Source organism: Polypterus senegalus, chromosome 6 (genome assembly GCF_016835505.1).
Source record: "Polypterus senegalus isolate Bchr_013 chromosome 6, ASM1683550v1, whole genome shotgun sequence".
Taxonomy (NCBI): Eukaryota; Metazoa; Chordata; class Cladistia; order Polypteriformes; family Polypteridae; genus Polypterus; species Polypterus senegalus.
The window spans coordinates 139,689,550-139,761,638 of record NC_053159.1 but is presented as its reverse complement, the minus strand read 5'-3'; the positions used below and the strand labels follow the sequence as shown (position 1 = coordinate 139,761,638).

Here is a 72,089-nt window from a genome sequence, read left to right as displayed (position 1 = left end):
GTGATGGAGTTGGCTTTCCTGATAAGTTTGTGTTCTTTTGTGCTCTGGTTGCTTCCCCAAGAGACTGCAGCACCACACTGGTTACTGTAGATTGACAGAACATTTCCAGCAGTTTGCTGCACACATCAAAAGACCCGAGTCTCCTTAGCAAGTACAGTCTGTCCTCTCCTCTGTGTTGTCAGGCCAGTCCAGTTTGTTATTTATGTGACCTCCCAGGTTCCTGTCCTTCCTTTTCTTTCTCCAAGTAACCAATTGCCACACAATCAGCTCTGTAATAGACGCTAAGCCATTTGTAAGCTTAGAACGCCGATTTTTCAAAGCTTTTAAGGAACATTGAAATATCTTCATAGTACATGTTTAATTATTCTATCCATCTATCCTTCCAGTGTCGCGCCAGCCCCAGCAAGAATACAGAGTGAGGCAGGAACAATACCTGAATGGGGCGCCAGCTCTTTGCTAGAGTTGACACACCGTGTCCTCACATGTTTAATCTTTAACAAAATATATTATTTAAATGATGTTAACATTTTATCTATATAATGTAATAAACATATTTTGCTGCATTTCATCTTAAAAATGATATCGTCATCATATGTAAATACGCGCTTTATAAAGTGGCTCAGGTTGTACAATATTATAACAGTATCGCAAGTTTACAGTGAGGTAATTGTACTAATAAGTACAAACAGTTCTACAAGGCGGAGTGGTGGCTCTGACGCTAGGAATCTGCACTGGTAATTGGAAGGTTGCCGGTTTGACTCCCTTAAATGCCAAAAGGGACTCTGCTCTGTTGGGCCCTTGAGCAAGGCCCATAACCTGCAATTGCTGAGCGCTATGAGAAAAGCGCTATATAAATGCAAAGAATTTATTTATTCTTTTTAAAGACAACTTGATGGACTGATTGAGTGCATTTATAGTTCTTGGGATGAAACTTTTTCTGAACCGCAAGGTCTGTACAGGAAATGCTCTGAAGCATTTGTTAAATGAGAGCAGTTCAATAGACAGTGTGCATGGCTGAGGCAGCGTGTGCTTGATGCTGTATACCAATTAATTCTCTTTCTGATCAGCTGCTGTAGAGCTGTGATTCCACACTCAGATACAGTGATATAAATACTTGATAGTAACAACGTTAAAGCCGCTATCGTATTTGGTATAGTTTGTCCATTCCGTGGACCATTATATGGACAGGTTAATTGCAATCAGATGCCTTAAACTAATAAACAATATGCAGTTAATTTCAGTGTATATGATAAAGCTGCGTCAGGGATGTGGATCTAAAAAAGAAAGGGAAACCACACTGGAACAAAAGCACTGCTTTGACGCTGGGTGCCACCAGTTTGCAAAACTGAGTGGAGAACTTGCGTACGCCAGGGTTTGAGCTAGCATGAAAACGTGTGTCGCTTTATGGCAAGTTTAGTTTTTATACATCGTGACGTGAGTGTGGAAACGGGCATATGCAACAATTTTGTGCGTATGCACCATTTATACATGAGGCCCCAGGTCACTATGGAAAAAGAAATAAACCGATGTATCAATTTTCTGGACATCTCCATTGAAAGAGGCAACAATGCCACCCTGATTACAGGTGTTTATCGCAAGAAATGTTATGCAGACAAAATATTACACTTTGCTAATAATCAACCATCAGCCCCATGGACCTCACTTCAAAGTAGAAGAACAGGCATGGCATTTTCTTTAAGTTAAAAAAAAACTTCACTTAACAACACAACTTCCTGTGGCAAAATTAATGTATGCCATGATTGTGAAAATATTACTTTGACTTGAAAAATACTATACTTATCTTTTAGCACAAACAGAATATGTGAAATCCACCCAGACAGTGATGGGGTAATGAATGAAGCACAGGTTTCATTTAACTGTGAGACAATTGCATGGATCAACGACAACAACAATATTTATTTGTATAGCACGTTTTCATACAAATGATGTAGCTGAAAGTGGTTTACAAGATGAAGTAAGAAAAAAGAAAAAATATAAAAATTAGGCAATACTAATAAACTCCAGAGTGCTGGAGAAAAAAACAAAACCTGCAGGGGTACCAAGGCCATGAGACCACCCAACCCCGTCTAGGCATTCTACCTAACATAAATGATCTCAATCAGTCCTCATGGCTTTCAGGCTTCACGTGGAAGAATTAGTCGATGATGGTCATGTGGACCTCTGGCTTTCAATCCATCAATGTAGGGACAGCACATTGCTTTGATCAGGTGATGGTGGCGCAGATCGCCAGCACAGAAAACTGGAAAGAGAACAGCAGAGAAAATAGGGGTTAGTACAGATTTGGAGCCATAAAAAAAAAGATAATTAAATGCATATATAGAATACCGGGTTTACACTAAAATGAAGCTATGAGAAAGCCATGGTAAAATAATGGGTTTTACTGAATTTCATTCCTCTTAATCATTATTATCATATTTTAAAAGACTGTCAGCGGACTGAATATTTGATTAAGACATCTTTCTTCCTTGATATCAAGGAGAAAACAGAAATCTCTCCTTGTGATGTACAGAAAATAGACAACTAATTTCAAAAGGGACTACAAGTTCCCTATAGAGCAATATGTGGCACAGTAGTGCATGAAATACAAATGTGACAATTCTTGTATATCAGTTATTTCTTGTAAATCACAGTGGTAGAGCAGGAGGAATCTGAAAGAAGAAACCTACATTTAGTAAAACCAAAGATCTCCGAGCAGACTGCTGAAATATGTAAAGACAGTCAACCTTTGTAATCTGCTCCTATGCATCTAGCGATTTTAGCATTGTCTTTAATTTATCTCTGGTAGAATAAAGCAGTCTGCTATGGACACTATAGAAATCCTTTTATATAATCACTTTGATTTATTCTTTTTCTGAAGACCTCTTATTCTAAAATAGTGTCATGGCACAACATCATTAGACACAAGATAGGAACCAACTTTGGATATAGCCCCTGACCATTGCATGACACCTTAATGAACACATGCACATTGGGCCAATGTTCAATCACCATTCTATGTAATATGTATGTCTTTGGAATAAGAGTGTAAAGCTAAAGTACGCTGTGAAAAGCCCATGCAGCCATAGGGGGAACAAACTCCAAACAGACAGCGACTGAGGAAGAGGGATTTGAATCCAGTAACATGATGCTGTCAGGCAGTAGCAATAACCAGCAAGTCACCGTGATGCCATGTTATTATGTGACTTTTCTAAATTCTTAGAAAAAGGGCCGTCAGTTTGCATGGAATATGTAACTGTATGAGTTTTTTTTTTTAGTTCTGCACTGAGAAAATGATAATTCACACAGAAACCAATCAAGCGTGAAAAGCTAAGATATGTGAGGAAAGATGGGAGGAAAGCAGGAAGTATGAATAAGTACACCATATATTTCCAAAGAGTGTTATTATACATGTGATTACTGGAGCACAATACTTTCTGTTAATACGTTTAAAAGTTTTGGAGACATAATTGAACTTTTGTGAGTTTTCTTTTCACTTTCTGGCTGTTTATACTCTCATTGTGAGTTAAATTTCCATAGACAGTGTTAAATGACTCTAGAACAAAGAAAGTCTAGTATAGCGATCACATATTGCATATGGAAAGGTTATTGCAAATCTATAGACTTGTGACAGATGCCTGATCACTGAATACCGAATGAACAGCTTTTTGAATTTTAGCACCATTGAGGGAATTATATACTGCACTCCTAAAGTGAACTTTACATGCTGTACTTAACTTTTTAAACATTTTCTTCTGGCAGCATTTTAGTACAGAAGAATAATTAAATTCAAAACTAAATCTTGCCTTCTATACCACTCTGTAAAGGACACTATTAAGATTAGTTAAAAAATAATCTTTTGCCACCACCCCCAACTAATGGCCATAGAGACTGACTAGGTTGAAATAAATATTTTAGTTCAGTAGACTGTTCAGTTGTTTAAGTGCTCTGTGGGAGGGTTGATCAAGGTGAATTTTTGGGTATTTCTTCATCCACCCTTTTCTGCATCACTTATGAAATCAGTTTTTGGAGGGAAGAAGCTTAACAGACTCCTTACTCTATCAACAGTCCTATTCTTATTTAGGGACAGAATCCCTCCAGGACTATCCTGGTGTGCTCCCAGTGGGCTGCTACTGGTACAGCATCAATAGGGGGTACACATGTGCACCAAAACAGTCTGAAATGGCCTATCTTGATCTGGAAGAACTGTGGCTCTGTTCATGAAGAACATGTATTTGGAGTCCTAGACAGGTTTGACTGCTGTTGCCCCTCATTGTCCATAGTTGGTATTATTAGACTTTGTGGGAGAGTGTCCTTTCCGGTATCCAGAGTGTGCCTATTCAGTAGCACAAATAGCTCCACTTTGTGTATCTACAGTAATTTGCTGTATGGATCACGCACACCTTTACCTTCATAAACAGTGCCCAGTGGGTAACAGCACCCACTCAGCATCACCAGAGTTCAACAATTTGTCCCCCTCAGGTTTACTTCATTATTTTCTTTGCTTTTATTATTATTATTACTACTTTCATTATCATCATAGTGTGATGACTGAGGGAGCATAGCGCAGACATTATACTTCTATGACCCACTTGGTGTCTGGAGTGTGTACCTCTTAATTTTCGTAAATGGCACCCCTAAGCTCAATATTGTCCTTTATTATCTACTTCTAAAACCTTTCAAAAGAGGTCATCATTATGGAAAGAGGTGTAATGTAGTTAAGGTTCATCCTACAAGATGAGAAGTTCATCTGTCCACCCTGCCCTCTATGCATTCACACTACCATCCATCCATCCATTTTCCAACCCGTCGAATCCGAACACAGGGTCACGGGGGTCTGCTGGAGCCAATCCCAGCCAACACAGAGCACAAGGCAGGAACCAATCCCGGGCAGGGTGCCAACCCACTGCAGTCACACTACCATCCAGTTTGTAAACTGTATTTTTTTATTCTCTTTATCTCACTATGTTAGATGATTCAAGGTTTCATAAAGAGTCCATTTTTGTTCAGTGTTATCTGCTTATGCTCAGGGTACCGAAATAAAAGTCATAAATCACTGACTGCTGCATTTAGGCCCTCACATTATTCTCCCGGAGTAACATGACCCACTTAGTATTTGTCTGTCTTGCCCGGCTTTTCATCTAATATACGAGGAGGGACAAGGGACAACAGGAGCTTTGCGGTCATTTCCTCTTTAGCTTTATACCTTTGTGAAGGGCATGGCTCTTTTTAGTCTGGATGATACTGATACACGTTGATACAACGGAAAAGCATGACATAATGAGATTTCAGCCTTCTTTAATGAAAAATATAACAGTGCCTACTCTCTAAATAGGACAAAAGAAAAGTGAGAAAATCTCACCACTATTTAGCAGCAAAACCAGGTGAAGAGGGGGTGAGAGGCACTTCTAAAATTACTGGTAATCAGGCAGGAGTTTTCATGCACCAGCCATTTAAACAGTTCACAAAAACTTTAATTTTATATTCAGTGTTCTATCTATTCATGATCCAACCTTACATTTTGTTTGTTTGGTTGTGGGGTAGAATGTATGAAGGAAGAAACCAGCACTGGATGGAATGTCAGCATATTATGTGATGAACTAACGTAGAAGTGAAAGAGCAAGCAATCTCACCTTAAAATTTCAAACATGTGTATGTCCATCCAAATTGGGCATGTGATTTGGCCATTACCTGGTCATGATGAGCTGATGTCATAAAATGTGTTATTACTACTACTCTGATTAAATTCTGGGAAATTTTGGAACAAAACATACAAGACACACACATTCTGGCTCTTTTGATTTGTGTTTTCATTTTTCACTGCTGCTTGTTTTATTTATTTTACATTGTAACAAGAATGAGTCAGAGACATCATAAAAAGTTGGGGCAGCCACCCGTATAATATTTTCTCAGCTTAAAACTTGCTTTTTAGTAGCACAATGTGCTTAGGTCAGAGTCCAGAACAGAACTGCCTGTACTGAGGCAAGATGGCAGTTTTAAAGGCCTGGAAGGGAAATTACGTCATCGGTGCAGGAACTGGGAATGGCATCCTTGTGCCCGGAAGTCACGTCATCCTTGAAGGTCGGCAACAGGCAGGATTTCCTGGGAAAGGTCTGCAAGGGTCTGAGAGAGATAGTCAGTACACTTCGCCACCCCCTGGCCTGGCATAGAGTTACTAGTGTTTAGGCCCTTCAGCTGTTTCCCATGTGCACGTGTGTGACAACATATATAAACCCTTGACACATATTTTTAGAAAGTCACTGTGCACTGGAGAGATACAGACTGAAAAAAAAGGACTGAAAAATGGCAAATATTATCCCATTATATAAAATGGGTGACCTGGCAGATCCAAGCAACTATAGGCCAGTAAGCTTAACATGCATCGCAGGAAAATTAATGGAAGAAATTAATAAGGAAAAGATTGAACAAAACAAGGTAAGTACAGGAGTTATTCTGGTCAACATGGGTTCAGAAGAGGGAGGTCGTGTCTTACCAACATGCTGGAATTCTATGAGGAGGCAACAAAGGAATATATCAAATAGGGAATATTATATTATTTATATTGATTTTCAGAAAGCATTTCATAAGGAGAGGTTGGTCATCAAACTAAAAGAAGTGTTAGTTCAGGGTGATATTTTTAGATGAATGCAGAATTGGCTCAGACACAGGAAGCAGCGGGTGATGGTGTGAGGAACCTCATCAGAACTGGCCGATGTTAAGAGTGGTGTTCCACAGGGGTCAATGCTAGGGCCGTTGCTATTTTTAATATACAGGAATGATTTAGATAGGAATATAAGTGACAAGCTTATATTAAAGTTTGCAGATGATACCAAGATAGGTGGATTGGCAGGTAATCTAGAATCTGTTAAATCATTATACAAGGACTTAGATAGCATACAGGCTTGGGCAGATTTATGGCAGATGAAATTTAATGTCAGTAAATGTAAAGTATTACACATAGGAAGTAAAAACGTTACATTTGAAAACACAATGGGAGGTTTGAAAATCGAAGGATTTAGGAGTTGTAGTGGACTGTACTCTATCAACATCCCACAGTGTTCAGAAGCCATTAAGAAGGCTAACAGAATGTCAGGTTATATAGCACAGTCTGTGGAGTACAAGCCCAAGGAGGTTCTGCTCAACCTTTATAATGCACTGGTGAGGCCTCATCTGGAGTACTGTGTGCAGTTTTGATCTCCAGGCTACAAAAAGGACATTGCAGCGCTAGACAAGACCCAGAGAAGAGCGACTAGGCTGATTCCAGGGCTACAGGGGTTGAATTATAAGGAAAGATTAAAAGAGCTGAGCCTTTACAGTTTAAGCAAAAGAAGATTAAGAGGTGACGTGACTGAAGTGTTTATAATTATGTAGGGAATTAGTACAGTGGATTGAGATTTGTATTTTAACATGAGTTCATCAAGAACACGGGGACACAGTTGGAAACTTGGAAAGGGTAAATTTCACAGAAACATTAGGATGTGTTTCTTTACAGAGAGAACCACAGACAAGATTTTAGGGACTTCAAAACTCGACTTGACGTTTTTTTTAGAAGAATTAAGTAGACTGGACTGGCGAGCTTTGTTGAGCTGAATGGCCTGATCTCATCTAGATTGTTCTAATGTTGTATTGTTTATCCCTTCCTTAGATTTTTTTTTCAGTTTTTGTCACTTTGTCTGGGTGCAAAGGTTACCACAAGGGCAATCTCTTAGCACAATATATTCTACCCACATTGTTCTGCTCCATCGTCCCTTCTTTTGCATTCAGTAAATTGTCAGCTTGTGTATCTTCAGCAAATTCAAAATGTTGTTTCCATTGGATTTAACAAAGCAAACCTCCTTGGTAGCAGCCAACAGGCAGGAATTAATCTCCAAATCAGCAGAAAATTCTAGTTTAGTGCATACATTACAATGAGTCATTTTCTCAATCATTCAAACTGAAGAATGATTAATTTTTCCTGCCTTCAAAATTTCTCTCTTTAATAGTCTGACTGATGTCATTTGTAGCCTCAATAAGATGAAAGTAAAATGGTTTACAGTATTAAGCGTACTGTTGCTTTCGGCAGGTAGTGAAACTAATGTGACTTCCTCACAACTGACCAAACTGCTCCACATCAGTCACGTCACAGTTATAATGAAGCCATCTACTCATTGCTAAAATGGATATATTAACATAGGCTTGCTCTCAGTGGCTTGATGTTGCAGTGGTTAATGGTTAGTCAAGATCCCCTGTGTCTACATAGTGTTGGTAACTCCTAAAATGAGGTTCACGAGTTCTAAATCTAACAGTGAAATAGTGTCATTAGGTTAATATTGTCACATGTACAAAGTTCAAGGAAATTTTTACTGGCATATACCATGGTGGAAGGATGCAGGTTGAAGTGGTTCTGTTACAGAATTCTTTTACTCCTCCATAAGTGTAGCACTTAGCATATCAGTACAAAGTAGCCTCACATGATGTGGGCTACCCAATGCTTTCTATTAAAGTTTATTGGGTCAAAATAATCATATGTATAGAGTACAGTGAAATTTTTTTTCCACTTCCCACGTTAAAGGAGTGCAGTTTCCTAAGGAAGAAGAGTCTGCTTTGCCTTTTCTTTTATAGTTCCTCTGTGTTACAAGACCAGTCCAACCTGTCACTTATGTGAACCCCAAAAAACGTGTAGGACTGGACTACCTCTACATCCACTCACTGAAGAGTGACCAGACATGAAGGCTCTTTGGTGTGGTGGAAGTCAATAACCAGTAACAACGTTCTCCATTTAACTCCTATACTCTGTCTCATCCCCCATTTCAATACACCCCATAATTCAGAATTTCTGCAAGTGACATGACCTGGTGTTATATTTATAGTCAGAGGTGTAAAGAGTGAAGAGAAAAGGAGACAGGAATGTTTCTTGTGGTGCTCCAGTGTTGCTCATATCCATATCGGAGACACAGACCTTGAGTCACACAAACTGCAGTCTGCCCGAAAGAGTGTCCATTATCTGTTATTATTAACAATAATTTCGCCTTGGGGGTTTTAACATTAATGTAAAATCTAGGCTAGACGGCAATTGTGGATAGTTTGATTATTACTTAAATTTGTTTTTATCACTTTTACAGATCAATATATTCAGGACTCTTTGAAGTCCTCGATGCATTACCCCATGGTGTGACATCTGCTCATCTTAGGACAACAAGACGCTACATAATGTGGTGAAAATGGTACAGAATGTTAATGGGACACATCCCCTCTCTGTTCTTAATATACTGTATATAACACACACTGTGTATAAATTACACGGTATTATTAAAGCTCACAGTCATCCTGAATAGTCACTTCTTCTACCGTTCTGTCAAATGATATGGCTGACTAGGGTTATGTCTATAAAAAGTTCATAGTGTTAATTGTTATCATTGTGCTTTTAATGTTCCTAACTGATATCTCCAATATGAAATTTACAATAAAGGCACCATTTTTCTAAAGGCAAAACTAAAACTTGCGTTCCATACCTGTAGCAGCATGATGTCACATAACATTAAAGGAAAAATAATTACTTAAGATCACTGAACATTTTATGATTTAGTACCTGCCACCTGAAAACAAAATTGACCTGGCACAAACAGAACCAGATTATATTTATTCTGTCTAGAAGTCATAAAAATACAACATAGGACAGACAAGATGGAATTATTCTGATGGTCAAAGCTGAAGATGCCAGGTCTTATATTCTACAAAGCTGTGCACTGGCCTGTGTGCTTGGTTCAAGCCAGAAAATAACAGGAGGGCACAAATCTTTATTCAGTTTATATATATTGTCACGCTTGGGTCACAGATTTTGCACAGAGACACAGGAGGTTGTAGAAAACAGGAATTTTATTCAAACACTGCAAACAAACATTTGTTTCTTTTTCAAGAGCTTAAACGTGCTCCATGACAAGTCAGAGATGACAGTTCCGCTAGGAGCAGAGAATGTCATAGAGAGAGAGATAAAAGCAAAGCAATCAATTCCAAAACCGACAGGCGCTGCACTGCACAAAGCTTTTAAGTAAGCGGAATATCGTGTGAGGGCTTTATTACTCGTTATAGTGCAAGTGAGAAGGGAAGGAGCAATGTGAAGGTAGACTCTGTTTTAGGGGTTTTCCCAGGGTGATCACCCCTCCAGCTTACAATATATATACATACATATATATATATATATATATATATACATACATACATGGTATATTCATGGATTCAGCTATCCAGCAAACCATCTTGTTTTTTAATGAGGTTATTAAATATTGTTTTGTGAAACCACGCTAAACCAGAAAATACAAAGAAGTGGTGTTCATAGTTCTAACCCATTAACAGCAATTATGGAATCCAATCATACACAAAAAACAAATTTGCATCTCATGAAATCAGAAAAATTGATAGCCATCAGAGAGGTATTGTAGATGGCAGTGGTGACACCTACATTGCAGCCAGCAATGACAAAAGAATCAACATTTGAAAAACACACATTTTTGCTTTCTTATGTTAACCCGTTATACTGTACAAATAATGCCAGGTACGTCAGCTAGTATTCACTAAACTAGTAGTCCTACAGCCTTGGTTCCACTTTGTTACGGTATTCAGCATTTTCCCACATCTTTCAGAGATTAATTGTTGTCACACTTTTGCCGGAATTAAAAAGTCAATTTGGCTCATTCCACTGGTGTAAATTCACACCCTCTGTGCAGTCCTACTAATCTAATGGAAATCCTTACCTCATTTGGTGCTCATCTTTCTATAGGTTGATTTAGCTGCATCTTTTGAATGACTTTTCATCTCTGTTCCTCACCTGTCCTAGGTTGGCAGAAATAAGACATTGGAACCAATGCTGAATGGACAAAACCTTTGCAGGTCATGCACAGACCCACCCTCACACTGAGGTGATTTCTAGTTGGTTTGATTATGACAGGAAATCAGAAGAGACTGCAGAGAACATGCAGAATCCACAAAGACCAAAATGATGCCCAAACCCAGGCCTAAGTGAGTAGTGCCACCTACTATGCTGCCTGCTGCATACATTAAGAGGGTGGACAGGTGCAGTTGGTCACAGAGAGATGTTTATTTGAGTCCTCCCATTCCCATCAAACCTCAAACACTTTATGACAAACAAGCACCCACTGTCGTAAAATGAAAATATTGCAAACATAAAATTTCCCACACCCCCACATACACTAACTCCCACAAAAAACAAAACATGAGTCTTGAACTATTATCGGAATAACTGAAACTGTTGAGAACAGTCTTTTTTTTCCTTTGTATGTGTTTCTTCCAAAAAACAAATATCATTCTAAAGTTTACTTAACCTTGAAAATCACTAAGCACATCTTTGAATCAGGCTGGCTGAGTTTGAACTCATTCAGGTCTGGAGATGGTTTCAGTTGGAGGTTGCAGTACCACAGAGTCCCCAGTCTGCATAGAGTCAGATGATCCTGTAGTTGAATCGAGCCACTCTGCTGTAAAACCAAAAAAGTCACAGTTCGGGACTGGTGGTGCAGGTACCCTGGGGAGGCGACTTGCATGTCTTCAGGAAACATCAACTAGACAAAATAGGGCAAATCCTATATGGCGTATTACTTTTAAACAAGAAGACCAAAAAGATTTCAACATTTGATCTTAGTGTGTTCTGCCAGACCCTGTCTCAGTCTGATACAATTACGTATGTCTGGCATTCTGACCTGATGAGTTAAACACGCACTGTCCCTCTGTTCCAGGACAACGTAGGAGCTTAGCTTTCCAGCATGCATCACTTATGGTTTCCAAATCAATAGCCAGGAGGTAAGTTTCAAAAGACTCCAGCTAGAGTGTCCAAGGCACTGGAGGCTCTCCAGAAATGGCTAGGAAGGGAGGAGGTGGTGGAGATGAAAACTCAGCCATCCTTGTCACTAAAATGTTGCAAAAGAGAGCGGACAGATGCAGTTTGTCTCAGAGAGGCACTTATTCCAGTTCCCCCATTCCTGCCAAAACTCTCTCTCAGACCCCCAAACAGTTTATGGCAAACAAGCACACACTGTTTGATATGTAAATATTACAAACATAACACTGCCAAGCTCCCTTATAAGATTTTACACCTTCTAAAAATTCTTGTCAAGTCTTATGAAACTTTTTCCTGATCTCTTCATCAAGAGGTTCATACCAATCTGTTTCAAACTATCCATCCATCCATCCATCCTCCAACCCACTGAATCTGAACACAGGGCCACGGAGGTCCGCTGGAGCCAATCCCAGCCAACATGGCAGGAACCCACCGCAGGACACACACAAACAGACCCACACACCAAGCACACACTAGGGCCAATTTAGAATCGCCAATCCACCCGGGTCTCCTAACTGCGAGGCAGCAGCGCTACCACTGCGCCACTGTGCCGCCCTGTTTAAAACTAGAATGCTGGAATTTACCAACATTTTTTAGTTCTCAGGTAAGGCTAGGTCAGGTTGGGGAGCATGCACTTGTACAGCGTATTGCCTCACCCCCCGCACAACGAAACAGCTGAGGATCCTGGTTGGTAACCCCCCAGACAGACATGCAGTCAAGTCCCACCCTTCAAAAATGAACATCTATCTGCTGGAGCCAGGTGTTAAGTAGGCGCCCCTTGGTCCTGGTCCAACCGCTCAGGTATTCAACAATGAGGATCCTGTGAGTCAGGTTACCCTTGGGGAATCACACCACATGGCCGTTGTGCTGTAATTGACTCTTCCTCAAAATGCAGGTAATGTGCCTCATCGGGACTCTGTCAGCAACTGCTGATTCGACTCAAAGCCATAGCTCTGGTACCCAAGGATTCTTCGAAGAGACACAGTAAAAGTACAATGTCTTGCAACAATATAGCAAAGCAGGAAGCACCAAGACTCTAAGGATAGAGTTGCATAGATATCAGGAGTGCCACACACCCATTCCCTGTGACCACTTGACCGCCCCCCCATGCTCTCCCAATCCATCTAATGACTTCATAGGATGAATGTCCCTGCCGAGGTAAGTAAACCTCTTGACATGGTCAACACTCCCTCCAGAGACAAACACAGTGCTGATGGCTGTGCCCTGCAGGTCACTAAAGACCTGTATCTTGTTTTTTATCCAAGACACTCACAAGCCCAGGCATTCAGTGTCCTCGTTCAGTCTCTCGAGAGCCCAGAGTCTGAGCCTCAATTGACTCCATGAAGATCACAGCATCTGCACTGTGGGACATCCTGAGAGTTTGTTGGATATCATGGCCTGCCTGTACACTGGTACTGTAAGTGTGGTACAAAGTGGAGGCAGAACCTCTGCCTTTTTCCCAATTGATTCTGGGGTTCATCAGGGGTGTGTTTTTTCTCCTAATCTGTTCAATGCTTGCATGGACTGGATGCTGGGCAGGGTCGTGGGGTTCAGCGACTGTGGGGCTTCTGTTGGTGAAAAAGGATTCACTGATTTAATTATCTGACTTGAATAAATTTCATCCAGCATTACATCTTTTTATTAACACATTGCAGTTATTTTAAATGCCTTTAAAAGATTTGTAGCAGAGCCAGGTAACATGACTTGATCCGAATCACACGGTCAAGGCTGAAGTCGAAAGTATACTCATGTTGAAGTGCCATTCAAGTGAAAGCACACCGGATTTCTCTAAATAATGCAGCTATGGAGTTTATTGGATTATAAATAAAAGTTTACAAACTAAAATCTTCCAGCAGCTGATTTTACTCACCCCATGCCAGCTTCCTCAATACAATCCTAACTGGGCATTTCTAGATTACATTTTAATCTTTATTTGAAACAGTGCCCTATTATCATTTATATTCTTTGCACAAAATGACATTTAAAATGATTGCAAACAGGCTGATATTTTGTATTTCTATTTTTGTCAGATAAAAAAATTCTTAAGCGGATGTCAGAGTAGCACGGTTCTGTACAGCCTTGCAGCTTTAGAGACATGGCTTTAATAACTGGCCTGGTCCCAGCGATAACCTGAATTGCTGAATTTGGCTGTAAAAATGAATGCATGAGTGTCCCTTATAATGGTCTGGTGTCCCATCCAAGGCTTATCCTTGCTTTGTACCCAGTGTGATTGGAATATGCTCTCCAGCACTGTAATGAAAAAAAAAAAACATATTCAAAAATAGATAGATGAACTTCTCATGATGGTAGTATATTTAATTTATAACAGGGAGACTAAGCTCCAGGCTAGGAAGGCGCTACTGACCTAACTATTGGCTTAAGTTGAGCAGCCACTAAATTAATAAATGCAACAAATGAACACAGCTGCTCCAGCAGGAAGGAGATTAAACAAAAGTGGCATTTTTAAGAAACCCTAAAAGTATACTTTATGTATGGTTTAATTTTTTCAGGGTCATTGTTTAAGTATTTTAGGATTAAATATAAATTACTTCTATAATGTAATAAACACAGGGAGCAATTTAGATGCTTGCAAGGAATCTTGCAGCTATTTAATGAGATTTCGAAGCACACTGGGCTCTTCTTATATAAGATGTTTTGTTCAATAATACTACAAACTAATCTCTCAGGGTTGCTCTCCTGACATCTAAGTATTCAGTAATTATGCAGTACTGACATTGTAACTGCAGGCATATGCTGTTTTCTATGCTTTGTGAATTCTGAAACTAAACAAGTTATCTGTGGAGTCACACTTCAAGAACAGATCAAATTGTTTTCAAATGTAATTTAAAGACAATCACTACTACCCCTGAGGAAATGTAAGATTTTCAGATTTCGGTAAGTAACACTGTTTTGCTCTCTTTTAGCTTATGGTTTAATTAATAAGATGTATATCCTCTAATATACAGCAAAATAAAGATGCTGAAGTGTTTGGAAATGTACTGGTGGTTCATACACTAGGGTGGGTTTCAAGGCACTGAAGGAGGAATATTTACAGAGGGTATTGTATACATCAGACTGGACAAAGGATATTTTCCAGCTATTTGGCATTTTCATGATTCATTTGGTAAAATAAAACATAGATGATCTATCTATCTATCTATCTATCTATCTATCTATCTATCTATCTATCTATCTATCTATCTATCTATCTATCTATCTATCTATTTTTCTATAGAATCAGCAATTGAGCTAATTGTAAAGGCTTTGAGCTTGACATGTTTACTTTGATGAATTGCCTTTACAAGAACATATGTGAATGCCTATATGTACATAGTTTCTCAGAATTGCTTGTATGTGAAACATAGCAGAATTGACCTTGGTTAGGTGCAAAACATGGGATACAAGACATTAAGACATTACCAACTCAAGACAACACAATTTCAACGCGCCATTAATGTGACATTTTGCAAACAACTATACAAATACAGCAGTTTCTCAAACAAAGACATTTACAAACTTCAATAATACCTCCAAACAAATAGAAAAACTATATAAAATAATATAAATGTCATATAGTACAAATTGAGCAAGTATGAAGTATTTACAAACAGACAAACAGCACAGTTACCAGTAATATGTTGTGCTAACAGTTAGGAGTAACCCTAAGTAAGTTTTTTTAGGATTTGAATACTTTGAGGAAAGAAGATGCGGAGATGGAGTGTAGTTCGGGTAAGAATCGACCTGTACCTCTTCTTTAATGGCAATTTAATGAACAGATGGCTGCTAGGATGGATGGAGTCACCTGCTATCTTTCCTGCTCTGGCGATGAACAGCTCTTTCAATGTTGGGAGATAACAGTCAATGATTTCCTCAGCTGAACAAATCACTCAATGCAACCGACTCTTAGAAAGAGAGGAGAATGAAGGAAACCAAATGGTGATGAGGGTGGTCACAATACTTTTAATGATGGCTGAGTTAAAATTTAACAATATATGCCAAGCTTCTTAAGCTGGCAAAGGAATAACAGTCTCTACCTGGCCTTCTTGATGATGGAGGTGATGTGCTCATCCCATTTTAATGTATTAGTGAAAGTAGTCTCCAAGGGCCTCATGTATAACGCCGTGCGTAGAACTCGCACTATAACATGGCGTAAGCACAAAAGCCGAAATGTGCTTACGCACAGAAAAATCCAGATGCAGGAATCTGTGCGTACTCCATCTTCCACGTTCTTCCGCTACATAAATCCAGATCAGCGTGAAAACTAACGCTCGTGCACGCGAATTATGTAATGCCCCAAATCCTCCCAGAATTACGCCTCTTTGAATATGCAAATCAATATAAATCAGCCCTTAAGCGCAGCCTTCTGTGAAAAGACAATGGGAAAAGCACGGGGGAAAATATAAGAATTTCAGCGAATACCAAGTGGAGGCAAAGGAAAAACATACTACTGTATTTGTTCAAATAAACTGTGGTATAATCAACAAAAGAAAGTTGATCGAGTGACATAGCGTGTTGGAGAAACTTGAAAGCTCACATTCACAAATCTCACAGTGCCGGAAATAAAAAAGAAGTCACATATCAAAGTCGCAGTGAAAAGCCGAGTTGTAAGCCCACTGTCCGAGTGTCATATGAAAGCTTATTAGGGTACAGAGAAAAAAGGCACACAGTGGGGAAAAAGCACGAAATGTCAACTTCAATCTTGACATTTCCACTTTAATCACGTAGTTTATTTTGTCATTAAAGTAGAACATCATAAACTTCATCTTAAAATCGTTTAATTAACCAGTTTCTCAAATCACATCGTAATTAAAGTAGCACGTTAAATGCTTTGTTTTGTATTTGATCTTCTATGTGTTCTATGTGTGTGAATCACTACTTGCTTTTTAAACCGGCTCTCTTCCTCCATCTGGACACAGAATCCATTACATTCATGATATTACAGGTCTCTGAATAACTAAAATACTGAGATGTATACGTGATATCATTTTCATGATGATAGGAGTTAAAGCACGTTATTAAACATGTGTTTCACTTCGATGAAATAATTTATTGCAGCAGTACTCAGGGGCGGCTCTAGGCTTGTGGTGGCACTGGGCAGAGGAAGAATCGGTGGCTCCTTCGCCCACCCGTCAGTAGGGTAGCTTATGCACGGTGGAAGGTCATGTCCGTTGCAGACACTGCATAGCCGCCTCGTGCTCATGACACAAGCATTTAACTTTTGCCGAAATTTGTCGCTGCGTTTTTAGCTGTGTTGTTATTTTCTCTTTCTGTTTTATATTCAATATATATTGGCGTAGCCGTCACTGCAGTCAGTGCTTTTCTTTCCCCAAGTAACCGATCGCCATACAATCAGCTCTGTAATAGAACTTAAGCCATCTGTAAGCTTAGCGCCGATTCTTCAAAACGTTTAAAGAACATTGAAATATCTTCGTAGTACATGTTTAATTATTCTATCCTTAACGACACTCCCAGTGAAGAATATAGATTATTTAAATGAAGTTAAAGTTTTATCTGTATAATTTAATAAACATATTTTGCTGCATTTCACCTTAAAAATGATATCGTCATCATATGTAAATATGCGCTTTATAAAGTGGCTCAGGTTGTGCGATATTATAACTGTAGTGCAAGTTTACAGTGGGGTGATTGTATTTATAAGTACAAACAGTTCTACAAGGAGCACTTGATTGAGTGCATTTAAAGTTCTTGGGATGAAACTGTTTCTGAACCACGAGGTCTGTACAGGAAAGGCTTTAAAACGTTTTGCAGTGGCTGAGACAGCGTGTCCTTAAAGCTGTATATCGATAATTCTCTTTCCGATCAGCTGCTGTTGTGATTCACACTCAGATACAGTGATATAAATACTCCGAGTGGTGCAGTGAGAGAAATATGGAAAAAGATGATCCGCTGTGGCAACTCCTAACGGGAGGAGCCAGAAGAAGAAGAAGAGAGTAACAATGCTAAAGCAGTTATGGTATTTAGAATAGTTTGACCATTCTGTGGAACATTATATGGTTACAAGTTAATTACAATCAGATGCATTACACTAATAAACAATATGCGGTTAGTTTCGGTGTATTTATAAAGCCGCGTCAGGAAAATAAGGTGTAACCACACAGGAACAGTAGCACTGCTTTGACGCTGGGTGCTGCCAGTCTGCAAAACCGAGCAGAGAACTTGCGTACGACAAGGCATGAGGTACCGTGGAAAAGTGCGTGGCTTTACGCCAAGTGTAGGTTTTATACATCGCGATTTGAATGTGGAAAAGTTCTTACGCAACATTTCTGTGCGTACACACCGTTTATACATGAGACCCCAGGAATTTAAACAACTGAAGCACTGACACAGTTTAGCCATTAATTTGCATTGTGAAACCACAAAATATAAAGAAGTGCTGTTCTTAGTTACAGAGTTCATAATTTGCATTCATCAAAGTTTAGCAACACTCCTGTTCTCCCATTGACAAGGAAAAAGCAGAGAGAAGGAATTTGTATGGGACAGGGAGTTGGGAGTAGTGAATAACGTGGTCAAAAAGACAAAACAAGGGCCAGAAAGTCAAAGTGAACTAGAACAACTAGACAAAAAATGTAACCAAAAATCAAAGTCAAAGTAAACACACATAAAGTCTTTTAGTCCAGAAAAATATTTAAGAACACCAACTGTAACACCAAAAAGAATCTTTTCAGAAATATCCAGAATATTGGATAGGAGCATGCTACAGCCTTAAATACCTTCTGGATAACAGGGTCATAATATGGAACTTCCTGGTGCTACACTCTTAAAACTAATACTTCTTCTCTACTTGGTTGTGTGGTTCTTCATAGCTGCATTGTTTGACAAAGCACCATTTCATTTTGGGAAGTGTTCTTTGTATATGAAGTTGGTTCATCATGTTTTGAAAAACTTCCTAATATGCAGAAGAAAATTGTTCTTTAATGTCCGGTAGTCTAGACAATAGCAATAACAGGCTAAGTCCAGGTTTTTTTAATCTGTTAAAGTGTTATTGTTAGCAGTAGGAGTCCTTTTAAAATCATAACTTATTTGTATTTACATATTTGTTACAATTTATTAATGGTTATTTACTGTATGGTGCCTTTTCTACAGAAATAAAAGTTATTTCTGAAACCTTCATGTGGATGGGTGTTTTGAGAACCAAATTTGGCTCCCCTATGGCATTGCTCTGGAGAGCCACTCTGGTGCCTTTATTTTTTATTTTTGTATGCACCTAATACCTCCTGATAATAAAACAGGTGTCTCAAAATGGTAGTCAAAAATAATAATAAATGATAGAATTGATTTTAAATAACAAAATAAACAATAATAATTTATTACAATAGCCCCAAAATCAATACAGTAAAGTCTTGGATTGCAAGTAACTTGGTCTGCGAGTATTTTGCCAGACGAGCCAAAGTTTTGAATATATTTTAACCTGATAAACGAGTGAGTTCTTGCAATACGAGTAGTACATATACACTTTGTCTGCTGAACATCACATAATTACAACTGAGCTGATCGTTCTTCTCTCTCTCTTACTGCGGGATAATGGTAATCGTCTCCCATTCTCGGTCTCAGTCGATGTGCCTCACTCATATAGTCAACATTTGTACAAGCATATACTGTTTACTATAGCATTGTGACCATGTGTGTGTGTTGTAATTTGTGAGTCACTGACTTGCACCCCAAAACAGGAAGCTGAGTCTCAGTATTTTAGCAACACAAGCTTCATTCATTTATCAAATCAAAAATTGAGATCCCTGATTCACAACACATATGGCATGGATTACAAGCTATTACTACCAATGGCATCTCACTAAATGTATTTTGGATCTGTTTCTAATATCTTTATCAAGGTCCCAAATTAACCATTAAGATCATGCATTATGTGCAAAACAATTCAGAAGGCTGAACACATGTCTTTAGGGATTCATTTTGAGACACTGTCAATGATCAGTAGTACCAGGATGGTATGTCATGTTAGCCATTATGAATGTAGTGAGAAGTCAAGTAAAATGAGACCTTTTATTGGCTAACTAAAAAGATTACAATATGCAAGCTTTCGAGGCAACTTAGGCCCCTTCTTCAGGCAAGATGTAATACAGATAGTCCATTGTCTAAGACACCACAGGCCCATACACCAGCATATCTCTGAGTTGACCCCTTAACTAGGATGGTTGGATGGTATTGAATGCGCTGGAGAAATCAAAAAATATAATCCTCACAGTGCTTCCAGATTTGTACTGGTGAGAACAGGCCTTGTGGAGCAGATAGATAATTCCATCCTGCACTCCAGTCTTTGTCAGATTAGCAAAATGAAGTGGGTCCAGGTGGTCCATCACATGAGGACTCATATAGTCCTGGGTCAGCATTGGTATCAGACATAACTCTAAGGCCCTTGCTTTGGGGCTGGTAAGACTACATGGACACTCTATGCAGCTTTTATGGGCCACCAGGCCCTTACTTTTGATTACCAATTCCAATCTGGAGTCTAGGAATGGTTCCCAGTATTTTTGAAGGTTTGCGTTTCCTGAGAAAACATCTTGCATAGCAGAATGGGGAGAGGTTGGCTTTTGTGCTTCAGTAGATACAAAGGTTGGCATGTCCATAATTACTTTTTTGGCAGAGATCACAAGTATGTAAACAGCCAATCAAGCTGTTTTTTACATAGCACCAGATTTAATAGTGCGTGTGGAAGGCTCAAACATTTCAGAGAAAATTCTTCTACAAAACATAAGTGTTTTATCTTGTTAGAGTAATATATATATTGCTCTACTTTCCCCTATTGTTATATTAATATGTAACCTTAGAATGCCTAAACAGACTTACCACTGTTTATAAGGTATTATTGTATATACCTTATCCCCACCTTCCCTTCTATATCTATAACCTCAGGCAATTAGATGTAGTAAAAAGACAAGCAGGAGTTAAGTTACACATAAAATAATGTATTACTGATAATATTCATAAATAATAACAAAATGCAAAGTACATTTGAATATTGGCAACCATACAACCTGATTAAAATGCTGATGTGTAACTGAGGTGGCACACAGACTTGTAGTTACTTAATGTCTCTAGTTAAGGCATCATTGGTGCTCAGTTTTCTTCAGAACAGGCCTCAAGCCTGTTCAATATGGCTGAAGCTGTGCTCTTCATTGTGCTGTTCTTGTCAGTTCATGGTGTGATGGTCTTCATCAGTTGTTAACAAGAGAAAGATACTTCTACATCATCACAGGTTAGCAAAAGAGGGAGAATATGGTTGAGCAAACAAATTTATAGGTTTTTCTGTCCAACCCCTACAGCCAATAGGACATCATGGTACTTAAAGGCCTCTGAGACAAGCCAATTCCAAACAGCCATACCTCAGAACAATGATGGAGAATTAGTACATCTTAACATCTGCAACCCCCCAAACCATATGTTAAACACTCGCCAAACTCTCCCAAATCCTGTTGTAAAATTATAAACAGACTCAGTCATAAGGGGGGGATGCAAACACGAATGCCTTTCACCAAAGTAATACTAAATTACATTGCTTTGCCTAAATTACAAATAAAGACATAGAAAACATTTATCAAGTTATATGCAAAATCTTACATCACAACAATAAGTGACAAACATTGTTTCCAATTATTAAAACTGCATTTCTGAATTATTGCTGCCACAGTTAAAAGAACATTTCCAGCGTGAAATATGAAATCACTTGTAGTCATTTGTTCTGCCACCTTGGTTTCTCCACCTGAAGAGATTGTATGTTTTCATGTGATTTATCATTGTTAAACTGCGATTTGTAAATGTTATGGAAAACACTGTCTGTTCGACTTAAGAATGACTTCAGTTACATTTTTGAAATGATCCAACTTTCAGTCTTTCCACATTGTCACAGCTGACAAGCCTTAGATGAAATCCTTGCATGAGTTTCATGGATATGAATACAGCGGTAGGTAGGCAGTTTACTTACTGTAGGTGTTACAGGCTGTCATGGGAAAAGCTAGTAGTGTGGAAGAGTCGATAAGCTGTGTGGGATGCAGCAGTTAATGAGTGTTCAGTTAACCAAGACAGGTGTTTAAGAAGAGAAGTACTAACATCTATCTCTAAGATACCACACAGTTCAAGTGCAAAGACAATTTTGAAATTTTTATTGAATGAGGGAAGCAAGTAAAGGTTAATTTTTTGCTGAAGAAGTAAAAAATAAGGTGTTGCAAATGTGATTGTCCTTCCGCTACCCTGTAACACCAGGGCTGTCAAATATCACACTTTTCAAGGCCATTGCTGTATGGTGCTTTACTTTTTTTATTATCCATTTTGCTGGGTTGCTACTGGGAGAAAAAATAACACGAACAAGATTGAAAAGATTACATATGCATGGAAAATAAAATTTGAACTTGTGGGTGTACATTTACTTCCACCAAGATGTTTAATCATTAGGGATGCGTTCTCACCATTTTGACATATGCTGGAAAATCCTGAATAAATAAAACAGGGCTTAATTTGTGACAGTACAGTGTTGCATAATACATTTTTCTAAATTTTAAATAATGCATCATTGTGCATTGAGCTTAAATAACAGGGAAATTTGAGTGACTTCAGGAGCACATTTGTGCCAAACAACTTGTATAAATAGAATATTTAATACTTTAATCAACCACTGATTTGATTTACTAATACAAGGCAACAATCAAATATTATAAAAAAAAACTCAGCTATTTCTGTCAGTTTTATTGTAAGTCTAATTAATTGCAGCAGCACAAGGAGACTGATCGGGGATGGCAGCCTGATCACTGGGTTGTGTCCATAACATCTTCAGCCTTCCAAGATGGGCTGCATACATTTTACTGAGGGTATCACGAGAGGTCAACAAATCAGTGCTCACCAGGATATACACTGATGAGCCAAAAACATTATAACCACAATAATAATATGATGTTGCTCTTCTAAACAACCAAGGCATGGACTATATAAGAATGTTGAAGGTTTTCTGTGGTATCTGATACCAGGACGTTAGCAGCAGATCCTTTAGCTCTTGTAAGTTGCAAAAAGTAGCTGCCATTGTCCCAACACAGTCCACATGTTTGAGATGTGGGGGATTTGTAGGCCAGGGCAACATCTTTAACCCCTTATTTTGTTCTTCAAACCATTCCTGAACAATATGTGTAGTATTTCCATTGGGGAAAATCATTGAGATAAAAGGGTGTACCTCATCTGCAACAATTTTTAAGTAGGTGGTATGCATCATATTAACATTGACATGAATAAATGGATCAAGGGTTTCCCCACAGAACACTGCAAAAAACATCATGTTTCCCACACCAGCTTGATTTCTTCCCACAGTACATCCTGGTGTCACTTCTTCCCCAGGTAGATGGTGCTCATGTTCCCAGCTGCCCACTTGATGCAACCGAAAAGGGGATTCATTGGACCAGACAAACTTCTTCCATTGACACAGGGTCAATTTCCAATGCTTATGTGCTCATCATATTTGCTTTTGATGGTTTACCAGTGTTAGCATGCACACTCTAATTGGCTTGTTGCTACTCAATACTATAGGCATCAGGGTTTAATGCATGGTGTGTTGTGATTAATTACTCCCATAACCCTCAATAAAACGATCTGAGGTTTGTGCCACAGTAGTCTTTCTGTTGGTTTGTACCAGACAGGACAGTCTTTGTTGATCTCTTACATAAATGAGTCTTGTACATCAAACACCCTATCGTCAGTTCATGGGTTTCCCCTCCTTGGACCACTGTCAGGAGGTACTCAAAAAGGTTGTCTACTAGTGCCCTCACCAAGCCTTACAGTTTCGGAAATGCCCCGACCCAGTCATCTGGCCATAAAGATTCGGCCCTCATTAAAGTCACTCGTTACACTTGCCTATATCTTCTGCATTCAACATGTTGACAATGCGTACGTACTGTACCTAAGTTATATCTTAGAACTTGACATGTGCTGTTGGTACAAGACAGTCGACCTAATTCCTTTCATATGGGAGAATTCATGAAGTGTATATTAAACCAGCTACTATTAAATGGAAAATCAATGAAATCAAAAAGTAGACATACAGTAACTGAAAGTAACTAGGAAATGGATGTTACGTTTACAAGACTGGTTGATGACTGTTGAGTGTTGCCACCAAAGACATTATATTATTCATTTCTTTATTTCATGAAGGCTTTTATGAAGGCTGCACCTTAGTAAAACTTGATCAAATCTTTACCGATCTTGCTAATTCTCTGCAGACTAAATTTCATTTGAACAACTTGGCAATTAAGAATAAAAACAATGTAATGAAACAGATCAAGAACAAGGCAGGAACCAATGAATTTATTCATTGTTTTATATTTTTCTGTTGCTAATATGGGACAAGTGACACCTGCAAACAAACACAGTGGATTCAGACCCCCTCACTTTCTACATTCTGTATTGTGTTGTACTGTAGATTACTTTAAATAGATAAATTTGTCATTTTTACTCATCAATCTACACTTGATAACCCAAATTTATTAAAAATCAAAAACTGAAGTCTTTCATTCATATAGGTATTCAGACCCTTAATTTAGTACTTAGCAGCAGCTCTATTGGCAGCAATTACTGTTTCAGGTCTTTTTGGGTAAGCCTGTACAAGCTTTACACACCTGGATTTGGGCCGATTATCTCATTCTTTCTGGCAGACCCTCTGAAATTCTGTTGAATTGGATGAGAAGTGTCTGTAAGGTCTCTCCACAGATGTTCAAGTCAAGTCAAGGCAAGTTGGGGAGCATGCGCTGGTACAGTGCGTTACCGCACCCACTACATGATGAAAGAACTCGGGATTCCGGTTGGCAATCCCCCAGGCAGACAAATGGTCCAGTCCCACCCTCCAGAAATGACCCTCTATCTGCCGCAGCCAGGTGTTACGTGGGCGACCCCTTGGCCTGGTCCAGCCACTCGGGTCCCCAACAATGAGGATCTTACGAGCTGAATCACCCTCAGGGAAATGCACCACATGGCCGTAGTGCCGTAACTGATGCTCCCTCACAATGCAGATAATATTCCTCATTCGAGATGCCATGAGCAACCGCTCATTCAACACAAAGTCACACCAACGGTACCCAAGGATTTTCCGGAGAGACACAGCACCAAAGGAGTCCAATCTTCGTCTCAGGTGACTGGATAGTGTCCATGTCTCGCAACCATATAGCAAGACAGGAAGCACCAGGACTCTAAAGACTTGGACCTTCGTCTTTTTGCATAGATATTGGGAGCGCCACACACCCCTTTCCAGCGACCTCATGACCCCCCCATGCTGTCCCAATCTGTATACTGACTTCATAGGAAGAGTCACCAGAGACATGAATGTCACTGCCAAGGGAAGTAAACTTCTCGACAAGGTTGACACTCTCTCCGCAAACAGACACACTGCTGATGGCTGTGCCCAAGAGGTCATTAAAGGCCTGGATCTTGATTTTTATCCAGGACACTCGCAAGCCCAGACACTCAGACTCCTCACACAGTCTCTCGAGCACCCCGATCAGAGCCTCCATTGACTCTGCGAAGATCACAGCATCGTCAGCAAAGTCAAGATCCGTGAATCTTTCTTGACCAACAGATGTCCCACAACCTTTCCCAACACCCAGTCCATACAAGCATTGAACAGTGTAGGAAGAAGAACACACCCCTGATGAACCCCAGAATCAACTGGGAAAAACACAGAGGTTCTATGGGGTTTAATTCTGGGCTTTGGCTGGTCAGTCAAGGACAGTCAATTCAGCGGTGTCTGTATGCTTCTGGTCATTTATCATACTAAAAGGTGAACTGTTTTCTCAGCCTGAGGTCTCAGCACTCTGAAGCAGGGATTCTTCAAGGACCTCTTTGTAGTGTGTGTTCAGACTGAAGTGGGTGTGTATTTTTATTTATTTACTTACTTACCTAGCTACCTATTTATGTATGTATTTATTTAAAGAACTTCAGTAAAAAAACTCATTTTCCCCTAGGAATAAAGTTTTGTTTGTCTGTCTGTTTGGCTGCATTCTTTTCCACAATTCTGACCAGCATTCCTGTCTCTGCTTCTGAGAAGCACCCCACATGATACAACCAACCCTAAGCATTATTATAGGGTAGGGGATGAGCAGAGCCTGGTCTTTGCTAGACCTAGCGCTAGGATTTCTGCCCAAAGAGTGCTGTTTTTATCTCAATAGACCAAAGAATCATAATCTTCATGCTTTCAGGGTCCTTTAAATGCCATTTGGCAAAGTTCAAGCAGGCTATCATACGCCTTTTACTTAAGAGTAGCTTTCAACTGATTGATATAGTGCTGTTGAGAAGGTTGTCCTTCCAACAGGTTCTCCCATCTCAACAGATGACTTCTGAGCCTCTGTTAGAGTGACACTTGGGTTCTTAGTCTTCTTTTTTCCCAGCTAGACTGGCAGCTCAAGGAAGAGTCTTGGTGATTCCAAACTTCTACAATTAATGAGACCACTGTGCTCCTGGGAACACTCAAATCTGTAGAAAATATTTTATTACATTACCCTGGAGTTGGAGTTGGAGTTGGAGTTGATGGCATGGTCATTCATCCTGACATTCAGTGTGAATTGTGGGACTTTAAATACACAGATAGGGGGCAGTATCGCTCCTTTGAACCCTTGTCCACGACTCCAGACACCAGATAAAAGTCCAAGTGTTGACTTTATTCATACAGCACTAAGCACAAAGCACCCTCTCCTCCACTATACTCATAAACAAACCAATAAATAATCACAAATACAATCCTCCACTCCCAGACGCGTTGCCACCCTTCCACCCAGCTCAGCTCGCCGTCTGGAAGCTGCCACAGTCCTTTTATATTCCCTGACCCGGAAGTGTTCCCAATCCCCAGTCCATGTGATTCTTTATCACTTCCGGGTCAGGTACAAGTCCTTTTCTTCACCCCGGAAGTACATCAAAGGAAGAGTGTTATAGGGCACAAATGAGTCTTCGGTCCTTCCCTGCAGCTCCCTCTAGCGGCCCCTGTGGTATCCAGCAGGGTCATGTATAAAAACTACATAGTCCATGACTCCCTGCTGGTCTTCGGTGCACCTCCATACTGCATGGAGGGCTCCATCTGGCGGCCTGGGGGTATTGGCTGGGATGACAAGCCGGCCAAAGACCACAACACACAAATGTTTGCCTTTCTAAACAATGTCCAGTCAATTAAATTTACCACAGGTGGATTCCAATGAAGTTCTCAACCCATCTCAAGAAGAACTAAAACAAACAGGATGCATGTGACCACAATTTGTTGCTGTTTCTGTTTTTGATACGTCAGTATTTATTGCAGCAGCTAAATTAAAAAAATGAGGTTAATAAATGTTTCCACTAAAAGACAAAATAATTACCAGAGAGCTACAAGTAAAGGCTAATGATTATTTTATAAACACAAACATAAGCCTGTGTATTTGTGTGTGTGTTATTTGCAAACACTCACACTTTCCTTTAATTTATCTAATTAGAACCACATATTCACCAGAGCATATACACAGGCACCAATTAAACTGCTCCCATATTCGTTACAGCTCCTTCTGGCATAATTTGCACATTTGTACATGTGCATATGTGCATTAGGTTTTCCAATTTCTGGAATAATTAAAGGTCTAACTATGATATATAATCATATTCTCCTGTTAATAGAAGGATGATTTTCTGACAATGGTGCCTGGAGCTTGCATCTTTTCAGGGCTTGATTACATTGGAAATGCTTAAGGCTGTGGGTAGACACAAACAAAGGCCTTTGATTACAATGCTTATTATTAACTGCAGTGTTTAAAGGAAAGGCTCCCATAACACTGACAGCAGAATGTTGGATCATTAGTTGTCATTTTAGAAAATATGTTTTTTATTTTTATTTTTTTTATTTATTTATTAATTTTATTATAATCAATACATAGTAATCAAGTTTTACAAAAAAAAGAATTATGCTAAGAACAGATCGATCCCCACCCTTGAGAGAGAGAGCAAGCCAAATGGTGTAAAATTTAAGGCTTGTAAAAAAATACCTAAATCAACAAATTCTCTGTGCTTTATAAACTCATTTCAAAATATTACTGATTAGATCCTGCCATGTTTTGAAAAAGTCTGCACAGATCCTCTAACTGAGTATTTGATTTTTCCAATTTTAAATAATATAACACATCAGTTTCCCACTGACTTAAAGAGGAGAGTTTGGGTTCTTCCAGTTTATCAGAATAAGTCTGCGTGCCAACAGTGTAGTGAATGCAATCACAATTTGTTTGTCTTTCTCCACTTTAAGACCCTCTGGAAGAACCCCAAACACAGCTGTTAATGGGTTAGGAGGGATTGTGAGTCCAAGACTGTCTGAGAGGTAATTAAAAATTTTTGTCCAGAATAATGTTAATTTGGTGCAGGCCCAGAACATGTGACCCAGTGAGGCTGGGGCTTGGTTGCAACGTTCGCAGGTTGGATCATGCCCTGGAAACATTTTGAGAGTTTTAGTCGAGACAGATGTGCTCGATATATAATTTTGAGTTGTATAATTGTATGCTTTGCGCATATGGAGCTTGAGTGAATTCTCTGCATTGCTACTTTCCACTCCTTTTCTGATATATTAATTGAGAGGTCATTTTCCCAGTGTCCTCTTGGATCTTTGAAAGGAAGGGATTGTAAAAGGATTTTATATATTGTAGAGATGGAGTCTAACTCCTTGAAATTGAGCAATAATTTTTCCAGCGTGGATGAGGGTGCAAGATGAGGAAAATCTGGAAGGTTCTGTTTAACAAAGTTCCTGATTTGAAGATAGTGAAAGAAATTTGTAGCTGGAATGTTAAATTTGGACTGTAATTGTTCATAGGATGCAAAGACGTTGTCTATATAAAGATCTCTAAGCAAGTTAATTCCAAATTTTTCCAGATATTAAAACTGCATATGTTTGTGAGGGTTGAAAGAGGTGGTTCTTTTGCAGGGTGCCACAGAAAGAAGCTTCTCCGTCTTAAAATGCTTTCTACATTGGTTCCAGATTCTAAGTGAGTGGAGCACAATTGGGTTATTAGTGTATTGCCGATAACGTGTGTTTATTGGAGCACAGAGCAAGGAATACAAAGAAGTACTACAGGATTTTACTTCTATTGCGGTCCATGCCTGTGTATGTTCTTCTATTTGTGTCCAGGTTCTTATCGACTGTATATTTGCCCAGTAATAAAACTGGAAGTTAGGTAGAGCCATGCCACCTTCTGCCTTTTGTCTTTGTAGGGTCGCTCTTTTGATGCGTGGATGTTTAGAATTCCAAATAAATGAGGTTATTGTTGAATCTAATTGCTTAAAGAACGATTTATTAATGTATATTGGTATGTTTTGAAATAAAAAGGAGCTTAGGAAGAATATTCATCTTAACAGTGTTAATTCTTCCAGCTAGTGTGAGATGAAGGGTTGACCATCTATGCAAGTCTTGTTTAATTTTTTCCATGCAGACACGAAATTTTGTTGATAAAGAGCTTTATGTTTACTTGTGATGTTTACCCGAGGTATTTAAACTGTTCTGCAATGATAAAAGGAAGGGTGTCTAATCTAATATTATATGCTTGCGAATTCACGGAAAGAGTACACTTTTATTCAGATTAATTCTGAGACCAGAGAGCTTTTGAAATTCTGTGAGTGCTGCTAAGACTGCAGGCACAGAATTTTCTGGGTCCGATATATACAGTACCATGTCATCTGCATATAATGAGATTTTCTGTTCCAGTCCTTCTCTGCTAATCCCCTTTATCTGATCAGTATTTCGACAATGTATTGCCAGTGGTTCAATGGCAATTGCAAACAGCAGTGGTGACAAAGGGCATCCTTGTCTTGTGCCACGTTCTAGTTTAAAGTAGTCTGAGCAAATGTTATTGATGCAAACTGAAGCTTCTGGGTTAGTATACAGTAATTTAATCCATGCACAAATGTTCGGGCCAAACCCAAACTTCTCCAAAATAGTAAAAGGTATTTCCATTCAATCATGTCGAATGCTTTTTCTGCATCCAATGATAATAATATTTCTGGGGTGTTTGATTTAGTTGGTGAGTATATTACATTAAACAGGCGTCAAGATTTGAAGATAAGTGTCGGCCCCTAATAAATCCAGTTTGGTCTTGTGATATTACTGAGGGAGCACTTTCTCCATCCTTCTAGCTATGATTTTAGAGAGTATTTTAACGTCGTTATTCAGAAGTGAAATTGGTCTGTATGATGCACATTGTAATAAGTCCTTATTTTGTTTTGGAAAGACAGTGATTAGTGCTTGGCGAAAGGTTTGTGGAAGAGATTGGTTATCTCTGGCTTCTGTAAATGTTGCTAATAGGAGGGAGCTAGCTGAGCGGAGAATTTCTTGTAAAACTCTGCAGGGTAGCCGTCAGGGCCTGCTGCTTTTCCACCTTGGAGTGACTTTATAGCATCCAGTAATTCTGATAATGACAGAGGTTTATCGAGTTCCTCCACACTAAAAGCGTCAATTTGTGGTATCTGTAATTTATCCAGAAATGCATTAGATTGTATATTGTCTTCTTTAAACTCAGTAGTATATAGGGATTTATAGTAGTCTCTAAAAGTGTACATTATATTTTTGTGTTCGATGATTTTATCTCCATTCGTGTTAGTAATTACGAGATTGCGTTGCATACATCTTGCTTGTGAATTTGTTGCGCTAAAAGCTTATTAGCTTTCTCTCCATGTTCATAATAATGATGTCTGGATTTGTAAATTAGTTGTTCGGTTTCTTTAGTTGTCAAGAGGTTTAATTCTGAATGTAGAGCCTGCCTCCTCTTATGTAGAGTCTCGCTTGGTAGTCTGGCATGTTCTTCATCTATTTTAGTAATTTCACTTTTTATCTCTGCTACTTCGCTTCGGGTTTATTTCTGTGGGAAAGATATGAGATAATCTGTCCTCTTAAGAAGGCCTTAAGAGTTTCCCAGAGTATTCCTGCAGAGATCTCAGGGGATGTATTTGTCTCTAGAAAGAATTCAATTTGTTTGGATATAAATTCAGTACAATTCTCGTCAGCTAATAGAAGCGGATTGAGGCCATCTGCGGGTGAGTGTATGGGGCTTAGTAATTTCAGCTCCAAGATCATCGGAGCATGGTCTGAAATAACAATAGCATCGTATTTACAAGATTTAATCTTAGGCAAGAAGTTATTATCTATAAAGAAGTAATCAATCCTTGAGTAGCAATGATGTACTGGTGAGTAGAAAGAATATGTTCTTGAATTTGGGTTTAAAAACCTCCAGGGATCTGATAAGTTGTGATCAGTTATAAACTTTGTAATTATCTTTGCGGTGTTAGTTGCGTTCCCCTGTGGAGGAAGTCTTATCTAAAAGTGGATTTAGAACACAATTAAAGTCCCCAGCCATTATAAGTTTATGAGTGTTCAGATTGGGAATGGATGCAAATAAATTTTGTATAAATTCCTTATCATCAACATTAGGTGCATAAACATTTATCAAAATCATTTTACAGTTAGATAAGTCTCCCATGACCATCACATATCTCCCTTCAGGATCCAATACTACATCTGATGCTACAAATGGTACTGTTCTATGTATGAGAATTCCCACCCCTCTAGTTTTCTTTGTAAAACTAGAATGGAACATTTGGCCAGTCCAGTCTTTTGCAGCCGGAACTGATCCTTACTTAGTAAGTGGGTTTCCTGTAAAAATACTATTTTAGCATTTAGACCTGTTAGGTGAGAAAGTACTTTCTTTCTCTTTAATTCGTGATTCAGGCCTTTAACATTCCAGCTTACGAAGTTAACTGTCCCATCATGGAGACACTGATTCTGAGTTTTTGATGTCATTTATAGTCTTAACTGGAAGTGAAATAGTTTAGGTCTTAATTTCCTATTCCCCCAAGAGTTGTTGCCATGCAGCTTATTATTACGTTGATAGTTATAATTATAAAGATTGAGATGATAGATTAGATATAGATCAAGCCTGCTCTCTTTCTCTTCCCCTTAACCCCCACCCTCCCTTTTTGCCTCCCCAGGTGAGGCTAAAACCCACTTCATGCAGTCCCAGTCCTCTGACATACCCAGAGACAGAGCACGTCCAAAGCACATCAAGCCCCCATGCAGTGGCGCTTTAAGGTTAAAAGATAGAGATATCTGTTACCAATATAGTCTTTAAAAGAGGAAAAAGAAAAAAGAGAAAAGAATTTTGCACTTAATATATACATATATATATATATATATATACATATATATATATATATATATATATATATATACACACATATATACATACATACATACACATACACATACATATAATCTTCATCAATTTTAGTGCATTAAGATGATATCCCCAGATAATAAACCCAGGTGATGGTGTTAAAGATGTGTCCAAAACAAGCATAACAAGTCTTAATGCAGTAATAGCAATAACAGTAAACCAAGGGTATGATATTGAACAGTCTCATTTAGGGTACACATGAAATAATTAGAAAAGAAAAAAGAGGAGGAAAACGTAATTAAGCACAATAAAACATAAACATTTAGCCCTAGTAATACTAAGTAATAATAAGTAATAAGTAAGTAATAATAATAATAAGTAATAATAATAAGAATATGAGAATATATGCTGATAAAAACCCGTATTTTAAAACAAATAGATCAGACAGTAGATTATTAATCCTAGCTTTATCATTTACCGCCATAACTCACAATTATGTATCAGAATAGTCCCGGATCAGCTTTCTTAACTCATTTTCTGCCTCCTCCTTGCTAGCGAAAACATAGAAATGACCCTGCCATTCCACTTTCAGTTTTGCCGGATACAGGAGGCCGATTTGACATTGGCTTGCCGTAGCAGCTGTTTAATATTATAGAAGGCTGCGCGCTTAATAGCTGTTGCTGGAGAGAAGTCAGGGAAGACGAATGTGGCAATCTTCATATATAATATTTTCCTTTTTTCCTGAGGAGTTCCATCACCTCTAACTTAAATGATAATCGTTCAAAACGAACTATAAAAGATCTTGGTCGGGTCTGACGGTGTTTGATCCGCGTACGCGGTAAGCCGCTGCTATCTCAGATTCTGCTTTAAAGTCGCCCCCGATTATTTTAGAAAAAAGTTCAGTTGCGAATTTCACAGGGTTTAAACTTTCTCGATTCTCCGGCAGGCCTTCAATTCTGACATTATACCTTCTACTCCCATCTTCTAAAGCAGCCAGTCTGTCTCCAAGTTTTTCTCCGAGTTTTTACATTCGAACTGGCATTTACTGCTCTTTCCTCGGCACTGGAAGCTAGATGTTCGCTATTTCGATCCGATTCGTGAATGTCTCACTAAGATGCTCCAATTGATCAGCAAGCGTGCTCAGTTTAGCCGAGTTTTTCTCAATGCGCTCTTCAATTTTGCCCAGCACCTGTCGAAGTTCAAGTTGGACCTCTTGACGCAGCCTTTCATTTGCCTGTTGGAATTCCTGTCGCAGCCTTTCATTTGCCTGTTGGATTTCCTGTCGCAGACATTCATTGGCCTGTTTCATCTCCTGTTTTAATTCCTGTTTCAGTCTCTCAAGTGCCTTTGCCGTTGCTTTCTCATTAGCCTTCTCGCTTTCCTTTATATCTTGCGTGAGCTCAGCGAGCAACACTTTCAGTTCAGATAGCTCAAATGTGCCTTCTTGTGCCGTAGATGAAGCAGCAGACTCTGCTGAAGCCGGTGTCCCGCTGCTCCAGTCCCGCGTAATTGCGTAACTGAAGCCGCGGACCTCCCGGCCTTTTCCAGTTTCAGGTAATCCTCTCCAATCGGCGAGCTATCCACATCTGCACTCACGATCGCACCTTCGCTCCCCTTTTTCGCTCTCAGCCGGCGACGATGTAGCGGACCGTGGTCCCGAGGAGTCTGTACTTTCGCCCATCTGATCCAGGTCTGTCTCTGACAGGCCGTATCTCGAGCTAGGGCTTGCTGATCGCAGCTTGGATGTAGCTTTAGTCTTCGATTCTTTCGTTCTTTCCTTCTTGTTGGCCATGTTTATATGTGTCTACATATACTGTAGCGGTCCCTCTCGGGTCGAATAAATACAGGATATCTCAGAATAATGAGCAAATAATATGAAAAATAGCACCACTGCTAGCGGAGCTCCACTTCAGACGTCCATCTCCCGCATCGGACGAGACCAAAATGTTTTAATGTTTGGCAAAGTATTCTCAATAAGAAAAAAGTTGAATTTGCACAAATTAACAGGTTAATAATAACACACATGAATACAATGAGTATGCAACAAAACAGAGAGAGAAACTTTACATTTTCCATCAAATGCAAGCTAAAGAAGTACTGTAAATGCTATTTTTTTGCATTGGATTTTATTTAGATGTTTCTTGTGCTGTGGGGCTCAGGCTACTCAGCTAACACCCCCTCCTGAAGGAAATTTCTGTAGAAAAGTTGTTGCTCATGTGCTTTTTTGATTAAAGTGAGCTGTGAGGTGGCAAGGTGGATTTCCAGGATGTGTGAAATTTTTTTTCAGCTAGTGGAAAATTTAACTGAAATAGCTTTAAATAATACATATACATGCAAAATCACCATTGTAAAATAAGCAAGTAAACAGTATAATACCATATATGTACTTTTTAAAGGTAAGTTTGGTATTTTTCAAGTTGAATTTATTACACAGTCATGGTAGTTATTAGTTTGCCTCCATGGCTGAAGACTTATCATAAACTTTGGGGGATTGAGGAGATGGACAATACATTTCACATGGATTAAGAGACTTGGCATTGGCATCGAAAGATTCAGTAGCAGAGGTTTTTTATATTTGTTGAAAGACCTTGTTGGCGACTTTTCTTTTGGATTTATATAACATATTTGTGCTGTTTGAAATAACTGCAAAATCTATATACAGTAAGGTCCATAAGTATTTGGACAGTGACACAATGGATTTTAAATAAAAGCAATCATTATGTGATTGAAGTGTAAACTTTCAGCTTTAATTTAAGGGGTTTACCAAAAATATTGTATGAGATGTTTAGGAATGATAGACATTTGTATACATTACCCCCCAATTTTCAGGGGCTCAAAAGTATTTGGATATTTGATCGACAAGCTGTTCCATAGGCAGGTGAGAGCAGTTCCCTCATTACTTCATTAACTAATAAGTTGGTAAAAGCTCTGGAATTGACTCCAAGTATGGAATTTGCATTTGGAAGCTGTCGCTATGAACTCTCAATATGAGGTCCAAAGAGCTACCCATGCAGGTGAACCCAAGCCATCATTAGGCTAAGAAAACAAACCAACCCATCAGAGAGATAGCAGAAATACGAGGAGTGGTCAAATCAATCATGTGGAATATTCTTAAAAAGGAGGAAAACACTGGTGAGTTCACCAACTATAGAAGGCCTGGACAATCACGGATTACAACTGTGCTGGATGATTACAGAATTCTTTCCTTGGTGAAGAAACACTTCTTCACACCATTTAGCCAAACCAAGGTCACTCTCTGGGATGTAGACATATCATTGCCAAAGTCCATAATCAAGAGAAGATTTCATGAAAATACAGACAGAGGGTTTACCACAAAGTGCAAACCACTGGTAAATCTCATGCATCTTAAAAAAGCCTGTCCAGTCCTGGAGCAAATTTCTTTGGGCAAGACAATTAGGATCAATATATACCAGAATAGTGAAAAGAGAAAAGAAGAAACTGCTCTGGATCCGATGAATATCACATCATCTGCAAAACATGGTGGAGGTAGCTTTATGGCATGATCATCATGCATGTCTGACAATGGAAGTCAGTCACTAGTGTTTTCTAATGACATGACTGCTGGCAGAAAGAGCAGGATGAATTCTGAAGTGTATAGGAATATACTGTCTTCTCAGATTCTGCCAAATGCTGCAAAACTGAAAGGACAACGCTTCACAGTACAGATGGACAATGAGCCAAAAACCATACTGTGAAAGCAAATCAAGTGCTTTTCAATACCAAGTAGTGGAAGATTCTTTAAAGGCCAAGTCAATCAACCCATCTGGACATGCATTTCACTTACTGAAGACAAACCTGATGGACGAAAGACCAATGAACAAGACAGCTGCAGTAAAGGACTGGCAAAGTATCACTAGCATGGAAACCCATCACTTGGAGATGGCCATGGGTTCCAGACTTCAGGCAGTCATTAACTGTAAAGGATGTTCAACCAAATATTGAATATGATCATTACTGGTATATTTGTGATTATGGTAGTTTGTCCACATACTTTTGAGCCCCTGGAAATGGGGGGACCATGTGTAAAAATGGCTGTCATTCCTAAATGGATCATTCAATATTTTTGGCAAACTCCTTTAACCCTTAACTACTCACACTGGCGTATTTTGTACACCAAACCAAAGTTATTTTTGTCCAACATCCTTTTACTTAAACCTACCAGTAACATCTGCCTGTATGCTCAGCTTGATTCACTACAAGTACAATGTTGCAATGGTTTCCCTCCAGTGTGCCCCCAACCGGTTTTATGAATGGATGCACAGTTGCAAGTTCCATATGGTGCATTTGGTATACCGTGTGGGTACTTATGTATGTATAACAATGATGAAATGTTATTGCAATGACTTTGTCTGCAAAAAACATTCAACAACTAAAGTGAAATATAATAAATGTGCAAATCCTGTAGTGAATGAAAGTGTGACCAATGATGAATGAGCACTGGAGAAGTGGATCAGGGTTATTTTCAGATAGTTCTAGTAATATGGTATTAAATTACATAAAAAACATGTACAATTTAAAATTTTTGCAATATCTTATATTACAACCTCACAGCACGCATATAAATAGCCATTTTAACACTGATGCATAAAGTACACCGTGCAAGTACTTACGAAATGATAGATGGTGTGAGTAGTTAAGGATCAATTAAAGCTGAAAGTCTACACTCCAATCACAAAATGATTGCTTTATTTCACATCCAGTATGGTGGTGTACAGAACCAAAATTATGAAAAGTCTGTCACTGTGCAAATACTTATGGACATGACAGTAAATTCCCTGCTAGAAACTTATAAATGTAGGTCTTCTTTTAACACTAAACAACAACAACCACAAGTATAATAATAATATATTACTTTATACATTATTACTGTTGAGTAATGGTTTAATAAAGTGTACAAGAAATGAGTTCCTTCTCAGGAACTTTACTTACATGGCAGCCCTCCGTACTTTCCGTTTCTCTTCTGTCTTTGATTTTCTCCCCCCCTTTCTCTTTTTCACCAATCAATCAAAACAGAAACCAATGAGCAGAACAGGATCAAGTCAAGTCAAATCAGCTTTATTTGTATAACACATTTAACATAACTACAAGGTGACCAAAGTGATTTATTAAAACACGGTTCCCAGAGGCTAAATGCTAATAAATATAAATACAAACAAATACATAAATAACTAAAAAACTATACACAATAGTACTCCATAAAAATCTTAACAAATGTTAAGAATAAGCCCTTTACTATGATCCAAATGGCAGTAAATAAAAATATGTTTTTAATTGGGATTTAAAACTATGAATCAAAGCAGCAGCTCTTATTTCAGAAGGCAGAGTGTTCCAAAGCCTCAGGGCCAAGCTGCAAAAGAACGGTCACCCATAAGCTTCAGATGTGTCCATAGAATATTTAATAATATCTAAATCAAGAACCTGAAAGCCCTGGATTTTAAAAATGGAGTAAGATGTTCAGTAAAGTATGAAGAAGCAGTGCCTTAAAACATGCATAATAAAATCCTAAAATGCACCCAATACTCTACTGGAAGCCAGCGCAAGGAAGCCAAAACAGGTGAGATATGATCTACAGTATGTTTTTGGTGCCAGTTAACGCCCTTGCTGCCGTATTCAGAACTAATTGGAGGTGATCGACAGACGCCAGCATAAAGAGAATTGAAATAATCTAGGTGTGAGGAGACAAAAATCGTGTTCACTCAGGATCAGAACAGAGCAATAGGTGAACAGTATTTTTCCTTACATTTAAGATTGTAAAGAATGAAACTTGAAAGTTGTGCTAAAACTTGGTAAATATAACTCTCTGTTATTTGCAACTTTCATGAACTGATTGATGTCACCCTCTTCATATTCACTTCCTGCTCACTAAAAACTTTGTCCATAGCTGGCTTCTCACCAGAAAATATCTAACATGGTACATTGAATGGATGGAAATGTTACATACTCTGCAAATGTTGCTGTGGATGCAGTAGACACAAATCATTTCTCAATATGTAAAGATAATTTTTATACTGCATTTGCATCAAATTTTGTGGTTATATTTAGTTTGCTCTTATCAGGGGGTCTGGTACCCCATACTCCTGGAGCACCCCCCACAGGATTCCCCAAGGGATACGGTCGAACACCTTTTCCAAGTCCACAAAACACATCTAGACTGGTTGGGCAAACTCCCATGCACACCCCAGGACTCTGCTAAGGGTGTAGAGCTGGTCCACTGTTCCGCGACCAGGACGAAAACCACACTGTTCCTTCTGAATCCGAGGTTCGACTATCTGACGGACCCTCCTCTCCAGGACCCCCGAATAGACTTTTCCAGGGAGGCTGAGGAGTATGATCCCTCTGTAGTTGGAACACACCATCCGGTCCCCCTTTTTAAAGAGGGGGACCACCACCCCAATCTGCCAATCCAGAGGCACTGTCCCTGATGTCCATGCGATATTGCAGAGACATGTCAACCAAGACAGTCCTACAACATCCAGAGCTTTGAGGAACTCCGGGCGTATCTCATCCACCCCTGGGGCCCTACCACCAAGGAGTTTTTTGACCACCTCAGTGACCTCAGCCGCAGAGATGGGGGAGCCCACCTCCGAGTCCCCAGGCTCTGCTTCCTCATTTCCTCATTGGAAGGCATGTTAGTGTGATTGAGGAGGTCTTCGAAGTACTTCCCCCACCGACCCACAACGTCCTGAGTCGAGGTCAGCAGCGCACCATCCCCACTATATACAGTGTTGACACTGCACTGCTTCCCCCTCCTGAGATGCCGGACGGTGGACCAGAATCTCCTCGAAGCCATCTGAAAGTCATTCTCCACGGCCTCACCAAACTCCTCCCATGCCCGAGTTTTTGCCTCAGCAACCACCGAAGCCGCATTCCCCTTCACCTTACGGCCACAGCTCCGGTCAGCCACCTCAATAATAGAGGCACGGAACATGGCCCTTTTGGACTCAATGTCCCCCACTTCCCTCGGAACGTGGTCGAATTCCCTGTACAACCAGTGTTAGAGCTTGGTCCGCATTGCAGGCAGTAAGTCGAGCCCGTTTCCAGTGAGAGTTGGACCCCGTCAGGGCTGCCCTTTGTCACTGATTCTGTTCATAACTTTTATGGACAGAATTTCTAGGCGCAGTCAGGGTGTTGAGGGGGTACGGTTTGGTGGACTCAAGATTGGGTCACTGCTTTTTACAGATGATGTTGTCCTGTTTGCTTCATCAGGCCGTGATCTTCAGCTCTCTCTGAATCGGTTCGCAGCTGAGAGTGAAGCGGCTGGAATGAGAATCAGCACCTCCAAATCCGAGACCATGGTCCTCAGCCAGAAATGGGTGGAGTGCCCTCTCAGGGTTGGGGGAGAGATCCTGCCCCAAGTGGAGGAGTTCAAGTATCTTGGGGTCTTGATCACGAGTGAGGGAAAAATGGAGCGTGAGGTCGACAGGCGGATCGGTGCAGCATCCGCAGTGATGCGGGCTCTGCATCGGTCTGTCGTGGTGAAAAAGGAGCTGAGCCGTAAGGCAAAGCTCTCAATTTACCAGTCGATCTACGTTCCTACCCTCACCTATGGTCATGAGCTATGGGTAGTGACCGAAAGAACGAGATCGCGAATACAAGCGGGTGAAATGAGTTTCTTCCACAGGGTGTCCGGGCTTTCCCCTAAAGATATGGTGAGAAGCTCAGTCATCCGGGAGGGGCTTAGAGTAGATCCGCTGCTCCTCCGCATCGAGAGGAGTCAGATGAGGTGGCTCGGGCATCTGATCAGGATGACTCCTGGACGCCTCCCTGGTAAGGTGTTCCGGGCACGTCCAACCGGGAGAAGACCCCGGGGACACGCTGGAGGGACTATGTCTCCCGGCTGGCCTGTGAACGCCTTAGGATTCTCCTGGAAGAGCTAGAAGAAGTGGCCGGGTAGAGGGAAGTCTGGGTCTCTCTGCTCAAGCTGCTGCCCCCGCAACCCGACCTCGGATAAGCGAAAGAGGATGGATGGATATTTAGTTTGTCATTTCAGCGACCTAAATTATACTTCTGTGTTTATGGTTTGCTAGGCTGAGAGGTCAATCACAGCTCCACATTTGTAAATAGCCTGTAGCAAAACACTGGCTCAGATGCATCTGGTGTTAACTTTCAGTTTTATTATTGCGACTTTACTCTAGTATGACTCTAGATTTGGAATGACAATTGACCCAACGCCCTCATTAACAGTACCCATGCATAAGTCTGTGTTCATATTAATATACTAGGCCCACTGTGTTTTAAGACATCTTCATTGTCTCTTAAAAAGACATACCGTATATGCATACATGTTCAAGCCTCCTTAATTCATTTCACCATCACAGCTGCAGCCTATTCCAGCAGTGCTTTGTGAATGGTGGGTAACAAAACCTGTCAAAGGGCACCAGTACTTCACCAGAACCATTCACACACACACACACACTCTCACTCACATGTACAGTGGGACTACAACCTTTAGGAATGTGAAAAGAAAACCTGAAGGAAATGAACAGACATAAGGAGAACATGCAAACTCTACATGAATAATCACTGAGCACTGAATTCAAAACACTGTAAAGGTACGGTTTTTTAAATGTACTACAAGAGTCCAGTGTCCAAAATGCTAGATGCCCAATTACTCCAGATTTCTGATAGTTTAAACTAAATAATAAATAGCATGAATGACTGTAAGATTACACATTTATCTGAGCCAGACATTTTACCCATTCTGCTTTGTTCCAGCTCTCAGACACTGAAGGTTGAAAATGTTCATGACAAATACAAACATGCATGAGCGATGATTACTATTTTCTTCTTACATCTTCTTCCATGACACCCATTCCTTTTACATTTTGATATAAAGAGAAAATTACAATTTGAGTTGTTTGTTGATTGATTGCAAGTGTGATTCACATAATGTCATGCTGTACCACATAATAGTACTGTATACTGTTATTACAGAGAGTCAAATAACAGATAAGCATGCAGCTAAGGCTAGACAATGAGCTTTTTAAGATAAATGGGTCACTAGTCTCTCCATGATTGGTTGAGGGATCTCAAGCCTTGAACAAATTTCAGCATCCCTGTGGTGAACATCACAGTGTTCAAAAATGCCCAGAGTGGCCATTACGAGAGAGTAGAACCTCTCAAATATGATTTGTGCTCACATACACTCTAAAGCATCCTGGTGTTTGATTGAGAGTATATCAAAGAATTACAGCAAGTACATGTTCTTCTGCCTCTTTATAAAATATGAATATGTTTTATTGTTAAAGAAAATCAGAATAGGGTACAAAGGAAGTCATGTGGTCCTAGGATTACAATGTTCGCAAATTCAAGGACAAAATAAGCTGAAGTCATACACATCTGTATAATTTGCAGAGAATTTTCAAAGAAAAAGACACTTCCGACCATCTAAAAACATTAAAACTCAACTTTTTATAAAATATTTTGTATATTTAATTTGTGGAAAAAAATGCACAACAGAAAATCAGGCCTACATTGTTTGATCTTCCTCAGTTTATGGTTATTTTCACCGAGGCTGGTGTGAACTTGAACCCGGACACAGACAGGTGGACATCGTATTTCACCCAACACACGTTTATTTGCAGTTACAGTGCACACAAACCCCAGTGCCTCCAGCACCGATCCCCCAATGTCCAGGCCTCACAGTTCCAATGCCACTCTCTCCTGGCCGCCTCCAGTCCTCTCTCCAGCTCCGTCTCTCTTCCACCCGACTTCCGCCGTTGACTGAACGGAGGCGGCCCCTTAAATAGGAACCCGGATGGGCTCCAGCTGCTTCCCGGCATTCCTCCGTAGCCACGCCCAGTATGGCGGAAGTGCCAGCTGCGCACCTGGAAGTCGTCCGGGTGTCCCCTGTCGTCTTCCCCCCAGCACTTCCTGGTGTGGCGGAAGTGCTGGGCTCCAGGGATATCCAGGCACCGGGGCGCCGCCTGGCGGTGGCCACGGGTCCCTACAGGGCTGGGCTTCCAAGCCCTTTACCCGAGGCCACCCAACATAACCAGGGTGGATGCCCCCTCGCAGTCTGGAGGAGGCACAAGCCCTCCTCCGGTCCTCCTGGGCGTCCCGGCCAGGCTCTAGCCCTGGCCGGATGCCACACTGGTTAAACCATGAGCATCCAACCATTTTCTGAATATGTCTTTTTCATTGCAGTCTTGTGAGGAACAAGGCAGGAATCAAGCTGGTTAAACTAAGTATAAGTAAATTTTGGTCACATGCAAGAGCTCTTTGAGTTCTATTTTGCACCACAGAACGTCTGTTTTGTTTTGACTCATTTGGTTAATCAGGGACAATCAGGTTGGTTACCCAACATTTCTCACTTGGACTTGTTGTACCTCACTCGACTACATATGTTACTGTTACTTTATACTTGTGATTCTGAAACTGATTAATAATGAATGGATTAATGCATACACTACAGTATAGTAAAATTCTGTGTATGCGTACACCAAAAGAATTCACACATGCACTTGTTTGGCATGATTAGTTTTGCAGGTATTCTGGGCATCTGAAACGGTTGCCTCCTTGTGGAAGTTTTATGAGCATGACCAGCTAGGAGGAGACCCCGGGGAAGACCCAGGGCTAGTTGGGAGAATTATATCTCCCAATGGGTTGAGAATGCCTTAGGATCCTATAGTATGAGTTGGCATGTGTGGCTGGGAAAAGGAACGTACGAGCCTGACTACTATTAAGCTGTGGAAAATGAATGAATGAATCAGCTTTGAAGAGAGGCTTTTCACTGATTCTCTTTTTTACATTTTATAATATGTTCATATGGAAATCACAATCACAATTAATTAACAGAGAACGCAAAATGCAATTTTCTCTTTGCATCACCTTTCCTGTAGGGTAGCGTGGTGGTATGAACTGATGCATTTCAGCTACAGTAGGCATTCCTAAAACATCTCAAAAAATTGCAGGTTAACTTGACCAGCATCTCTAATTTGTGCTGGTATGGATATGCGTATGTGTGTTGCCAATGGAACTGGTTTGATTCCATGTCTGTTGCAATATTCATTCTCTTAACCTCTTTTGTAAAAGGGTCTCTTGCTACCACAGACACAATATAGGCATAGGTATGCACTGCTGCAGGTATTAGTATACCAGAGTGCTGTGGTATTCACCATTCAACTTCCTTACACAGAATTGTCATTGTCTGAGGTTAATAACGTGTACTTCAAAATGGTAAGTAATTTTACATGAGTACTTCACACATACTGTAGTTACATTTCAACTGTAATATTACAGTACAATATTATAAATTACCCTAATCTATATTAGTATTGTTAATAATAATATTAATAACGTTATCATTATCATTTTTACTGCTAGTTATGTTTTTTTAATTAATAAATATAATTTGCCCAGTATCTCATGAAAACGTAAAGCAACATCTTTACAAACTGAAATATACATTATGGAGAGGGTAGAGGCTGGAGAAAGGAAATGGTACATAGTAAAATCATTCAGGCTAGCATCTGGTCAAGCAAGGAGCTGATTCAGTGCGTAAAGGACGCGACAATTTACCTGCAAGCGCATCAGGGATGCTTGTCTAGCTGTGGTCTATTGTCCTGAGCATGAGGCCACCGGCAAGTGCTGGGGAAATTCAGGCAAGTGGTGTCGCCTCTGACTTCAAGTGAGGTGCCAGGTGGAGGTGGTGGCATAAATGTGTGGGCAGTGGACAAGGCAGATGAGACAATATGGAAGCACATGGAAGGAGACATGAAAAATATGGGAAGACAGCCAAGGAAAGAAACAATAGATGGCATGAACCCCATGACAACAACCTTCCATACTAAATATATCACTGAAAATGTATGTTACTCCAGTTTTCAATCTACCTCTGATAACAATGTTTCTAATAATTAACTAAAAGACTGGAAAAGTCATATAATACAGTTTGTTTCTCCACCTTGTGATGCCTAAGCAGAGAGCAGAAGCCTGGGATACATAGACTGTCCTATGAAGACAATGTGGGAGAACAACAGTCCAACCCCTGCCAGTCACATTACCCAAAAGTTCCACATATGAAGGGGAACCAAAAGCTCTGGGGCCAGTTTATTTCATGTGAGCCAAAGAGAAGGAATTCCATCCTACTAAGGGTATTGTTACGTAGGAAAAGGGGACCTAACCCCATAAACAAAGGACTGGACTATTTTGTTTGCCACTCTGTCGAATCAAGGACTCTAACTTGCACTATTAGCAACTGAAAAGCCTACTGAAGGAAATTATTAAAGCACATGCAGACAGCTTGTAAATTATTGTGATTGAAAAATTGCTCTTTAGTCTGTATTTTAAATAAAACAATGTGTGAATGTGGAACATCTGAAGTGCTTTCTTTTGTTGTCTGAGTGTCCCCAGACTGTCACAATACAGATACAGTATACTTTAAAAATATTTATATATATTGTCATGCACATGAGTAGAGGAAGTGCATTGAGGGTATTGGCATAATGGTGGATGAAAAAAAGGATGAAAATGATGCATAGCCACTAATGTCATATCCATTTATATACCCGAAATGGAGGAGAAGCTATTAGAAGATGCATGGCATTACTTTCGGCCTCAGCACCTCAAGCTCTGCCCTTTCCAACTATCCATCCATCCATCCCTTATCCAACCCACTATATCCTAACTACAGGGTCACGGGGGTCTACTGGAGCCAATCCCAGCCAACGCAGGGCGCAAAGCAGGAAACAAACCCCAAGCACACACTAGGAACGATTTCGAATCGCCAATGCACCTAACCTGCATGTCTTTGGACTGTGGGAGTAAACCGGAGCAAACTCCACACAGGGAGGACCCGGGAAGCAAACCCAGGTCTCCTAACTGCGAGGCAGCTGAGCTACTCACTGCACCACCTTGCAGCCCTCTTTCCAGCTATACACACACATATATATATATATATATATATATATATATATATATATATATATATATATATATATATATATATATATATATTACTAGCTGTCCTCTGCTCATGTAGTAGTGAAACAGAACAGACTTAAAAAATCAATAAACAAACAGGTAGGAGGCAAGGTACGCTCCAAAACATGGCCAAAGGTAGACTTATTCAAACGGAGGCTGGCACGTAAGTGAGGAGGGCCCCGCCCGGCTCCCTACTTTTGACATCACGCTTCCCCCTTCCCTCGGCCTGCAGCTGCTCTCTCGGATTACCCTGAATTAATTGCTCTTGTAAGCGAACTATGATACTTAGCGTGATGACACAAGTCACAAAATCAGCTGGAATGTTCAAGCAAAAACTTGATCTAAATCCGTTAAGTAGTTCTCTTGTGAAATGCGAACAGACAGACATTGGATTATATATAAAGTGAATGATGGACAGATCAGGCAGGAGCCAAGAGAAATGGCTGGGGTACCAGCTGGATCAGCGTGTTTATTTCACAGGCATACAGCCAAAAGAATGAAAAAAAGCACAAAGAAAACCACTCTGAGAGCGAGTGGTCTTAAACAAAAGCAAAGTCACTCCAGCAACAAGTGAAAGGAGCTCTGTCTCCGTTGACTGGCTACCAATAATGAGATCCATATTCCAGGGACGCCTGTTTTTTTTTTTTTTGTTTGTCCCAACCGGATGGGTTAGAACCATCTGTAGGCTGAGGGCAGATGCTAGGCATCTTCCTGGGCCGTTTCTTGAGACTATGGATGAAAAAGAAGAGTCAGTGACAGTACTCCATGTTGTCTACTTACTTCAACAGAGCCAGAAAGGTGAACCCCAGGCACACATAAATGATAATGCATATATATTATCATATCATACCAGTAGTATGTATATATGATACAGTATATATTAATATATCAATTGTGTCAGCGACATATGCACATTAAAATATGGCACAAATAAGTTGCTGATTTTACTTTAAATGTTGCTCATCATTTTACATTTTTCGCTCACTGAAAATCTCATTGTGCAAATTAAGCAGTATATTGCTAAACTGAACTATTTCCATAGGAAATATTTTAAAAGGAAGTAAATGTGGGAGGCACGGTGGCGCAGTGGTAGCGGTGCTGCCTCGCAGTTAGGAGACCCGGGTTTGCTTCCCGCGTCCTTCCTGCGTCGAGTTTGCATGTTCTCCCCATGTCTGCATGGGTTTCCTCCGGTACTCCGTTTTCCTCCCACAGTCCAACGACATGCAGTTTAGGTGGATTGGCGATTCTAAATTGTCGCTTGGTATGTGTCCTGTGGTGGGTTGGCGCCCTGCCCGGGACTGGTTCCTGCCTTGTGCCCTGTGTTGGCTGGGATTGGCTCCAGCAGACCCCCGTGACCCTGTGTTCGGATTCAGCTGGATGGATGGATGGAAGTAAGTGTGAGTGTTTTTTGATTAAACTCCCATATAATTTACTGATGCTCTTATATTTTATAACATAACATAATATATAACAATCTCAGGGCTATTTCAGGGTATTTGAGGGCTGGAGGGTCCATTCACACACACCACCACTCATGACACTGCCTGTTTAGATTCATTACTTAACTTAACCTGCACATCAAATGATGTGAGAGGAAAAAAAAAATTTCTTTATATATTTGATACTGAGAAGTAGCAATATATGGTGAAATACTTAAATTAAAAGCTAAAAAGAGGTTAAAATTCTACAGAGTCATTATTTTGTATGTGTATGTGGTTGAACCATTTCAGACCAAATTCCCCTTTTTCTATTGTTTTTGTTCTGCAGGAGACATTTTGGAGTGGGGGACTAATCCTGAGTTATACCTGATCCTGCCAGTATTGTTCTAAGTACATGAGGCAGATCACACTGTTTTGGCAGCTAACTTCTTTAATGATAAGTCACTTGCTCAGTAATTGTCTGCATTTTGTTTCAAGAAAGCAAACATTTTTTTCTCAAAGACAGAGAGTTCACTGCCAATTTCTTTTTTGAGGGTTTTTTTGACTTCTATTCATGACCCAATGCTTAGAGTGACTTCAAGCCTGTCTACCCTTTTCATCGGGTTGCTGATCTTTATGTCCTCTTCTGGTTTGACCTCAATTCTACCCAGTCTTGTCTTCCTGTTTTTGCACTAAAGTACCTTTGCCTTACTCTAGTTATTTTAACCATTCTGATTTGACCTTTACTGAAAGATCAAAACTCATGTTAGAGCCTGATGCTGAAAAAAAACCTAATGGAATGCCTGCCTTACTCAGTACTTACAATTTTTTAGCATATCTTGCATTTTGCCATTTTAAGGAAACCCCCATTGGACTTGCAAAAAACGGACAGTTCCAATTGTCACTGAAACCTTCACTTTTTGTCTAAGTAGGCTTTCACACACACGTCTCTATGGCTGGCAGTGTTCAGCACGTTTTCTTGAGGTACTCTTCACTCTTTCCTTTTTATAGTACGCAGATAAGGGTATCCAATTTTCCTAAGCTGAATATGTTCACTGGCATGACTCACTACTTCAGTTTAGCATATCCTGACTAGAGCTGCTGATTAACTGTACAGACTGCATCTCCGTTGTTAGTCATTAGCACTAAAACATAAGTAACATGATAACATGTTATAATTTGATACTAACCCTCCTCATCTGTTCTGTTTCTCTTCTTGGTACTCAAATGTGGCACTTGGTGCCACGGCCCATCTGCCAAGTTGTTTTGACTGCCTAAGTTAAAATCATCCCTGATGGAGGATCGCAGGAATCGTGGGGTACAGGGGTCCTTTCATCAAATTGGCTGGCCCAGTGCTGTTTCAGATATGGATTGGCCAAATGTGGGGAGGCAGCTTGATGGCTGAGGTCTCCAGGACTCTAAACAAATCCAAATCATTTTTTGTGACATCAACTACTGTTAAATTATGTTCCGTACTTGTAAAATTTTTATTTTATTTTTATACTAGATTGAGGATTTGTTCTGTTCTGTGTATTGTATTGTATTGTATTGTATTGACCCCCTTCTTTTTGACACCCACTGCACGCCCAACCTACCTGGAAAGCGGTCTCTTTTTAAACTGCCTTTCCCAAGGTTTCTTCCATTTTTTCCCTGCAAGGTTTTTTTTTTTGGGAGTTTTTTCTTGTCTTCTTAGAGAGTCAAGGCTGGGGGGCTGTCAAGAGGCAGGGCCTGTTAAAGCCCATTGTGGCACTTCTTGTATGATTTTGGGCTATACAAAAATAAATTGTATTGTATATTGTGCATTTTAAGATGTATTTAAGGTTACAACTTTACTGCCTTGCACTTCTTATTAGGACTTGGCTTTGTTCACCTGGGCCATAATTAACAGTTAATCATTAGATATCTGCCTTTGCCTTTATCACTGCAGAGTTGGGTGTCCAAGGTTATCGCAGCAATAGCCGATCCACAGCACAGGGTAAACTAATAACCAGATAAAATTAAAGTAATACTTTCATTCTAGCACTGCATCTTTTCAATATGGGAAGAATAGAGTATTTAAAAAATAATCCACTTGCACACACTTTATTTTTTAAAGCTTTTATGCAGTAGGTTATAACAGCCGGACTCAGTATCATAGTTTGGCACAGACGTGGCCACATCAAGCTATATTGACCTCTCCACAACTCATATTCCCCATGAACACTTCACCAGTTGAAGTTAAAAGAATCAAGTTAAGTTAAGTTACGTGGTATTGCCTGGGTTAGAAGGTGAAAAGGTAAAAATTAATTACAAAGTATATATTAAGTAAGTTTATTACCCTCAGGTTTGTTGCATTTAATGTATATTGTTAGAATTTGAAAGCTTGTTTGTATACAAAATTCTTGTTTTTTTAATTCTGATACAAAGAATACAAACCTGCAATAGATAACAGCAAATGCACAACGATCTTTTAAAAGCTTGTACAGTAGCTGCTGCTACCGAGTTGCGTGTTCTGCATGTCATGCTGCGCGACGATCATTTAAAAGCCTGTACAGCAGCTGTCCTTTTGTCTCACTTCCTTGTCTCCCTGGATGTTAAAGTGTCTCAGAGAAATTTGTTTGTAAGTTGGGCGTGGCATGCAAGTAGTCTTTTAGGGCTTCAAAGTGTCTCCCCGAGATGATCACGTCTCGGCCCAATTTTTTTTTTATATAATAGATAGACATAGCTTATGGGGAGAAGTACCTGTGTGCTAAATATCAAATCTGTGGCCTAAACAATGAAATGTTATGTAAAGATCGAACAAACAGATATTGTGCTTTACAGTTATGGATATACAGTAGATTTTACATGAATATACTATAAAAACAATTTTCACTTAACTGTATAAAGATGATTAAACTAAAATGATGCACACCGTCAGTTGCATATATAGTACAACAGTGGTTCTTAAACTGATTTTCCCTTTTGTGTGTCTTCACGAACCTCAATTGTGAGAACCACCTCCCAAAGTAGAGTCACCGACAACATTCTTACAACATCGCAGCCAATAATGGAGGGGGAATTGGTGGCTTATTCCCTTTGCCCACAGGAACCCACCACAAAGCATTCTGCAAACCATCCACAACCCTTTCTCATTCATGTGAAAAGTGCAAGTTTAAGAGCGCTGTACAACAAAAACAAGGCAGTGTCATGTGGGCTTTGATTCATAGTCCTTCAGTGCTGCCACTCCAACAAAAAGTAAAAACAAAAAAAAAAAAATTAAGGAAAAAACAAAAAATGAGTGAGTATTTACAGTATGTGCAGTGCACGTCAAGTCTTCCTTCTTTGAAACTAGCTCAGTAAGCTCCTCAAAATGGAAAAACAGAGAAAAATAATTACAAGAAAAATCAAGTGCATGTGTGTGTATATACACAAAAGAAAAACAATTGCCCCAACTCCAAAAAAAACTATCCCTCAAACCATATATTTATATATACCTCCATCAAAAACAACTACTCTGTGATATATATGTACAAGAAATATTTACAAGCCATCAAGAGAGTAAAACAACTTCTCTCTCTATATGTCAGCAGTGCTTATCCCTACTTCACCTTTTAGGTCTAATGATGAGCCCTGTTGGCTGCCAACTCCTTAAATATAACCGGAAAGATTATCCGCCACCCCCTCTACTCCACTTACCTATCAAGTTAGACGCTGGCACATTCACACCACGCATGCACCTGGGCACATTTCTATTTAAAACCAGTGCACATCGATGCCTTTCCTATGGTAAGTAAATCTGTTTACTTATCTCTCACTACGTCGTTTTCTTAAACCACCACGAGAGACAGCTGCATGGACACAAACGCATGGAGACTAACATTTATACGGAGCTTGTACTAACATGCCGAAACCCACAGCAAGATACTGTAGCTGAGATGCATATTTGTTTTCCATGACAGTGCCTTCAACACAAAAACGTAAGCGCCATACTTTTAAACTGGCTTACTTTTTCCTTTACAAGCGACAATTTTCTGTTTAGCGCTACTTTTACTTAAACTGGCATTTCCACAATTCGGTACTATTGTAATTCACGACTCATTGCAACCCGTATTCACACATAACATGACTCATTCCTATTTGTAGTTTAAGAAACACTGATTTACAATACAGTATTTTCAGTTTATCACAGAAGGATGATAATTATCCATACTTCCATGTGCCTTAATTTATATTACACTTTAAATAATAAAACACTATGAAGTATATAAACAAAATCCAGTAAATGCAACATCTCTTTAGTCGACACAGCATGAAGAAATGCTCGCAAGTCCTTCAGATGACAATTAAACAGATAAAGCAGTTCAAATAGTGGCACCATAAAGTATACCCTAAAACAATATCATCATGCAAGCCTGACAGAAAGATAACCGTGGTGAGTAAATGCAAAGCATCCAGAAGGTGATGATTAGCGTTTGCCAATAATAGCAGATGGTGTTTTGCTATGTAATCAAAACTAGTGCCAACTAACCTTTTAGGTTCTTTTCTAGATGGGGTTGTTGAGACGAAATGTCAAAACCAATTACGTTTTTGTTACCTTTAACATCTTACCTGTTTTATGTCCTTTTGACACCCCGCATATTACCCCCTGGCAGTTTGCTCACTGACTGGGGCTGCCTTTACTTTCAAACCTTTATTATAACCAAGTTAAACACCAATAGAAGAATTTTACAAAAGCAACACCTCATGCGCATAGGGGACAACAGTTAGGCAAAGAACAAACAACTTAACCTCACAAGCTGCTAGGAGCAGTCAGACAGAAAGACTGGCTTTAAGATGTATTTATATCAGAACTAATACAGCAGGTGCAAAGTGATACAAAGAACTTTACAGCCTAGGTGGGTTAAATCTTGCCAATGGCAAGATGCTGGTGAACATTCCCAGGTGGCTCCTTTTCTTAGGTGCAGATTATGTGTTCTCCATCAAAAACAGGGAGAAAGATTTCTTTCCAAGGAATACAGGATAGACCTGCCAGGTAAGAGGAAAAGAGGAAGGCCTAAGAGAAGGTTTATGGATGTGGTGTGAGAGGACATGAAGGTGGTGGGTGTAACAAAGCAAGATGTAGAGGACAGGAAGATATGGAACAAGATGATCCGCTGTGGCGGCCCCTAACGGTAGCAGCCGAAAGAAGAAGAAGAAGAAGAAGAAGAAGAAGAAGAAGAAGAAGAGAGATGAGGCTCTTTGAAAGTGTAAAGTCATCTTGGCTCACGTAGCAGCAGGTTCTCACCTATGCTAGCAGGACATGTTGAAATTTTACAGTTTCTCAAGACCCATTAAAAATATGTGCAAAAGCAAAACAAAAAAAAATATATTACAGAACACGTATCCCACACCCACCTCAAGGTTAGCTCCCAGGGACTTGAAGATCGTATATAGCCTAAGTACCGTATATACACACGTATAAGTCGGGTCTTGAAACCCGAAAAATCGATCATAAAATCAAACCCTGGCTTATACTCCCGTTTAAAAATGCGACACTTAAAGTTATTTTTTTTGCATCTTCTTGCCTCCTCCAATCTCGCATCAATTTCTCAGACGCATTGATTTTTGTTGCAGCAGCGCAGTTACCAATTTCTTTCTCTACTTCAATGAGGTTTAATTTAAAACCAGCTTCATATTTTATTCTGATTGAAGCTCCATCGTAGATAAGGGATGCTCTTACGATAAAGGTGTATGAGGGTGGGAGATACAAAAAACACAAATCAGTGCAAAAGTCACTTCGGAATAGTATGTGTGGTTGCGTTGGCACAATAGAGAGAGAGAGAGAGAAAGGTTAGGAGCACGAGCTGTATGGGTACATTTCCACACCCATACAGAAAAAAAGGCAGTGTGCTCCATGGTTACTCTCTCAGGTGGGCATTAGCGTATCATAATCTCTTAGACCAATAGCGTGAGTTTTCCGCATTCGACTTATATGACCGACATTATAAAATACCAGCAATTATACGATAAAATCAAGTCCTAACTTATTCACGAGTATATACGGTATGTCAAACAAAACTCTGAAATCTCGCTTTGCATTCCAGTTCTCCCAGTGTAAACTGCACTCCTGTTCAACTTGTCCAAGATGTTTCCAACATCTAGAATTATGCCGCATATGTCTAAGGCTATTTTGACAGCAAAAGGAGGCTCTGCCTTATAGTTAGTATAGTGTGCTTAATAATTTGGTAAGTGAGTGAATAATTTTTTACACTTAAAGCCCAGGTATGATAAATGACAAGCTCAGTGTCACAAAGCGTATATGATATAAACCAGCAGCCCTGTGATGCTGAGACCAGTTTCTAGACACAACTTTTATGTTATAATTTATTATTTTGCTATTTTCATTTTTATCACCATTTTGAAATTACACAATCACTATGTGCATTTCTTTGTATGAGCGCTACCAGTTTGTGTTTCTAGTTTTCATGGGTGGTGTCATTTTCTGTACCTGCTGGCAATGATACTACACAGTTCCTGGACACATGCCATAGGGTTTGTGACATAATGGCAGTTAAAGTGTTCATAGTTTGTTGAAAATTAAAGCAAAACATAGCAAAAAAACTGTTCCTGAACTCTGCTCCTGATTACAGCAGGGATACAAATCTAGTGTTTGTGAATTTAGAGACCTTCCTAAACTTTCATTTATTAGGGTTATTGATTTTGGCAATGGCTGACTTCCCTTCTGTAACATCACTAAGTCTCTGCCGCTTGATTAATTGATTCAGTCTCTTTGGACTTTTATTAAAGACTAGCAAAATACCCGCGTTTCGCAGCGGCGAAGTACTGCCTTAAAATTTGTCTTAAGGAGAAAATTAAACCTTTTTAAACTGCGGGAAAATATACCAATAATTATTTGTTAATGATCTCTTTGTATACCACATTGTGAGTTCGGCCCTCCGGTTGTAATATGACCAAGCTGTGCGCTGAGCTTACTCTTGAGCATGCAATGTACAGTTGGCCATGTGAACAGTAATCTTGTTTCAAATCTCACAGCTTGGATTGCTGCTGTCATAATCGGTTTGAGTTTCATGGTTTGTTTCAATTACGATAGTATTTGTAGGACTTGTGTTGAAGAGACATTCGGCATCTGTCAAGCGTTGTAAGTATACAACCAGTTTCATTGATAACTTCACATCCAGCTTTTGAGAGTTTAAACATTCATAAACATCAAAGTGTCCACTACTGAAATCGTCACCTGTCTATCTAAGATGTTTAAGAGGCATTGGCGGTTGTCGAAAGGTGTAAAATATTTGGCCATTTCGGTACACGTGAAAGCGACAACCAAACAATTCAGCGGCAGCCATCAACTCACATGCAGATGCATAGGTGAAGGGCTTAAGCATTTCACTCTTATAGTGCTCCTGTGTAGTATAATTATCTCCTGTACCGTCATCAGTCCACACCTTGAACTTGTCCCAGTCATTCAATACATAAGACACAATGTTCCTCCGGATATCAAGAGTGAGCCTGATATGGCCATGCAATATGTAACAAAGAGAATGGAAAAGGCAGGTGCCATCTCTGGGCATGGAAACCATTTGGTACGTGACAGTTCTTTGATCAATGGTGATCACCTCGATAGACATGTTAATGGGGGTACGGTTGGAATGATAAAGGAAATGGGTACCTGAACAATGTAAAGTAATTCTAAAATACCTAAACAATAACTATAATCGTAATAAATGAACAATAAAACAGCGGAGAAGCCGTGGATTAAATAAAATGGCTGCAGTTATCAGCAGGGAGACGTGAATCCCGTGGCAAAGCAAGGAAGGGAATGTAGAGACCGGAGCGACGGACTGACTTATATAGGCAGGCAGCCAACAACGTGGGAGGCGTTGGGATGGGGACCCAACGCCTCACATGGTGACCGAGCTGCAAGCTATGTATATATGTACGTAAGTAGGATTCAGTTAGCGTTGGGAACCCGCGTACCAAATTTCTTGAAGATGGGCCCATAAGTAACAAAGAATGTTGAAATGTTCAATATGGCGGCCGACAGTGGCATCATACTACCGAAATAAGTACCAAAGTTCAGCCTTCTACCTACATGGGAAGTTGGAGAATTAGTGACGTTGGAAAGTTCAATATGGCGGCTGACTTTGGCATCATACCACCGAAATAAGTACGTACATTGGTTTCGGTTAGCGCTGGGAAGCCGCCTACCAAATTTCGTGAAGATGGGGCCATAAATAAGAAAGTTCAATATGGCGAACGTTGTCAACCGTTATGACCATTACGGGTAGAATTTCGAAATGAAACTGGCTTAACTTTTGTAAGTAAGCTGTAAAGAATGACCCTGCCAAATTTCAGCCTTCTACCTACACGAGAAGTTGGATAATTAGTGATGCTGGAAAGTTCAATATAGCGGCCAACAGTGGTGTCATACCACCGAAATAAGTACGTACATTGGTTTTGGTTAGTGCAGGGAAGCCACCTACCAAATTTCGTGAAGATGGGGTCAGCCTTCTACCTACACGGGAAGTTAGAAAATTAGTGACGTTGGAAAGTTCAATATGGCGGCTGACAGTGGCGTCATACCATCGAAATAAGTATGTACATCGGTTTCGGTTAGCGCAGGGAAGCCGCCTACCAAATTTCGTGAAGATGGGGCCATAAATAAGAAAGTTCAACATGGCGGATGTTGTCGACCGTTATCGACCGTTATGACCGTTACGTGTAGAATTTCGAAATGAAACCTGCTTAATTTTTGTAAGTAAGCTGTAAGGAATAAGCCTGCCAAATTTCAGCCTTCTACCTACACAGGAAGTTGGAGAATTAGTGATGAGTGAGTGAGTGAGTGAGTGAGTGAGTGAGTGAGTGAGTGAGTGAGTGAGTGAGTGAGTGAGGGCTTTGCCTTTTATTAGTATAGATCACGGCAGATAAGTTATTGAGTAGCACTAATCACTCAATAGAGTGGCAAAATGTAACGTGCATGGATCTAAAATGCAACTGAAAATCAACACAATTACACTTTATATGAGCATAAAGGCTAAAACATCATTCTTATAAACACATTCCTTTTGAGGACTTCACATTTTTAACATCTGTCTTTGAAAGTTTAAAAGCCATTGCAAGGTAAAAAGGGTACTGAAAAGTATTTTGGATTGGAGATGGAATTTGTAAAAGTTGTCATTGGCAGTTTCCCTTCTCATATCTACAGTTTTAAAATAAATCTTTCTTCTTGTTTCAGATGGATGCAATGGTAACAGAATACAAAAGTAAATAAATCAGTAAATTAGGCTCTTTAAGTGTTAATGACCTCCATAAATGCAGCAAAATTGAAGGCCAGGCCGAAGAGGAGGTATCTGACAAACAGCAGCTTAATGTCTTTAAAGCATTCAACTCTCTGCCCTGCTATTTTGTCAGCTGACAATGTTAACTGATGCAGCACCCTGCAGATTACCAGCGAGAAAGTAGAAAAATATAAAATCGATTGAACTTTCATCACTCTTCTCTGGAGCTGGAAATCACCCAGAAGGCCACACTGGAGGCCAAGGCAAGTAGACTGAAATATACATTATTGACCGGAATCTTTTGTTTTCTTATAACTTTCTTATACTACAAAACAGGTCTCATTAAATTTTCAAATGCCATGCCTTCCTAATCTTCATTTAAAAAAAATTAACATTGAGATATTTACAGTATTTGAGATGGTAATGGTTTAAAAGAACACATATTTAGCTAGTGGTTTAAAAGTAAAACATTACTAGGTAATCACATGTGTGCTATCAAATTATCTGCTTCTGGGTCTGAGACATCATTCATGCACACTGATAACAAAGCAGAAAGTCAGAATCTAATATCTTATTCCAGGATCTCCCTTCTTTATTGACAGAGCAGGTGATGCAGAGTCATTGTCCCGCTATTTAAACTACTGAGGGCCATAAAAAAAGGCACCAAAGCGCAATACTAGACCAAACAGCACTGAAAAGGCTACTTACAGTTTTTACATCCTTGGCCACTCCCATCTTGTTATTGTAACATGAGTGGGTTGGGCAAACTGCACACTAGAGGAGGAGGAGCCAAATACTAGAACAAAGCTAAATGTCAGAGCTTCCTTTTTAATCTCCAATACCTCTCAGTCATATCATTGTTTCATGGTTATTGTAGCCCAACAGAACAACCAGGCAATCATGGATATGAATGGTGGTACCAGGGGTTAATGCTCAGGTCCAAATGGGTTCAAGTGTCTGAAAAGGACACAGCTGAATATAGATATATGGTAAGTAAATCAGTTGTCACTCACACGCAAGTAGGGGACCGCGGACGAACCTTAACACACTTGGGAAGACATTCGCCGGCAGGGAGTTGCGGGGTACTAACCTTTCTCCTTTTCTTTCTTGCAGAAAAAGACGCTCCGCCGCCATAAGCCTCATTCTTCCCGCAGCACGTTACTTCTGCCCTTCCTCCTCCATTGTTCCTGATGTCACCGATCCCATCTTCCCCCACGGTTCCTTCCCAGCATTCCTCCACTTCCGGCTCTTCCTCCATAAAATGTCCGCCGACGCCATCTTTGACGCCCTGCATATGTGAACCTTTGTTTATGTATTTTGACCCATTGATTATTTTTTTGCTGTGGATAATTTTACAGTATACGGGGCCGGAAACCCCAAACCTTTATGCTGTGTGTTGATTCATCTTTTACACAGTATACATGCACACTGGTGACAGCATGAACATCAAAGTAGTATTGGAGCTGCTGTTAACACTGAAAAATAATAATGAAGTTGTAATTTTCACACTTAATAAGTTTTTTGAATGTGGTATTAGGTTAATTCATCTTCTTCTTCTTTTGGCTTGGCGGATCATCTTCTTCCATATCTTTCTGTCCTCTGCATTTTGTTCTGTTACACCCATTACCTGCATGTTCTCTTTCACCACATCCATAAACCTTCCCTTAGGCCTTTGATTGGATAAAATAAACTGTACAGTTGAAATACAGTCAGGGCATTAATATGAAGTAAATATAACACTTATTACTTACAGTCCAGTGCTTGCAAATGACATTTCATTCAGTTTTACAAATAAATAATGAAAATTAAATGATAGATTACTTGGAAGACTATACATTTAAACCACCTGGCACAGGGACTGGAGACCCTGGATGACTCTGAAGAGGCTGAAGGTTGGCTCTCATTATGGACATTATGGGCACCCCTTACCCAGTATTAAAAATTCCAGTGAAGACCAATAATGAGTGCTGTCTTGACCAGTAAGGAGACCAATTTATAGTACCTATAAAAAGTATTCATGCCTTGAAGGTTTTCACATTTTGTTACTATACTACATTGAATCATGTCTAGCCACGCATTCTCAATTGGACTGAGGTCTGGACTCTGACATGGCCACTTCAGGACAGTAACATTGGTATTTTTAAGCCATTCCTATGTTGCTTTGGCTTTATGCTTGGGGTTGCTGTACTGCGGAAAAAAACAAATCTTCTCCCAAGGTGCAGGTTTCTTGCAGTGTCCATCAGGTTTCCTCCAGAATTCCCCTGTATTTTGCTGCATTTATTTTGTACTCTACCTTCACAAACCTTTCAGGGCCTGTGGCAGAGAAGCATCCTCATAGCATGATGCTGCTGCCACAATCATGCTTCATGGCGGGGATTGTGTTTTTATGATAATGTGAGAGTATTTTACACTAGACATGTAATTTAGTCTGATGGCCTAAAAGCTCATCAGACCATCAAACCATCTTCCAGTCAATCATCCAGCCCGCTCTAGGTGGATTTAAAGAAATGCCATAATCTTTCCATTTCTTAGTGACTGATTTAATGGACTCCAATGGATATTCAGTGACTTGGCTATTTTTTTGTATCCATCCCGTAACTTGTGCTTTTCAGTCACCTTTTCTTTGAGTGGCTTGGTGTGATCTTTCGTCATCATTGCATAAGTTTCTCCATGGTAGTGACTCACCACAAGCTGGACCTTCCATATACAGGAACATTTCTACTACAATAAACTGAATCCCTTCGACTACAGACAGGTGATCTCCACTGAACTACTTTTCTGATTCTAAAGCCAACTGACTGCACCAGTGTTGATTTATGTTTGTCATACTAAATGGGGGGTGAATACTTACACAATCAATTATTTTGTGTTTTATACTTAGTAATTTGGTTAGATCACTTTGCAGAGATCTGTTTTCACTTTGAAATTAAAGAGTCTTTTCTGTTTATCAGCATCAAAAAAGTAAAATTAAGTTGTATAACAATAACGTGTGAAAACTTTCAATTGATGAATACTTTTTATAGGCACTGTATACATACGCAAACGCTAGCATTATCAAGTTTACTTAATCCAATACAGGGCCATGTGTGGCTGGCAGCATTGTCTTCTGTGTAGGACAATTTAAAACATCCAGCTAACTCCGGTGTCCAACTCTGGTCCTGGTGGGCCGCAGTGGCTGCAGGTTTTCATTCTAACCCTTTTCCTAATCAGTGACCAGTTTTCATTGCTAATGAAATCCTTTTCCCTTCATTTTAATAGCCCTGTTTTTAAGCATTCAGTCATCTGAATTGATTTGTCTCTTCATTAAATGGCAGCCAAACAGAAATGAGATGTGAAACGAGCTAACAGATGACCAGCTACAGTAAATTGGAATGTCAAATTCCAACCAATTTCACTCCAACCAGTTTCAAAATGAGAAGCCAATTCTTGCTGTTAATTAAAACCATTATTGAATATCATGACTTGTTTCTGTTTTTTCTATGACCATCATCAAGATGTTTTGGTGACCTGAGCAGACCAACATGACTGAGACCTTCACCTTTCCTTATTTAGCTGGTTAGCTGGTCATATGGCAGCTTGTTTTGTGTCTCATTATTGTTTGGCTGTTCATTAAGGAAAAAGAAACAACTAAGAGTCACGTCAATCAAAACTTAGGTAAAAAAAAGTTAATCAGCAGCAAAAAAAGTCTCATTAATTAAGAAGATGGTTAGAATGAAAACCTGCAGCCACTGCGGCCTACCAGGACTGGAGATCGACATCCCTGATCTAACTTAATATGCATATCTTTGTGCAAAGTCAGAGCATCTGGAGGAAGGCCAACAGAAACATGACGGGAACACGTAGACAGACAACAAGCAGGTGTGGGATTTGAACCTTTGACAGTGGAGTCATGAGACAGCAATGCTAGTCCCTGCACCACATTGGACATCAATTCAGAAGGAGATAATTATTGATTTTTCTTATAAGCTACAGACAAACAGCAGTTTTGCAAGCAAAAACCAAATGCACATAACATTCTCAGACAACCTTAATCCAATTCATTAAACCAGAAATGCAACTATCAAGATTTGAAAAAAGAAACAAAAATAAATAATAAAATAACATTAAATATGAATTATGTCCTTGTTTTCTTGGCTTTTCGGTATGTGGTGCACAGAAGTAGAGCTGTTGTCTCATATCTCCCATCATTCCCAATGGGGTTTGCATGTTCTTCTGTCTGTGCAGACTTTATCGTGTTATGTCAGGTTTTTCTCACAGCCTAAAGAAGCAAACAGCTGTTGACTGGAGCTTCTTTGCTGCCCTGTTATCATTTGGGTTGTAAAATAAAAGAATGAAGAAACTGTGTTCACTGATTGCATGTAGATGTCTTATTTAAAATTTTCCTTGTGATCACCGTTGCTCTTTTCAACATGTGTGGCAGTACATTCACTGAAACAGCATTGCAGCACATCTCTCTTAGCTTCTTAATGGACTCCTAAAGTATCTCAGCTTTAATATTTATGAAAAGTCACAAATTCAAGTGCTGTCAATTAATCTGAGCATAAAATCTAAGCAAACATAGGCTTGACTCCTCATATAATGAGCATGGAGACTTTCTTTAAACAGGAAGTGTTCTTGTCCTTTAAGCTTGACTGCTTTGGCAGGACATTTTCCATTCAGGGAGTTAAGAGTTCTGTGAACATGTGCCATTTGATCAGGAAGACAGTTTGTGTTAATGTCACTGTCTAATGAAAGAACCAGGAGAGCAGATTGTCTTCCTGGATGAAAACCAGAAAAGAAACCATCTGAAAGTGAACTGAATTAGGCTTTTACTTCAGTAATTGAATAATGTCAGACACCCCCTTCGTAGTTATAACTGTTTAACTTTAGAAACTTTTATAGAAAATTACAGCCTCACCATAACTAATATTATTTCCTCAGGTACCTTTCTGCTGTTTTTTTTTTTTTAGTGAAAACTATTTTTAACCCTAACCTTAACCCTCTCAGCTGTTGAATCCTAGGTCTTAGGTGTGTGCTGTGTGTTTCAGCTCTCTCCACATCCACTAAAATGGGCCAAGTTAAATCTGCCTGGTGTGGGTAACAATGGGTCCGTGCATGAGAGTGTCTTATAATGGATTGACAGCTCATCCCAAGATAACTCCTACCTGGAGCTCAGTGCTGTTGGGACAGGCTCTGGTCCTCATGGCAGTGAGCTGGATAAAATCAGTTGGATGCACTTTGTATGCATTCTTTTAATATGTTTGTACTGTTCTCAGGATGTGACCGTTATCATTCTTATAATATATGGGGGAATGATTCTAAGCAAGCACAAGAATCAGACATCACACTGGCATCGTCATCCCTCTCCTTGTGGATGAGATACCACCAAAACAAAAAAAAAAAGGAAAATGTGACTCTTATTTCAAGATTATTGGACTAATATCTTTGACATTCATAAACGAGACAACTAAGTTTACAGTTGGTGAGCCTGTAGCGTGACTCAATGTGGCTTTTTTCAACTGAGGACAGTTTTGCACAAAACTCCTGAAAACTCTGAAGATCTCTGGGAATAAGAAAATCCTTCCTTTATGGCAAGGAGTAGATCTATTTTAATTCTATTAAAACATGCCAGGATAGAGGTAAGCAAAGATATTTCAATTCTAATACTCACAGTTGATGCCAGGAATTGAATTAAAAGGGCTACTTAGCATGCAGTGCCCTGTCCTGGGCATTGGAACTAAAAGGATAGAATGGTGGAATAGTGAGGAGAAAGCCAGTGAGGTTAGGGGAAGAAGACATCACCATAAGCCCTCAGATTTATTTTTTTCACTTTGTACCCTTTGACCAAAATGGCTGAAGTGAGAGACATCACAGCTGAAAAAGAAGAAAACAGAAGTACCGATGTACTTACCTGAAGAAAGACATGTTTTACATTATTCATTCCTGAGCTTGTTACTGCATATTGTCAAATAAATGAGCATGACACAGACCTCACAAGGACCGATTTAAAGGGGGATTCAGGGGAAGGATTTTGATGGTACTTCACATATTAGCTGTTTCTTCTTAGCCTCCAGCCATAACACAGATCCAGACTTTGACTAATGGAGACACCGTCATCCCATCTCTTCCCTGACTTCTAGACGCCTGTCTTTCTTTTTACTAAACACATGATGACCATCAATCTTATTGAAGACTCAGTGAAAATGGCTGACCAAAGCTTCCCCATTAACTGATAACAATAAATGGGGTTACCATGTGTCATACACATGTGCATGAGAGGCAGCAAAAAGGCTCAAAAGATGGTAATTCCTCTCCAAACTAGGGGATAGCAGAGTGCACTAATCCTTGCTCTTTTCCATTGACAAACCAATCACGGGAAATTCTACTTGGGTCTGATGACACAATTTTCCGGTTCCAGGCCCAAGATGACACTTCCTGTTTCATGCCCAAGGATGTAACGTCCTGTTCTAGCCACGTCACTTCCGGTCCCAGGCAGCATATCTCTATTCTATCTCAAGGAGGTCACTTCCTGTTCCTGTCTGATGACATCGATTCACTTTTTCCACTATATAACCACCATGTTTGCCTATTTTCTTTGTTCTTGTTCTGGACTAAAATCCGTAAAATTGAACCACACCCTTCACTTATTTTGGCAGCCAAAATCAAGTATATGAGTGGCTGCGCCCAAACCTCTTTCTGTGTTGTGTGGAACTTATTACAGTACTGTAGTTGGCAGGATGAACAACTCCAGGAAGAAGCTGGAGCCGGACTAGAAAACAGAATTCTAACCATTCAGGGCCCAGATGGGAGAGATCCGAACCCGAGTGGTCGAGTATGGGGTGCGGGTTGTGGGTTGAAAAGACCAGGTGCAAAGGATTGCCCAGAGTCAAAGTTCTGGGCTCCAAAGTAGTCTATGTGGAATATGAAATATTTGTGCAAAATGTTTTGACTGTGTGAAATTGTATAAAGAACAAACACACATACACATTGGGCTTTATATATATATATATATATATATATATATATACAGTATATATATATAAAAAAACAACAGAATACTTGATCTGACTACTTCAACCATGATGTGCCCGTTTTTGACAGACTTGGTGTTTCAATTATCTCAGAAACAGCAGTTTTCCAGGGATTTTCAAGCACTGCACACTCTACAGTTTACAGAAAATGGTGTGCTGAACAAAAACAATCAATGATGAATGTGAGAGATTAGAGTTGAATGGCCAGATTCATTTAAGTTAACAGGAAGGCTACAATTACAGATTTTAGCAGCAGAAAACCATCTCTATACAAACAACACATTGTACTTGAATCAGATGGGATAAAACTGCAGAAGACCACTTTGGATTACACTTCTGTCAGCTAAGAGCTGGAATTTGAAGCTACAGTGGGCATTGTGACGATGCGGGTTTGCTGCATGCTCCCATCTTGCTGCTGGGAGCCCTTGAACCCGTCACCATTGGTAATGTCACCAATGAGCACGACAGTGAGGCACAACTAATAGAGCAAGGAGATGGTGCAAAAAGGTGCCAAGTGCTTTTATTAAAAACAACCAACAAAACAAAGTCCAAATTAAATAAGTGCAGTGCATTCAAAGTCATTAAATAAATAAATAATCCATAAAAACAGAAGTGAAAAGTGGAGGTTAAAATCCATTAGAGAAGCTTTAAAACCTGGTTAAAACAATGCTGGAAACAGACCCTTTAAAAACAACCCCGTGTCTTCTTTTATCTGGCGGCTCTCCTGCTTCTCCCATCTTGGCCCCGTAACAAGAGAGTCACCTTCTCAGCAGCTGACCTTTCTACTGTTCGGTTCCACTGATCTGGAGGCCTTCCGATTCCTGGCTTCGGTCACACACTCTCCAGACCAAGACTTGGCTTCCCTGGCGGCCCGGACGACCACGCCAGGGAATTCACCGCTCAAGACTCCCGACTCCCGCTGCCATCTCGGCCTTAGGCAGCCAGCCGTCCTACTTCTGGTCACTGCAGCTCCTTGATCGCTCAGCTGGAGCGACGCTTCCTTCTGCCCCACCGAGTGTCGGCCAAACACCACTACTAGGGCTCACTGTCCAGCTGCTTGCCTGCCTGCGAGCACACGCTTGCGTTCGCTTTCTTGCTTGCTCACTCCGGTTCTCTCTCCAGCTTCCAGCTTCTTGCTTTCTTCCTCTCTCCCGCAACCTCTGTTCCTTTTTCTCTCTTTCCTTAGCTGCCTCACGCTTCTATTTATGAAGAGGACGTGGCAGCTGTGGCAAATCAGCAACCCCAAGAACAATCACGGATGTGGACGATTTCTCACCTGTGCACTTAGGTGAGAAATGCCCACATCACGAATCATCCTAGGAACCGCTTCAGCCACACTACCATGCCCTGTCGCTAAGCCGTGAGTGTGGTGATTATTTATTTTAAAACTGGCCTCTTGACATGAGCTGTGGACCCGCTATACCACAGGTATGTAATCATCAAACCTGGATGAATTAAGAATAGAGATAGGCTGCCTGGTCTTGATTTGGTTGACTACTTTGAATTTAGCATAAACGGTGTGACTCCAGTGATCCATTCCTGCCATGTGTCGCTAGTACGGGCTGGTGCTCTTACTCTAGTATAGTGAGAAGTGTTTTCTTGGCACACATGTGGCCTCTTATTATCAACTGAGCATCATTTGAATGTCACAGCTGACCACTGCCTTTTTGCTGACAATCAGCAACCCTTTCTGGCTGTAGTCAACCTTTTCTGAAATAGGCAATACATCATGTCACAAAGCACACGTATTTTCGAGATGGTTCAAAAAACATGACAATGACTTCAGCTTTCTTTCTTTCTTTCTTTCTTTCTTTCTTTCTTTCTTTCTTTCTTTCTTTCTTTCTTTCTTTCTTTTCTGCACACCCCCACTTTCTGCTGAGCAGTGATAAACACAGGTTCAGAAGTGGTGCTACTTGTTTTTGCATGGAAGAGTTTTGAGGTGACCCTAACCTAAAATATATTTATTTTCATTATTCTCACACCCAGATTCATTTTCACGTATAAGTCCTCCACCTCTGCTCTAGTTCTATTATTCTTGAATTCACATGGTCTTGAAGGAGAAACAGCTTGCAGTCACAACATTCTTGCAGCTGAGTATGCAGAACTATTGTCATCACCAAGGACTGGCTGCTACTGTGCTTCTCTTCTCCTATTATAGGACGTTTTACTATTTTCCCTATACTCCAATGGCAAAATAGAACAAATAAGCTTACTAATGCAAGCAAGGGAAGCAGGTAACAAACCTTTAATCTCTCATTATAGATTTAACATTATTAAAATGCTAAAAATGGAAGTGAAATAAAAGCTAATTTAATCTAGCAAAGTCACACCATATAAAGTTAGATATTTTTAGGAGTTGTCACAGACAGCTGTGTCTGGAACAGCCAATGTGTGTCATCATTCAGTGAGGCTGAATTTTCTGGTCTTCATTATTCCTTGTTCCTCTACAGACTATCTAACACACTAGTGAGACTGCATCTGGAGAATAGAGAGCAATTCTGGCCACCATGTTAGAAGAAAGATATAGCAGCACTTGAAGCTGTGCAGAGGAGAGCAACCAGGTGTATACCAGGACTTATGGACATGTTCTACTCTGACAGACTCAGAGAATTAAACCTATTAATTCTCAAGCAGATTAGATTGCGTGGGGGCCTAATCTGGGTTTTAAAAAATTATAAAAGCATTGATAAAATAGATCCAGCACCATTCTTTCAACTTAACGGGGAATCATATATTTGAGGACATCAGTTGAAATTTAAGTGGAAATACATTCACAACTGAAGTCAGAAAGCAATTTGTTATGCATACAGATGTGGTAATCTGGAACAAACTACTGAGATATGTAGTTGAAGCAGACACCTTGACTGCCTTTAAAAAGTAAGTACCTGGAAGAAATATTTAGACAGTTTAGCTATTAACTAAACAAACAAGCTTAATGGACTAAATGATCTCTCATTTTTTGTCAAATTTTGTTCACATGTAGTTTATTCCTGGTTTCGCTTGAAGTTATTCACTTTTAAAATCTTTTCAGGCCTGAGGTGAGACAACCTTTAGCCCCTTTCCGTCTAATGTCAGTTTGGCAGACCATATCAGTACATGTGTATGAGGTGTGCAGGCAGAAAAGTATACAATAGTCCAAGGGCTTTGCTCTTACATACCCTACATATGGTAAGTCCTGAAAAGTGATCAAATCACAATTTAAGGTTCTAATGGTACCTTTTTGTACAATGTTAAGTTTCATTTTTGCTAGTTTAGATCTAGGTCAGCTGTCTCAATACCACTTCCTCTGTCTGTAATTATACAAGACAACCAACTGAGATCAAAAGTTCCAAGTAAAAATAAAAACAATGGTATTTATTATTGAATAATAATAGTTTATTATTTTTAAAAGCTGCACTTATTGTGAAAAATGTTTTTAGTGGACTACTTAGAATGAAAGAAAATAAATTAACACACATGTTAACATTAATAAAATTCAAATTTCCTAACAATCATCAAATTTCACATCCTCTTTGGACCGGTGTATACTTCACGCTCCAAACACGTAAGCGCACACATCATGGCTGCCATGCGTTTCCAGTGTTCATGTGATGCGTCCTCTGAGCACATCCTCAGAAATTAACACAACGCGAGTTGCAGTATCAGCAAAAAGTCAGAGGGCGCAGTATGATAAAGGCAGAACGTGTTGTCAGAGTCTCTGTTTACTAGCTACATGTGAGAGAAAGCCACTTTGCGGATCATACAAGATCGATGTGCATGCTTCAATGTTTGATGAATGATTTGATGTTGTAAAGCAAAATGCTGACGTACAAATTCATTCGTGGAGCCACAGAAAAAAAAAATTAAGGACACAGTGAAATGGTCTATTTTGTGATTAAAGTGGAACTTTTAGCATTAGTCTTGAAATGTCCACTTTAATCTTGTAGTTTGTTTTATCATTAAAGTAGACCGTCGTAAATATCATCTTATAACAACAACAACAACAACATTTATTTACAAAAAAAATGTAGCTCAAAGTGCTTAATCAACCCAGTTCCTCCTGAACTGACAGCAGCAATTTCCACACACAGAACACATTATATTTATAATATTCCAGGTCCCTGCACATTTATAATCCTTAGATTTATACTCGATATCACTTTCATGATGAAATGTGTTATAGCATGTACATTAATTTTACTTAAATAGTGAATACTGTTAATAATTACACATGTGGGAGTGGTAGGGTTGTGGAACGGTAGAGTTGCTGCCTCGCAGGGAGTTGCATACCTTGTGTTCCCTGCCTGGAGTTTGCATGTTTGCCTAATGGATTTCCACAGTGTCCTCCGGTTTCCTTCCAAAGTACTGAAGGTTTGGGGATTTGATGATACTAAAATGATGCTAGTGTGTGTGTGTACTTGTATTAACCTTGTGATGAGCTGATGCCCCAGCTGGGGATTGTTTCTGCCTCCTACTCGATGCTTTCTGAAATGGGCCCATCCCTGGATTGACAGAGATATTGTGGCAAGGTATTCTCTGGATTTAATGGATCTTTCAGGCAATTCACAACACAGGGAAGCCAAACATTTTCTCATTGCGATGATATCTCACACTGCCACCTGGTGGAATCTTCCAGATTTATGTAAAGTACGCGCACAAGTATAAACAGTACAATGCTGACATCATGCATCATATTGCGTGAAGTATAAACTGGCCCTTAGTGGCTCCATGTTGTTGAGATATGCCCAGCTCACAAAACTCAGAATAAGGCTTTGACCCCAAAAGCTAGCCTCAGGCTTCAGTTGAGGCCTAGAAATCAAAATGAGCCTCAGGCATCTGGTTTCCATAGGTCCAACAAGAAGGTGAAGTCTTTTAAAATAAATACATTTTAAAAAGAGTTGAGCAGAAGTGTTATAAAGAAGAAGAAAAGAAAGAAGAGAAAATCATAACAACAATATTTCAATTCCTTTGAAAAACAATGGAGTTAAGTGAAAAGAAAACATGCTAAGGCCTGGCTGTAATGTAACACTGGTATGCTGGCAGAACCAGCTCTCTTGGAGATTCTGGACTGCCTGCTCTAATAGGGAATTCCATCTATTCATAGATAATCTCTTGCCACCTATCAGGCTTTCTGCATTTTTGGCCTATAAAAGGGAAACTGATACAGCTTCTTTTGACCTGGAACCACGTGTTTTCCTGTATCAGCTAGGAAGAATGCTGCCCTTTTGCTAACCCTCTGAGGTAGATAGTTAGGCTTTCTTGCCACCTACTGGGTTACCTTCCCTTTTGGACTATTACCAGATTCTTCCTTGGTCATTCTTCTTTCTATCCTCCACTGTTGCCCCTTCCTGTTGTACATCTTGAGCTCCCTGAAATGTTCAAGACATATTGCCCTACTTCCAGGACAGGGGTTTTTGTCTCTCTTTCATGCTCTGTTAGATCTTGTCCTTGTCCTGTGTCATTACTTTTATCTCTAGCAATCTATCATTTTATGTATATATTATATAATGTCACACTCGCAAAGAAAGTATCTCTCTTCCAGTGTAATTTGGACATGGGAAATGGTTGCTCAGTGGTTCATAGGGCTGTGCGATATGACCAAAATCTTATTTCCCGATATTTAATTTCATATCCCAATATCACGATATAGTACATTTACTTTGTATTCAGTGAATAGTTTATATAATCACCACTCCTTTTTTTTCATTTAAATTAAAAAAATCAAAAATGAGAAGTACTCAACTTGTAATTATTTCTGTTCTTTTATTTAGAACATTTGAACAAATGTTTGACTTAGAATGTAAACATAAAATGTTAATGTATCAAATATAAAACACTTTTCAAAAACAAATTACTAAAGGCCCAATATAAAATACTGCTATATAAAATGCCTGACATAAACAAAATGTGAACTGTAGCAACAATAACTCTCACAACATATATTAAATATAAAAGGATCAAAGCACTAACAACTAAACTATATAAGGCCAATAAACCCTTTAAACAAAATAAATACAAGTCTAACATTAACTGTCAAAACCAAATGTAAACATTGTACTTCAAACTGTAGCAGCAATAAGGCTTACGACAAAAATATATTAAATATATAATATTAAATATAATATTTTTTAGGCTACATTCTAGTAAAATGTCAATTTGCACATCGTAGTGTGGCAAATCTCCGTTAATGACTTACAGCTGATCGCCCTGTGCATGGGACTGGACGGCGCTAACGTGTTGATGCCGTCCAGCCCCAAGCACGGGGCGATCCGCGGTAACTCGTTAACGGAGATTTGCCGTGTTAATGCAGTTGTGGCGTAAACGTAATTTTAACAAGATTAACGCTGACAGCAAACGCTGCAGGGAAAATCATGCCTTAAGCAAATTGTTTTGGTAGCAATTAATCTTCCAAGCTTTTAACATGATTGTTTAAATCGTACCTTTACAACTGTAATATCCTACGTGGCCTGCCTCTCAGTTGTAAACTCTCTGCATGCTCGCTCACGTGCTTTTACGGAGGTGGTAGAAGAGGTTTGTCGTGTTGGAGTCTGTGGTAGCAATCGGTTTGCAGCATAAATTTGCACAGTACCGTTTTCTGGTCCGTGTCAGACTCTTCAAATCCAAACCATCTCCATACTACAGAGGTAGCCCCTCGTTTAGGAACAAGGTCCTTCTGTGTGGAGCTACCTGGTGTTGCCTCGTCTTCATCAGCCATGCTAGTGTGTCTGCATCCACGTGGTGGCCATCAAAACAATGAAAAAAATATTGCCGTAAACAGTTTATTTTGCGACACCACGAAACAAACGATAGCGTAATGTGCAGCGATAGACGTTTTCATATTGTCATCCGATATATATCGTTATATCGAACAGCCCTAATGGTTCACTTATTCTTTTGTTTCTTCCTGAAGCTAGGAACATCTCAAATTAATGAAAATTGTGTAATGTCAACAAAGCCCTGCCTCCTTGACAACTTCTTCAAATCTATCAAGATTATATGATCAAATATCAGGAAGAAGCCATCATGTAAAAGGAACTAGACCCAATAGTGTCTGTGATTCCTGTTATCCTAGTCGGCATCAAAAATGGAAAGGCAACTTCATTAAATGGAGTAGTCCACTGTGTCCCAACTCTTCTAATGGTTTTGTTCTATTTTGTCTGTATTTAGAAAATAAAAAAATATAGGGGAACTCCTTATCAATTTCCTAGCTTACAAGAAGTTGGATCCAATCTGTATAGCACTAAGTAAGGCATGAATCAGCCTTGGATGGGTTACTGGTCCTCTACATACATGGTACACTCAAAAATGTCACACATTTTACTAAGGTTTGAAGATAGCTCTCAAACAAGGTCAAAAGTGGTAAGTGGCCTCCAATACACTCCAGAGAGCAGGCCAGGACCTTCACTAGCCTGCCCGAAAGGTTCACCCCAGATACAGGCAGTTCCTAAGTACTACAGAGGAACAACATTAGGAAACTGCCTTAAAAAGTTTGAAATACACTTTAATATCCCAAAATATTATAAATGAGTCTGTCACCAGAGGGAGAAACCATGAAAATGGTGGCTTCAAAAGACAAATGAAAATGTAGAATATTCATAAACCCAAATATTTATTATAGAATTTTAATCAATATTTGTAATCAATATATTATCATGTATACAATTTAATACAAATATATACTTATATGAAGTGGTGTCAATACAATGTTAAACATAATGATAAGAACTGAATGAGACTTAAGGGTTAACTTAATGTTGTTTTAAATTTATGCACATGTGGCTTTTGCGTCATCTCAGAGAAGCCACCAAAGTAGTTACCAAAGTTAAAATGAAGTAAATGAGTAATGAGCACCCCCTTAAAAAGCGAGGACAAACTAATGAGAAAGTCCAAACACCCCTATTAATAAAGCAATGTTTAGCATAATGGAAGAGTCAACATGTATACAAAGTTACTGATGGATGTAGTTGATTAAGATTATAGATAGATAGATAGATAGATAGATAGATAGATAGATAGATAGATAGATAGATAGATAGATAGATAGATAGATAGATAGATAGATAGATAGATAGATAGATAGATAGATACTTTATTAATCCCAAGGGGAAATTCACATAATCCAGCAGCAGTATACTGATACAAAGAAACTATTAAATTAAATAGTAATAAGAATGCATGTAAAAGCAGACAATAACTTTGAATAATGTTAGCGTTTACTCCCCCGGGTGGAACTGAAGAGTCGCATAGTGTGGGGGAGGAAAGACCTCCTCAGTCTGTCAGTGGAGCAAGACAGTGACAAAAGTCTGTCACTGAAGCTACTCCTCTGCCTGGAAATGACGCTGTTCAGTGGATGCAGTGGAATCGTCATGATCGACAGGAGTTTGCTTAATGCCCGTCGCTCTGCCACAGATGTTAAACTGTCCAACTTTACTCCTACAATAGAGCCTGCCTTCTTAACAAGTTTGTCCAGGTGTGCGGAGTCTTTCATCTTTATGTTGCCTCCCCAGCACACCACTGCGTAGAAGAGGGCACTCACCACAACCGTCTGGTAGAACATCTGCAGCATCTTATTGCAGATGTTGAAGGACGCCAACCTTCTAAGAAAGTATAGTCATCTCTTACCTTTCTTACACAGAGCAGTCCAGACTGGCAGTCCAGTCCAATTTGTCATCTAGCTGCACTCCCAGATATTTATAGGTCTGCACCCTCTGCACACAGTCACCTCTGATGATCACAGCGTCCATTCTGTATTTATGTATTATGTATTATTATGTATTATGTATTCTGCATATTAAGAGTTAGATGACATGATGTATTAGATAAGGTAATGTTAGTAGAAGAGTATAAAAGAGAATGAATTGTTTAATTAATAGCTCACTCCATGGAACAAGACATTTGTGCATATCTTTTTGCAAATAAAAAATTGTTCTGCATTCTCATCTGTCTCAGTGACTGTCTTCTTTGAAAACAGAGGAAAGATTATCCCACAGCATTATTCATAAAAATAGAAAATAAGGCAAAAGTTCTAAGAAGGAGCAAAATGGCAATCCTAGGTGAACAAGTCCCAAAGCACAGTCCAAGAAAATAATTCAAAAATAGAGCAGAAAAACAGTTGAAGAACTGCAGCTGAAACCTTAATAAAGCCAGAGGGAGGATCCAGCAGCAGTGATGTCGGTGTGGCCCCACCTCTTCAGGGCACCACCCACTATGTTCACAGAATGGAGGCACATTTACAGGAGCAACACGTGATTAACAAGTACTAAACAAAACTAACAGAAATAACTTGAATGATAATAATTCACATACACATAAATCCTCTCTGTTACACATTGTTGGGTGTATTGATATGAATGATGTTTTAAGCACTGGCAATTTAGAAGGGTTTAGTAGGGGGTTTGTGATCTTATTGAAAATCATGAATGACCTGAGTTGTGAAAAAGCACCAATAAAGTGAGTAGTGAGTTCAAGCAACATTATTTGAAGTACACAATGTGTTTTCTTACTACTAAACA

The 72,089-nt window shown here is 39.6% G+C and overlaps 1 long non-coding RNA gene across 1 annotated transcript; it reads left to right on the top strand.

Annotated features, from left to right (window-relative positions):
• Positions 1–14,645: 14,645 nt before the first annotated feature.
• On the top strand, positions 14,646–55,851 carry LOC120530592. The gene is made up of 2 exons (XR_005633999.1): positions 14,646–14,719; positions 55,546–55,851. It is a non-coding gene; the product is annotated as an uncharacterized LOC120530592 (long non-coding RNA).
• Positions 55,852–72,089: the final 16,238 nt, after the last annotated feature.